This window comes from Peromyscus maniculatus, chromosome 13 (assembly GCF_049852395.1).
Source record: "Peromyscus maniculatus bairdii isolate BWxNUB_F1_BW_parent chromosome 13, HU_Pman_BW_mat_3.1, whole genome shotgun sequence".
NCBI lineage: Eukaryota > Metazoa > Chordata > Mammalia > Rodentia > Cricetidae > Peromyscus > Peromyscus maniculatus.
Window position 1 is genome coordinate 16,059,339 of NC_134864.1, and position 68,186 is coordinate 16,127,524.

Genomic DNA, 68,186 nt, shown 5'->3' on the forward strand with positions numbered 1-68,186 from the left:
GTTTACCAAAGGAAGGGATGTGCATTGCCCCTCTACAGAGGTAAACAAAAAGGCATGCTAGCATATCCACATTCATGAACATATCACTTAGGTCAGGGTAGTCATATTCAGCAGGGTGGAATATATGTCACTCTAAACTATTTGCTCTCTTTATGAAGTTCTGGGAGGATTCAGATATGTGTTATAAAAAAAACCTGTCACCTGGAAATTTCCTGCCAAGTCAGGTTTTAAAGTGATTGAACTTGCAAGATATCATGTAGATGAGAGGAGAGAGTTAAGCCATAGGATGTTAGAAATACTTAAAAATCAATTTGCTAAAAAGAAAATATGAAAAAATTTACATAAAGTATATATCATTTTTAAGTACTATGAAGATTGCATGCATACCATAAGTAATTAAATATTCAGCAACTTTGATTATAATTATAAATTCTGTATAGTTACAATACTTCATGGTTGATTTTTTTTTTGTGAACCATTTGTACCCCCTGGTCAAACTATGATTACAATTAATGAACAGTTATAAGAATGACCTGAATGTTAGCTGCTATTTCTAATCAGTAAAACAGCAAAGGTATATTTTAGAATGTCACTCTCTTCTAAATGATTTGAGTGGCTCACTTTCTGGTGTAAGTTATAGTTTTAAAATACTCAGTGTAATGGGGAACCTTCAGTCACCATGGAAATATGTCTCTGGGTTTGTTTGGGAGGATATTTCCAGAAAAGTTTAGCTGAGGAGGGAAGACCCTTTTTGAATGGGGAGGTGGTAGTGGGCATCATTGCATGGGTCCTAGAATAGAAAGGAGAGAGAAAGCTGAGCCCCGGTGTTCATCTCTCTCTGTTTCTTGACTGCCTATGCAGTGTGACCAGCTGCCTCACACTCCTGCCATGACCTACCTGCTAGAATGGATTGCGCCCTCAAACTGTGAGCCTGAATTCATTCTTACCTCCCTAGGTTACTTTCATCAAGTATTTTTATCACGGCTGTGAGAAGGCTAATACACTGAAAGAACATTGCCAGTCTTCTCAACTGGAATGACAGAGATGACACCATTAACTTTCATCAACACTTGTAGCAGGCTTTTTTGGACCACCAGCCCCCAAATCATGAAATGGAGGCTTATTATTAGGTATGAATGCTTGGCCTTTAGTTTAGCTTATTTCTAGCTAGCTTTTTAAAATTAAGTTATTCTGTTTCTCTTCATCTACATTTTGCCTTGGGGGCTTTTACCTTTCTTTCATTCTGTATGTCCTACTTTCCTGCTTCCTCCATGTCTGCCTGTCTGGCCCCTAGTGCTTCCTTCTTTCTCCCTCATTTTCTCATCTCTAGCCTAGATTCCTCCTCCTACTTATTTTCTCTGCCCACCAGCCCCACCTATCCCTCTCCTGCCTAGCTATTGGCTATCCAACTTTTTATTAGATAATCAGGTGCCTTATGCAGGCAAGGTACAACAAAAGCAACATATCTTTGCACAGTTAAACAAGTGCTGTGTAAACAAATGTAACACATTTTTGCCTAGTTAAATGTTCCCCAACAAACACTGCTGACAGTTCCCCATTCTCTTAAGTTTCACTAAATTGCAGGAAAATAGCAAGTCAAGCCTATTTCTCGGTCTTTGCTGATTTCAAGTGTTGATCCTTCCTTCATTGGCTGACTTCAGACTACTAATGTGATATCTATCACTGGGTCTGAGGAGAGATGGTTACTAGTCTACCATTACTTATTCTCATCATAATAACAGACTTAAACAAGCAATAGCAAAATAGCAGTGAAATGTGATAAAACAAAGAATTAATGGATTTATGGTTTTTTTTGCCTTGCTTTAATTTATGTATTATAAGTTGAAATCATTTAAGTTTTAAATACTGATTTGCGTTTTTCATCTGGCTCTTGGAAACCCTGAAAAAAAATCAAGCAACTTCCTGGGCTGCTGGCACGAGCTAGCTCATGCTTATCACTGGAGTGGGGATAATACCTTCAAGACCTTTTTTTTTCTTTTTAAATCAAATGTAGCCCTCACAACCTTTGATTTGATTTCACATAATTATATTTCTTTGACTTCTAAAGTCTTTTAAACTTCCAACAAATTTCCTTGACTTTTAAAGTCTTTTAAATTTCCAGTAGTATTTTTGACACTATAAATGAAGTTACAAATTTCATTAGTCAGCATGCATATTATCCTAATATTTTATCTCAACAAGCTCCCAGCACAATGCTACCATAAACACACATAGCACTCACTCAGCAAACACTTACTGAATACGAGTAAAAATGCAGTGATCTCTAATTTGAGTTATATCTTAAACATATTCATCTTGTACCTGGTTATTGTAGCAGGAGTTGAATGTCTGCAAGCTGAAAGTAATGCTGGTTGAATGGAAGAGGATGCGCAAACAGCAGAGTGGGGTATGCTTAAGAGGCTCATTCCTACTGAGCACTGATCACAAGATGAACAATACTCAAGTAGACTTATGATTTAGTTGCCCAATAATCTCGGGTCATGCATCCATCTATAATCATAATCAATGTTCTTGGTTACAGGAGGAATCAAAGATACAGCAATGTAAAACCCAAGCCTAGTCCCTTATAGAGCTTCCATCTACGAAAGAGAGCAATCAAACCAAGAGACTCAAGGCACTTGTAAAGGATGAGAACTAACAACATTGTTGAAAGACAAGTTAGGAGGCCACTGTGTCTAGAATGAGTCAACAAGGTGAAGGTGTTATGTGATAGGTCAGAGAATTAGTAATGGGGAAGGCAGAAAAAGCAGACCTGAATGTTAATCTGAGAGTCACCTTCCTCTCTATCTAGTTTAGGTCCTAAACTGAGCCTAGGCTTCCCCAGGCTGCTCTTGACTCCAAGTCCTTGCCTTCTTGTTTCCTACACTGCTTTGTGTGCTGGATTTAACTTCAGTCTCAGACTTGGACTTCTGCCATTACATTAAGGGAGCCCCACTCTCTAGGTTCTGATAACCTTGGTCATGAACGTTGGGTGATACTTTCAATCAGGAAAATAGCAAAGACGTAATTTGGAATTTCACTTGTTTCTCAGCAATAAGAGTGGCTTATTTACTGAGACAAATAATGATTTTCAAATACTGAGTGAAATGGTTATGAGAAAAGGATCCTTTCAGTATTATTGACCCTGCCAGCAGAGAGAATATCTTGCTTTGTGACTCAATACAAGGTGCAGAAATAGTCATTTCTGTTGTCACATTCCATACAGCATTTTAGAAAGTTGGAAGCCATTGAGATGAAAATGAAATTGGTACACAGGGCAAGACACATTTCACATGTGCCTGGTGCACAATGTAAATGCTTAAGAACAGGATCTGCTAGACCCTCAGCTTGGGGCTTCAGGGTGGCGGTAGGTTTAGGTTCCTTCATATGATCAAAGGTTGGCAGCTCCAGACCTAAGTCTTTAATGTTCAAATCTAAGAGGAAAAGAAAATTTCTTTTTCTCTACTACCGTCTGTCTGTCTGAGGTTTCTCTAAAAATGCTCTCGTCCTATTTATTTATTGTACTAGTTTTGATTACCTATCTCTGAGCCAATCATTGTTCCAGGAAAATACAAAGCCTGGATTTGAATTGACACATGCATGCACCTGTGTCTTGTTCCCTTTTCCTTTTCCCTTCCACACTTCTTCCCGGTCTGAATTCTCATTGTCTAAGACTGCTGCGTTACACCCACTGATCTCCCTCTGCTGTCACTTTCACAGCAGAAATGAGGGAGCCTTGAGGCTTGAACTTCCCCATGGCTCATGATGACTGAAGTCAGTGCTTCCAAGAAGAGACCAGGATAATTTTAAAGCCTGCTGCTCCCCATCCCAGCTGCCTCCCACAAAGTATCTGATCTCCAGATGGAGCGCTAAAGACGGGGACACATAGCATAGTTCTCTTTGACAACTGTGTTCCAGGAGTTTGGAACTTCATATGAGTCGGGACAACAGTGCTGCCTCTTCCGGGGCGGAACCACCACCAAAATGTCCTGGGAAGGACACCGCAGCCCAGAATTTCTGGTCTGCTGTATTCTTCCACAGAAGAGAGCACTATAGAACGACACGCCGATTCCTCCACTGCCCGCACGTTTGACTGAGTGTCCTCCTGGAGCAGGATGGGCAAGGCTGACATAATGCTCCCCTAGAAAGAAAATCATTTGCCCGGAGCTAAGAGAGAAGAGACTGTGTTTGTGGCTGGAGCATCTGTGCCAAGTATCTTTGCCTTGCTGCGGGGAGTGGTCTTGGTTCATAGTCTACAGTTTTCATGGATTTTTTTTTTTCTTAAACAGGTGTTTCTTGGCCACATCTTCTGGTGGCAACCCATATGAAAAGGCCATGGAAGAAGGAAGCTTTTAGTTTTTGCCTGTTTGCCTTCACTCTCCCTAACAAGTTCATCTACTCTGCTGCTGAGGCATTATTCCCTTCCTGGTATTGGAACTTCTTCAGGATTCCAACATAGACTGAAGATCAGCAGCTTTCTGGGAATCCTTTGGGACTCCAGCACCAGACTAGGACTGCTGAGACCTCCAGTCTAGTTGACTGAGAAATGACTGGATTCTTGGTCTTTCTACTGGGAGACAGCCGTTATTGAACTACTGAGATCACAGTTTATAAGCTACTCTAATAAGCCCCATACAATAAGTATGCATATTTGTTATCAGTTCTGTTCCTTTAGAGAAACTTAATATACCCAATGACCATTTCTACAGATATTTATTTATTTATCTATTTAATTATTTATTTATTTTTGAGACATCCCAGAGCACCACCTGCCTCTGCCTCCGCACCTGGCTGGGATTAAAGGCCTGAGCTACCACCCCTACTCCTCCACGCCCCCACTCCCCCACCTCCACTCTCTCAGACTTTAAATGGTTGTTTTTCAAGAGCGATTTTCCACTTTCACCAGGAGTCAATCAACAAAGCATTTCACTTTGCTATGCCAGAGGTCAGTTGCCCTATATTAGATTTCAAGTGAAACCAATTATTGTTTAATTTATGCCAAAAGTTTACTGTGGCCTTTGTACTCCACAGGGCCTGACTCTCCACAACTGAGACCTTCCTCTATGTCCCAGCCCAGATGCTGGGTCTCAGGCATGTTGGCCTGACCTGAGACTTCTGACCTTGATAGAAGTTCTGTTTTGCGATGAAGCATTTCCGGTGACCTGAGCACCTCGGCAAAAACTGTGATGGAGTGCCATCAACAGGAAGAGAGGGATGAGAGCCAACTATCTGTAGCATTTTATTCAACATTAACCCAACCCATGTCAGCTGAAATCACCATTGATGGCTCCTTCCAAATGTGCACTGACTCCTTGTAAATAGGGTCCACGTTTCCATGAGCTCTCTTGAAGCAGCCATGCAGAATTTTCTGTTCCTTTGATTAAAGGTGTTATTTTTAAGCACTCATTATTCAGGGACACATGCCTAGGATCACAGCTCTTCCTGGAAAACAAATATATTGTCTTAGGGCTTTAATAGTCTCAGGTGTAGAACAGGTATAGCCTGCAGATCAGGACTATCTCAGTGAGAGCTCTCAGAATGCCCGGGGCATAGTGAATCCTGAACTGTCATTCACTTTTGCAATTTGGAGATAATGGCTGTTCATGTATTCAGCTGATAGAAACTGAAGAACTGCAAGTCCCTGGGTACTGTTTAAGGACTAGAGGCATTGGGGCAACCGTCACAGTGCTGCGAGAAGTTTATGTTCCAGTGGAGGAAGCTAAAAAGTAAGCAGTAATTATAATGCCATGAGATACCGCGCCAGGAGTGGGAAGACACAGACTGCCTGTTTCAGCCACCACCCCCTCGCACTGCTTTCCAGAAGTGATGCTGAGATTCTGTAAAAGGGTATGGGAAAGTGGTAGGGTGTAGATCCCTGTTTTCTCAGCTCTTTAAAACTGAGAAGTGAGTTGGGAACTGAAAATGTACAAGAACATGTCCAGGTAACAGTTCTCTCTCTCTCTCTCTCTCTCTCTCTCTCTCTCTCTCTCTCTCTCTCTCTCTCTCTCTCTCTCTCTCTCTCTCTCTCTCTCTCTCTCCTAGTGGAAGAAAAGCTTCTCTACCCTCACTAGAGGAAAGCCGAGCTGTGGTATATGGCTGTGACCCACCCAGGCGAAACATGAGCCCAGGAAGACTTTTTCTTAGGCAAAGTCTGGATGGTGTGGCATAGGAAATTGACTATTTATCTGTCTTGCTCAGCCTTTAGAGGCTCTTTAGAATCTGCAGCATGGAGCTCTTCAGCACAATGCACAGAGCCTGCCCCACCCTCCACTACATTGCTCCTTACTAGCAAACTGCTACTCTTAACATGCACACATTTTATGTTCTAGCAAGACACACATCATACACAGAGTGTTCTGCTTCTCTCTCTTACACGCACACACACACACACACACACACACACACACACACACACACAGGTATATACACATGTGGGTGAGAGAGAGAAAAAGAAGAAAGGAGAGGAGAGGAGAGGAGAGGAGAGGAGAGGAGAGGAGAGGAGAGAGAGAGAGAGAGAGAGAGAGAGAGAGAGAGAGAGAGAGAGAGAGAGAGAGAATATGTTCTGCCCCACCCCATCCCAGTGTCTCAGTGTTCTGCTTTCATGGTACTTTATCTTTGCTTATAGTTCTCCCTTGGAATGTCCTGATCCATCCCCCTCCCTTCCTCTAGGCATCAGTTCCTCTATGATGTCTTCTCAGTCATTTCTGACTCATTAAATGCTCTCACTCTAAGGACTCTGCGGTCAGTCTAATCGTGCGCTGACCACAGTAGACCATAATACAGTGCCTGTGTGCTTCTCCTGCAAGCTCCCCAGGCTATGTCCTGTCTGTATTTGTATCAACCTGAGCTGAGCACAGTGCCTGGAAAGAATTATCATCCTGAAAGTATTTTGTTGTATAAATGAATCAAGTGATCCTTAATTGTCTCCTAAATGAGAAACACTAGACAGTATATATTTGCTTTCCAACTCGAATCTGGAAGCAGTATGTACCTTCTTTTAACTTTTGGACATAGGAATGTAGCAATCCATAGCCTGCCAGGCTGAATGCACCTGAAAGCCTCGGGAAATCTTGTCACTGTGCATTTTATTATGTGTCTACAATTCAAGCTGAATAGAGAGAAATGAATCCTAGCCAGTACTGAGCATCATGCCAGGAATAGAACAGTGGACCATTGCAGTCAGTGAAACAAAAGGTTACCATGGTATGGCCAGGCAGTGCTCTTGAACTGTGGATAGGCCATGCAGTCAGCAGCACACAAGGTTACCATGGTGTGACTATGCAGGGCTTTTGAACTGTGGTGGAACCATATGTCTCTTTCCACTACCCCGGACTCCGCTGCCACCCTTAGCATTCTGAATGCATATGGGGATGTAGCATGCCCCTTTGGCCTCCCCCTGTGGAAGGGTTGCTTGCTCTTGGAGTCTCTCAGCAGAACAGTGAGTGTGTCCCTCCTGGCTGCTCAAATGCCATCCGACATGCAGTGTCTCAGCCAGGTGACTGAATGAGAGCCTGTCCCCCATGCAGCCTTTCTACTCAAGACCCCCCTTTCCTTTCTCTGAACTTAAGCTAGGTCGATCACACTGAGCACTTCACCAACCAGAAGGGTTAACAGAATAAAACTCTATTTTCTTGTACACATGTTGATCTGAGATTCCCCACTCATGGGAGGATGGGTGATCTGCAGGACTGCAAGGCAAGAGAGAGAACGCAATGCACTCTCAAGTGTCAGTGAGGACGTTTGCTTCTTCCTTTGCAGTACAGAATGATTTTTTTTTCTTTCTTACAAATGAGACTCTTGGATAATGTCTGATTTTGAAAACCTACATAAGCAAAGCCTATATCGTGCTTCCAAAACCTAAGGGGAATGAAGAAGATCTCATAGGTTCTGTGATGTAAAGGTCATCTCTTGAATTTGGATGTTTCCCAGCTAAGCACATCCAGGGTGTCATTGGCACTGCAAGCCAGAGCCAGCAGCCTCCACACTGTGATTTAATGCGGGGAGTGACGGGGAGTATTTTTGTCAGAGGAACGGTTTCTCTGCTTAGCCTCAATATTTCATAAAAAGCTCATTGCAGCAAATTTTTCATTTGGCAGCATCTGCTGTTCCATCATCTTGATGTCCTCACATCAAGAGGCAGTCACTTCAAGGTCAAATGAAGGTCAATCAACAATGAATAGTTAATTGTCAGCTACCATTAGTCCTACATTAAAAAACATGGTTTTTTTTTTTTTAATTTCTTCTTCTATAAGGATGCAGGCAAATGACACAATCAGCAGTGTTTTCAGGAGAAGAAAAATGTGCAGGCCTCCCGAAATCGAAGGGGATAGAAGAAGTCCAATTTTAGGATCTGAGTGGGATAATAGGAAAATGTTATCACTGAGACTGACTCTGCCACCTTGGACAATGTCTTTATGTGGTGCATCTTGTTTCCAAGAAGAATGAGCTACGCAACTGTCTATTGAACTTTCTCCTTTTCCTAGTGTTAAGGATAGCTGCCTCAGTGGGGGTTTCTACAGCTGTGATAAACACCATGACCAAGAGCAACATGAGGACAGGGTTTGTTTTAACTTACCATTCTCAGATGACGCTTCGTCACCGAGGAAAGTCAGGGCAGGGACTCTTGGCAAGCACTAAAGCAGAGACCATAGAGGATCACCGCTTGCTGGCTTCTTCCTCATGCCTTGGTCAACTTGACTTTTTATACAACCCAGGACTACCCGCCAAAGGGTGGTACTGCCCATCATGGTGGTACATGCCACATCAATCATTCATCAAGAAAATGCTTCACAGGCTTGCCTAAATGTCAATTTGGTGGGGCCATGATCTCAATTGAGGTTCTTCTCAAATGACCCTGGCTTAATTCAAGTTGACAAAAACAAAAACAAAACCAGGACAATCACTGTTTCTAGAAGTTATTAAAGAATATCCAAAATATTGCAAAATACTAAAAAGGATGGGGTGGGGGAGAATGTAGGATTTGTTGTTTGTTTGCTTGTTTTTGCATGAGTGTTTAAATAACAGAACAGTAGTTTCTTCAATGAATGTGTTGAATGAGATGGAAATCATGGATATAAAGTTAGAAAAAAGCCCACTGTGTCCAGGGACTAAGTTAAGATGAACTAGGCCTATTTCTAATTCCAGTGGCACTACAGCAATCAAAGATTTTTTCTTTTTTGTTTTTTCCCTAGGATTCTTTCAAGATGACCTGTACCCTAACAGACAAAGGGCAGGATGTGATGTGGACTAAGCCTGGCCCAGTGGCCAACCTTGAAATAGTGTAGAAACACCTACTTCTAAGCACTCTTGGAAAGTAAATACTCTAAGGATGTGAGTGTTTGATTCTGGAATTCTGCCTCTAACCCTGAACACAGAAAAAGTCATGGGATCATTCAATCAGAGTTTCTATGAAAGAACATTAGCAAAGTATAAGAAAACAGCTGCAGATTCTGTTACCAGGACAGGAAAATTCATTATGAGTAGAGACAACATGTTTCATGGGATGGTGGCTTTGTTTGAATTGTTTTGGGCAGGTTAACTGTCAGCAATTAGTAACAATGATTAATGGTAAGATAAACTACAAGGAACAACATGCTGTACACATGCTGGTGATGGTGCACTGGAATTTGCAATACAGATTTTTGTTCTCACACCCACAGCCCATGTAGTTTTGTGGAGGTCCTTCTTATGTGTAATGGCTGTTTTGAGTACCCCAATGAAAGGGTTCCTCAGAAACATCCTTTGTTGTTCTATCTTACATAGAATTCAGCTTCATTCTAAGAAATAGACTCTCCTCTGACCCCACAGTTTATAGGAATCACAGAAGTCTGTGGCAATGGTCCTTCTTCTGTAAATGGGTCAATCAATTGACACGTTCGATATGAAGTTGAGAGTCACCATGAAAATGACAGGCCACATATACCTGTGTCCACAGACCATACTTTCTTTGACCTTGGGTTTTGAGGATGGTAAAGGCTGGAAAAGTTAAAATGGATTCTAGATGTCCCCTGTGAGATTTGTTTAACTATTTTGTTAATATTTTATATGGGAAAACTTTAATAGGGTTGGATCTTGGAGAAATAGGGGAATTTTTTCAATTGGTAAAACCCAATATCCATTGTACTACCTTTCTTAGCAGGCCACCTTGTGGTTTAGGTTGAGTGATTTAGACCACTCATGATCTCTCATACTGTCGGTGGAAAATGAGTTAGTTGGGTTGGGTGGGCTATGAGCGACTGGGGAAGGGAAGAAGTGAGTAGACATGCACTTGAGTCTTTTAGAAGAAAAGTTCGCTGAGCAGTGGTGGCATACACCTTTGATTCCAGCACTTGGGGCAGAGGCAGGCTTTCTGAAAAGGTTCAGAAAACCTTTTCTTTTGTTGTTGAGACACTTCAGTACTTTAAAGGTTAGCAAGCTGGGACTCATGAAAAAATTGCTTCTCTGCTTGTTTTAAGTAAAGTTTTATTAGAACACAGAAAGGGTGATGCTTTGGTACTAAGAGAGCCGAGGTGAATAGTTACAAAAGCTACTCTAAGACCCACAAATTGTAGGCAAGAATAAACAAAGAAATTGCTAAACAGTCTTATTAATAAAAAATCTAGAGCAAGATATTGAGGTGAAAACCAAGAGATCAGAGGAACAGGACAAGCTACAGCCAACCTCACCTCACCAACTCCTCAGCTTCCAAAGAGAGCTACTTCCTGTCTACTCATGCCCATATGCCTTTCTGTTCTACCATCTCACTTCCTCTCTCTGCCCAGCTACATCACTTCCTGTCTGTCTGTGCAGACCTCCAGATCTCAATGGCTAGTGTTGGGATGAAAGGCATGTGCCATCATGCCTGGTTCTGTTCCCAATGTGGCCATGAACTCAAAGAGATCCAGATGGATCTCTGCCTCCCAAACGCTAGGATAAAAGGACGTGTGCTACCATTGCCTGACTTCTATTTTAATATATTGGCTGGCTTTTTCCTCTGATCCTCAGATCAGCTTTATTAGGGTACACAATATATTGGAGGACACAATATATCACCACAATTTGTTCTTGTAGGAAATGTCTTGACCCTGATGCAGCTTTCCTTGGGTTCTTATGACCTTCTTTGGATCTTTAGTGATCTGCAGTATTCGTTTTTACTTTGGATGTGAGGGTTTTTCGTTTGTTTGTTTGTTTTCATTCGTTTTTCCCTTTTCCTGCTTGCAATTTGCTTGTTCTTTTACTAATTATTATCACCAACATCTTCACCTATTTTACCTACTTCATTTCTTTTCTGCTCTTGAAACTCTGATTAAATCTCTCCTGTAGTGTCTCATTTCATTGTTCATTGCTTTGGGCTCTCTTTGTATTTTCTGCTGTTGAGGATCTGCATCTAGATATTGCCACAGATCTCTTTTCCACTTCAGTATCCTTATTTATTATTGGTGTATTAAATTTTTCATTTATTTGTCGTTCAGTTTTGGTAGATTGTATGTGTACAGGACTTTATCTATTTTTTCAAAGTTATTCAATTTGCTTACATATAATTATTGATACCAAAGTCTCTTATAAACCTGTTTTCTTATGTTATTAGTTATAATATCTTATATTTAATTTCTCATTTTATTTATTTGGGTCATCTCTCTTTTTGTAATTCAATCTAAGTATTTGTCCATTTTACTTGTGTTTTTCAAAAAGATGATTTGGTTTTGTTGATCTTCTGTTTTCTTTTAACATTTTATTTCTACACTGATATTTGTGATTTTCTATCTTCTACCATCTTTGGCCCAAGTTGTTCTTTTTCTAGCTCCTTGATGTGGAAGTTAGGTTGTTTATTTGAGATCATGATTTTTCTTCATGTAAACATTGCTACTCTAAGTTTCTTTTTCAAGACTGTTTTTGCTTTGCTGCATCTAATAAGATTGTCCTGCTGTGCTCCAATTTTCTTTTCTCTCGTGATTTTCTGGCCTTTTTCCTTTTTCTTGACTTATGGTTTACAAATATCCACATACTTGGGGTGTCTTTAAATTTTCTTCTATTGACTTCTAATATCATCCTACTGTAGTTGGAGAAGATACTTGATAAGGAATGTAGACGTTCTTAAAAAAAATCTGCAATGAATCATGACCATGCCTAACAGCAACTTTGAAATCCCCAAAAAGAGAATGGGAACCCACAATGATGACTTGATTAGGACAATGATAATGCCATTAAGCTGACAAATGCCACCCAAAGATTGGCTTTGGACTACAAACTGCTCAGGACAATTTCAAGATGGCTGGCTGAGATGATCCAGCTTCTCAGACAACTCGAGCAAGGACTTGAGACAATTAACCCAAAAATTTTCTTTTCAGGATCCCCTAAAATTGCCTTCACCCCCAGACAGCAGGAAGTAATTTTAGGAACATGATGCCTACATTCCCAAGAGATGTTATTCCCAAATAACATCTGAGCCAGATGTTATTTTGTCTTTCAATGAGTTATGGATATTGTCACTGTTTACAATGTTTGGTTACAAGTTGTTAATTGTTAATGGTCAGAAAAAAAGCTAAACAAAGGAAATTAGATTCGGGGTACTCGTTTAAAAAAAAGAGGATATAGAAAAGGGTAGATTATTGAATCTACTCTAAAAAAGTGATATAGAAATGATAGTATAAAAATGTAGATTATTGAATCTACTATGAAAAGAAAAAAGAGAGAATTTGGATATGATAAGATAAAAAGGTAGATTGTTGAATCTACTTTTTTTTTTGTGGTTTTTCAAGACAGGGTTTCTCTGTGTAGCTTTGCGCCTTTCCTGGGACTCACTTGGTAGCCCAGGCTGGCCTCGAACTCACAGAGATCCGCCTGGCTCTGCCTCCCGAGTGCTGGGATTAAAGGCGTGCGCCACCACCGCCCGGCTTGAATCTACTTTTTTAAAAGGAACTACTTGTTTTAAATATTTTACATTGGATTGGATTTTTTTATATTGTATATAAATTTTGTATTGGACTCAGCAAAATAGGATAAATAATAAATTTTTTGTCTGAATTTGTCAAATCTTAATGGACTGGACATTGTTAATATATATAATGGTGTTTTTTTTCTCCAAATCTGTCAAATGTTAATGGACTAGACATTGTTAATGTAATTCTTGACTGTATATATTGTATATACTTATTGGATATAGTTTTTCTTGTATAAATTATAAGCTCCTATTATTATTTTAGACAAAAAGGGGAAATGTGGTGATATTGTATCTCCCGATATGTTGTGCACCCTAATAAACTTATCTGGGATCAGAGAACAGAACAGCCACTAGACAGACATAGAAAATGGTGGCACACACACCTTTAATCTTATCACTTGGGAGGCAGAGATCCATCTGGATCTCTGTGAGTTCAAGGCCACACTGGAGACAGCCAGGCATGGTGACACACACCTTTAATACCAGGAAGTGATGGCAGGAAGCAGAAAGGTTTATAAGATGTGAGGATCAGGAACTAGAGGCTTTTAAGCATTTAGGCTTTTGAGCAGTTCAGCTGAGATTCATTAGGATGAGAACTCAGAGGCTTCCAGTTTGAGAAAACAGGATCAGCTGAGAAGTTGACAAGGTGAGGTTAGCTGTGGTTTGTTCTGTGTTTCTCTGATCATTCAGAATTTATCCCAATACCTAGCTCCTGATTTTTTTTATTAATAAGATCATTTAAGAGTCATGTACAGATGAAGTTTTCTAAATCTTGTTAACATTTTTTTTTTAATTTTACTTTTAGTCTATCCTGAAAATACTTGCTTGAGATGAACATATATGCTATGGCTGTTGGGCAAAATGTTCTACTTATGTCTGCTAGGTCCATTTGATTTAAGGTGTAGGTAAAATTCTTTTAGTGATCTTTTTTTTTGCATTATGCATTTAGTGATTTTTTTTTGTATCATGGTTTTGAAAATCAGTGCATTATTTAAAGGAACAACATAACTACAAAACAGCAAGAAATATAACAAAATAAGACCTTATCTACCATTAATCTTCTTGAGTGTAAGGGTAGTAAGCTCCTCAGTCATCAAACAATAGAAGGAAGCTGAATGGGGGAAAAAGACCCAAATGTGTGCAGCTTAAAATAAGTTTATTTCCTTTTAAGGACACATACAGACTGAGAAAAGTGTGAGACAGTTATTCTATGAAAAAGAAAACCAAGGGACACAGAAGTATGTTACACATACACTTAGACAGAAATGAACTCTTAATTCCAAAAACATAAAAAGAGGTTTTTAAAAAGTCATTATATAATTTTAAAAAGTGGCTGATTATGGTGGCATACCCTCCAGCATTTGGGAGGCAGATGAAGGAAGATCACTGTGAGTTCAAAGCCAGCCTGATATATATAGTGAAATCCTGTCTCAAGTAAACAAAAATCATTAAGGAATCAACTCAATTAAAGATTATAAAAATTATGATAATGTATATACCTGACATGAGAGACCAAAAAACAGAAAGCAAATACTAACATACCCAAGAAACAGTAACACAATAATTATTGAGGACTTCTGTACTGCAGATGAATTATTGTGAGTCACAGATTCCTAAGGTATATATAATCATTAACTTAATCTATCATTGAGGTTTTAAATTCAATTATGATTATTACCCCAGATCTAAACATTCATTTGGTTCTTCCAGAAGTTTATTTGGTCACTTTAGTTATGTTTCATATCTCTTTTGATTATTTGAAAATTATTTTAGATTTATTTATTTTATGTGTATGAGTGTTTTGCTTACATGTATGCATGTATACCACGTGTTTGTGCCTGTTCCTGTGTTTGCAGAGGTCAGAAAGAGGTCTCTGGGTTTCCTGGATGGTTGTGAGCTACCATATAGGTGCTGGGAACTGTACTCAGATTTTCTGAAAGAGCACCAAGTGTTCTTAACCACTGAACAATCTATCAGCCTGTCTTTTGATTCTTTAAACATATCAGGAATGCTTACTTCAAATTCTACACTGTTAATTCTAGAACACAAAGCTATTGTAGGTCTGATTCTTTTGTTTTATCCTCATGGGACCTCTAAATGCTTGCTTACTTATGAGTTTTGTACTGTTTCTGTACTGATCTCATGTTCCTTGAGTATTTCAGTAGAAATTCTTTGAGCATCTTTAGTTGGTATTCAGGATATACAGTATACTGTACCACAAGCAAATTGCTCTAAACTACCTTTTCCATATCACATTTGCCAGAGATCCATAAATGTTGAAGAATATTTAACAGTTGCCTGGTAAGGAAAAAAATCTTTGACGTTAAATTGTCTAAATTTTCCTAGAATACTTTCATATTTTTTATTTAAAACTCAGAGAAGGCAAGGTAAGTCTTCAGTTCCTCCTGAGAGCCACAGAGAATGATAGAGACCAAGCATCACTCTGTGAATAGCAAGGTTTCATTTGGCTGTTCTTCACATTCATCTTGTCACAATTCTCCTCCTTCTGTACTTCTCAGAATTCAACATAAAATTTGCATCATCTTATTCCTGAAAGTTACACCAGAGGACCATTCTTTCCCTGTCATGCAAATTGTTTCACTCTCCTGAGGCAAATGACACCTGGCTTAACTTTTTCCCTCACACTCTGCTCTGTTCTTGAACTCAACACATGGAATATCAACTCTTGTTTGCTCCATGAAAACTCTGCATTTGACTCATAATTTTGGGTTCCATTTCTGGCTCTGGTTTGCTTTGACTAACTTCAAAATCTCATTTTTTTTTCACGTTTTGATTTTCAGAATAAACTCAACCACTCTACTACAACAGCCTATTTCTGTAGTCTCAAGAAACGTCACCATCTTGAAAATCATACAACGAGGGATTTCCCCTTTTTAATCACAACTTCCTATTTCTGTCCTGACCTTTTCATAATGTATCAGCTCTTTAACCTAATGGAGACACCTGTTCTATTTATCTGTGCTTTCAACACTTCAAATACTTCTCACGGTTTCTATCATCTCCAAATTTCTCTCAAATTTTATAATTCAAGGCTTCAAGCCCTGCTTCACTTAATATAGTAACCGACTTGACTAATCTTTCTGTTAACTCCAGTTAGCAAAACTGTAGTCCTAGATTAAAAAAAAATGTCCATTTCTTTACTTTGCTACCTAGGCTAATCAATGTTTCTGAAGAAATATAGTTTCTACTTTGATAATGGTTGACTAGATTATTTGGATAAATTTCATCTGGTGAAAACTTCTAAACAGTGTATATGTTATAACACATATTCCTTAAAACATTAAAGAATCTCAAATATTTTAAGGAATTTCAGGTCAAATTTAAGAAAAAGTGAAAACACGAAGTACACTGAGCCCTGAAGCGCCTTCTCCCAGAGGCATTCTTTAATGTGAGAAAATTAAACTCAGGTTTTGGTGGTCTCCCTAAGTAAAGGACCTTAACTTAAGGCTCATAGTCAACTCAAGCAGGAAATCTAGAAAGAGACTGATTTCTAGCCACAATTGCAAAGTGCTGACTGTCCAAGCAAAAGGAGAGTTAGAAAGAAACTGCTAGAAAGGTTACCTTAGAACTGAACAGGGAGGGAGATGGAGGAAAGGAATATGATTGCTCTTGGGAAACTTGTGGCCACAGGCTCCGCTTTCTGAGGAATAAGTTCTCATACTTTTGTGAAGACTAGAAAAACTCGAGTAAGTTTGATTTAAGTAAGGTAGTTCTAGACTGACAATGCCCGTGGATTTCATCCAAAGAAATAAACTCAGATTCTCTTTGAAGGAAGATAGTTTTCAGATATATTTCACAGAAAGTGAAAAGCATATAGAAAAAAATATAAAATCAAGTATCCAGGGAACAGAAAATCCTGGGGAGAAAATGAAAGGAATAAGGGGAAATAGATCTATGAAGTTTTCATGCACTGAAATCATTGGACACTAATTATAAATATCTATGCTAACTACATAGAGAACACAAGAGACTTTAAAACTTGGTCTAACAGAACTGAAAAAGGAGCAAAGTAAAATGTCTGTACATGAAAAATAGTTACCAAAATTAAATGCAGTGTCTGAACTAAACAACAGTTTACCCACAAGAGTAGAAGAAGGGGGTGTAAATCCAGATGAGAAAGTGGGGCTGGTGGCACATGCCTGTAAATTCTGTCAGTCCAGAGGTAGAAGCTGTAAGATCACAGTTTCAAGGCAGCCTGCGTTTTATGGGCTGTGAGTCTGGCTCAAAGCAACAGCAACAAAAAATATGAAGATGAAAAGAAAAAGCAAAGAATGAATCCCAGAGATGCAAAGAGATGAAAGGTGTGAAGGAAGAGCCTAGAGGACCTAGAAGGTGGCACACATGAAAGTGAGAGAAGAGAGAATGAAGGCAAAGACAGTATTTGAAAAAAAAAAATGGTTGAGATACACTGTAGTTCTCCTATAAATATTTGACTTCAATAGTACATTTGCAAGATGATTTGAGCTGGGCATAGTGAGGGATACCATTAATTCCAGCACTTGAGAGTCAGAATCAGGCAGATCTATGTTAATAAAAGGCCAGTTTGGTCTATATAGCGAGTTCCAGGCCAGCCAGAGCAACATTGTGAGACTGTCTCAAGAAAATAATAGTTTAAAATTTTTTTCCATATAAACATCCAATTTCCACAGCACCATTTGTTGAAGATGTTGTCTTTTATTCAATATATGTTTCTTGCTTCTTTGTGAAATATTAGATGGCTGTAATTACACATATACATATTTGGGTCTTCTATTTTATTCTACTAGTCTACATGTCTTTTTTTTTCATGCCAGCACCATATTGTTTTTATTATTACAACTCTACAATAGATCTTGAAATCTAGAATAACATCCTTCTGGTAGTCTTTCTTTTGTTCAATATTGCTCTGGCTACACAAGGTCTTTTATTTTTTCATATATAATTTTAGTTTTTTCCCTATCTCTTTTAAGAAAGTTGCGGAAATTTTGATTGCTATTGAACTGAATTTGTAAATTGGTTTTGGTAGGATGGTCATTTTCACAATATTAATTCTACCAATCCATGAACATGGGCTGTCTTTCCATTTTCTAGTGTTTCCTTCTTGTTTAAGTTTGTTCCAAGGTATTTTATTGTCTTTGATGGCTGCTACAAATAGAGGTGAGTCCATGATCTCCTTCTCAATGTGTTTTTTGATGGTGAAAATAGGCTACTGATTTTTGTAAGTTGATTTAGTACTCTGCCACTTTGATGAAATTGTTGAATGTTTCTAGAAGTTCTCTGGTGGAAGTTTTGGGATCTCTTATGTATCTTGCTATATCATAGGCAAATAGGGATAATTTGACTCATTCTTTTCCTATTTGTATTCCTTTAATTTCCCTCTCTTGACTTATTGCTCCAGCAAGAGCTTTCAGCACTATGTTAGAAAAGGATGGTGATAATGGACAGCCTTGTCTCATTCTAGACTTTAATGGGGTTGCTTGATTTTTTCTCAATTTAGAATAACGTTGCCTTTGAGTGCCGTATATAGACTTTATTATGCTGAGGTCTGTTCCCTTCAGTCATATACTATCTATGGCATTTATCATGAAGGCATGTTGGATTTTGTCAAAGGATTTTTCTGCATTTGTTGAAATGATCATGAGATATTTTTGTCTTTATATCCATTTATGTGGTTTATTACACTCATTGACTTGTATATATTGAACCAACCCCCCATTTCTTGGATACACACAACTTGATCATGGTAGATTATCTTCTTAATATCTGCTTGTATTTGGTTTGCTAATATTTTATTGAAGCTTTTTGTATCTACATTCTGCTGTGGATATTGTTCTGTATAAATAAAACACTGGTTGTCCAGTGGCCAGACAGGAAGTAGGCAGGACAAGAAGAGAGGAGAATTCTGGGGAGTGGAAGGCTGAGCCAGAGAGACGGCCAGCTGTTGAGATGATGAGCAAGATGTAAGGTACCGGTAAGCCACAAGCCACGTGGCAATTTATAGATTAATAAAAATGGGTTAATTTAAGATAGAAGAACAAGATAGCTAGAAGCCTGAGCCATTAGGCCAAACAGTTTAAACAATGTAAGAGTCTGTGTGTTTATTTTATAAGTGGACTCCAGGACTGGTGGCGTTGGCAGGAGCTAGAGAGAAAAATTCACCAGCTACAACATTCATCAGTTATACTGGTCTGTACTTTCCTTGTCGTTGTATCTTTACCTGGTTTGAGTATTAGAGTGATGCTGGCTGCATAGAAAAAGTTTGGGGGTGACCCTTCTGTTTCTATTTTTTTTTCTGAAAAGTTTAAGAAAGCTTGGCTGTAATTCTTCCTTGAAAGTTTGGTAAAATTGGGCTGTGAAACTATTCAGACCTGGCTAACTTTTTCTGTCAGAAGACTTTTTATTACTGTTTCAATCTCCTCTCTGTTATGGGTTTGTCTAGGTTGTGAGTCTCTTCTTGGTTTAGTTTTGGTACTTTGGATTATTCAAGAAATTCATCTCTTTCTTTTACATTTTCCAACTTAATGGAGTGAAAGTTGTGATTCTGAATTTATTTGGTGTCTGTTGTGATGTTTCCCTGTTTATTTCTGATTCTGTAAATTTGGGTCCTCTCTCTTTCTTTGTGTCAGTTGGGCCAAGGGTCTTCTGATTTTGTTCGTCTTCTCAAAGAACCAGCTCTTAAGTTCAATGACTCTTTATATTTCCTTGTTTTTTATGTTTATAATTTCTGCTATGACTTCATTATTTATTGCCATCAACTGGGCTCAGATTTGGTTTGTTCTTCTGTTTCCAAATTTTTGAATAGCATCATTGAGTTGTTTATTTGTGCTCTTTCTGATCTTTTCATGTTGGCACTAAGGGCTATAAACTTCTCTCTTAGAACTACTTTTAATGTGTCTCAGAGGTTTCGTTGTGTTGTGTTGTGTTTTCCTTTTCATTTGGTTCTAGGAACATTTTTGTTTCTTTCTTGATTTTTTTTCTTTGATTCAGTCATTCAGTGAAGAGTTGTTTACTTTTTATAGGTTTATACACTTACTGGCATTTTGTTTGCTGCCAATTTTAAGTTTTATTGCTTGATGATTATATAGGACACATGGAATTATTTCAATATTCTGTATTTGCTAATGTTTATTTTGTGTTTTAGCATATGGTCTATTTTAGAGAAGCTTCCACATTCTGCTGAGTAGAATGCACATTCCTTGGCCGTTGGGTAGAATATTGTATAGAGATCTGTTAGGTCCATTTGACACAAGATGTTATTTAATTCTGAAGTTTCTCTGTTTATTTCTGTCCAGGTGACAAATATGTTGGAGAAAGTGTGGACTGAAATCACTATTATTGAGCTTGTGTTAATCTTTGTCTTTAATTCCATTAGTATGCTTTTTATGAAGTTGGTGGCACCAGAGTTTGATGAATATGTGTTTAGTATTGTTATATTCCCCTGATTAATTGACCCCTTGATTAAAATGAAGGGTCCTTCTTTGTCTCCTCTAATTAGTTTCAGTTTGAAGACTATTTTGTCGGGTACTAGGATGTCAGTGCCTGCTACCTTCTTGATCCCACTTGCTTCAAGCACTTCTTTCCATCCTTCACTTTAAAGTGGTGCTGTCTTTAAAGCCAAGATAAGTTTTCCATAGACAATAAATAGATGGGTTTTTATTTCTTAGTCCATTAACCTGGACTGTGTGTTTTGATTAAAGAACTGAGACCATTATTAGTTGTGGGGGCCCACAGAGGTTTCCTAGTGAGTTGTGAGCTTACTTTACCAAGCAGGCCTGTATTAGGGGATATCTTGATCACATGCATGGGTACCAGATATTTGGAAGGGTCTGCACTTGGCTGTGCTGGGGGAAGGACTTTTGCCCTGCTCCTTGGCATTCCTATAAAAAGCCCCTTTGAAGAGCCAGAAGGAGCTGGTGGATATTGATCCAGGTCCTCCTGGAGCTATTCTGTGTTTCTGTCTATCTTCTCCATACTATCATCTTTCACTTTGTTTCTTTCTTATCCCTCTCTCCTCAAGAGCACCCTGGGAAAAAGTGGGAGCTAGCCTCCCACAATTAGTGAGCATTGAAAGGTGTATATAGGTTACAGTTATTTTAATGTTCTTAGCTGGTTTGTGTCCTTAGTTGTGCTTTGTATTCCATTAAATTATAGTTTTGTTTGTTTTCATTCAGAGTCTCAATTTTGAGCTTTTTACTCCCTTCATTGGAAGTATAGTTTCTTGTATTTTGTTTACTATTCTTTTGCAGGATATGAATTTTTAGAGGCTGTTTTGGTTATGAGATTTAAAAAAACTTTCAATTATTGTACATAGTTTTTCATTTTTTCTGGGTTCATAATCTATATTAGACATTGTGGTCTTTTAGTATTTGGAATTTTCTGCTTCAGGTTCTTCTGTCTTTTGGAATTTCCATTGAGGAATCAGGTGTTATTCTAATGAGTTTTCCTTTATAGGAAACTTGTGCTTTTTTTTTCTTTTGTGGTTATCAACATTTCTTCTTTGTCCTTTATAATGTTTTAGCTATGATATGATATAGGGTGTTTCTATTTTTAGTTTTGTCTAGTTGGGGTTATGTGTGTTTCCTGTATCTGTATGGGTATGTTGTTCCTAAGTTTGGAGTTTTCTTCTATGATCTTATTAGTGATCTGGTCTATGCCATTGACTTGGGAATCTTCTCCCTCATCTATGCCTATAATGAAAAGATTTGGTCTTTTGATGGTATCTCACATTCCCTGCATATTCCCTTTCTATGGTCTTAAAAATTCTCTGTGATTTTGGCTTATTTCATCTAGATTCTCTACTTTGTCTTCTAGTCCTGATATTCTATCTTCTACTTGATTCATTCTACATGTAAGGCTTTCCTCTGAGTTTCTAATTTGGATATTGAGTTTTTCAATTCCATCTCCATTTCAGATTGTGTTCTCTTCAGTATTTTTCTTTCTTTATTCAACGCAGTTTTAAAATCCTGAATTACCTTCATTATTTCATTCAGACATGTATTTTCATTTTCTTGCGAAGCATTCAAGCATTTTCTATTATCATTCTTGGAGTTAAGTGAAGTGTTTATTTATGTCCTCTGTGCTTTTGTGATTTGACATGAACATGTGGCAGATAGTTCCCAAAGCATGGGTCTGGAGCTAGACCTGTAGCTGCAGGATGGCAGTGGGCAGAGAGAAGGATGGGAGATGAAAGTAGTATCTCACCAGTCAAAGATGACTCTTGAAGAATGAAATTGGAACTGTATCTATTACTCCACACATACAAAAATTAGATCCAAGTGGATCACAAACCTCAATTTGAATCCTGAAACTCTAAAACTGCCAGAAGAAATCATAGGCAGTAACTGATATAGGTGTAAGAAAGGATTTTCTGAATAGGACTCTTTTTTCCTAGGAATGAAGGCCAACAATTGGCAACTGGGGCCTCATAAAACTGAAAAGCTTCTGTCCAGCTAAGGAAACTATTGATCCAATGAAGAAGACACCCATAGAATGGAAGAGAATCTTTCCCAGCTGTACATCTGAAAGATGAATAGTACCCAGGGCAATGGTTCTCAACTTGTGGGTCACGACCCCACAGAGGTCACATACCAGATATCCTATATGTCAGATATTTACATTACAACTTGTAACAGTGGTTAGCTGGGCGGTGGTGGCACAACTTGTAACAGTGGCAAAAGTACAGCTATGAAGTAGCAATGAAATAATTTCATGGCTGGGTGTTACCACAACATGAGGAACTCTATTAAAGAAGGGGTCATAGCAGTAGGAAGGTTGAAAACTGATGATCCAGAACAAAGAACTCAAAAAATAGTCAAGGCAACAAAAGGCCAAGTTAAAAATAGGCTATGTATTTAACAGAGAATTCTCAACAGAAGAAACAAAAGTGACTAAGAAATACATTTAAAAATGTTCATCATCCATAGCAATTAGGGAAATGCAAATTAAAATTTAGCCAGAATAGATAAAATCAACAAAATAGCTCACAACAAATACTGGAGACTTGGTGAAGAAAGAGAAACTCTCATTCATTGTTAGAAAGAATGCAAATTGGTGCAGCCACTCTGGAAATCATATGGAGAATCTTCAATAAACTATCTATCAACAAAAATTTATTATTTGATCCAGCTATAGCACTCATTGGCATGTGCCCAAAGAACTCACCATTCTACTCCACAGATACTTATTGAGCATTATTCATTGATGCCCTATTCACAATAGCCAGGAAACAGAAACAACATGATGCTGCTCAACAGATGAATGGATAATGAAAATCTGGTACCTATACACCATGGAATACTACTCAGAATAAAGATAAATGAAATCTTGAAATTTGCAGGTAAATGGATGGACAGAGGAAAGATTATATTGATTGAGGCAACCCAGACCCCAAAGAACAAAAACTGCATGTTCTCTCTCATCTGTAATTTCTAGCTCCAAATCTTCAGATACAAATGTACAACATGGACAAACAACAGAAACCAGGAAAGTATAATGGGACCATAGGTGGGAGAGGGCACGAGAAGGGAATTACAGGGCACAGTTGGTATGAAATGGGAAGTCAAAGAACAGCGTAGGGGTTACAAATGAGGAGAATGGAGGGAAGTGAACACAGAAGGAGGAAGGGAAAGGGACAAATAACATCAAGGTTATTTCATAAAGTGTCAAGAAATTACATTATTTTATACTTACCAAGACATATATGTAATACATATAAGTGGTGTGTGTGTGTGTGTGTGTGTGTGTGTGTGTGTGTGTGTGTGTGTGTGTGTGTATCTTAAAGGAAGTTATACCACTTGGGCTGACAATGCTTCCCACAAGAACCATAGACCAACACAACCCCTATTACCAAGTACTAGATACTTCTTTTGTACGGTTGATCAGGGTAGTCCAAGTGACTCCCAAAACAGTACATACTCTTGATATAACGCTTGGTGACCTCAGAGGTTGAAAGGAAGGTTGTTGCTGAAGACACCACATGCTTAGGACATGGAATTCAGATTCAAGCTGGGTCTAACCTGAAACTACCATCCTACAACATACTTTTTATGGTACCAGAAAATACTATGCAAGCTACCAAGGGAAGGAAGCAATTTGTTGTCCTAACTGGCATCAATGGCTATGAACCACAACAATGACCAATATACATATCTATGCTGTGGGATGGTCTGTATGTCAAATTACTCTGATTGGTCAATAAATAAAACACTGATTGGCCAGTGGCTAGGCAGGAAGTATAGGCGGGACTAACAGAGAGGAGAAAAGAAAGAACAGGAAGGCAGAGGGAGTCACTGCCAGGCGCCGCCATGACAAGCAGCATGTGAAGATGCCGGTAAGCCACGAGCCACATGGCAAGGTATAGATTTATGGAAATGGATTAATTTAAGCTATAAGAACAGTTAGCAAGAAGCCTGCCACAGCCATACAGTTTATAAGTGATATAAGCGCCTGAGTGATTATTTTATACATGGATTGTGGGACTATGGGGCTTGGGGAACCTGGAGAGAAGCCCTCCAGCAACAAATGGCGCCCAACGGCTCGAGTTTCCACCTTAAACCTGAGAATATTTAATAACCAATTTTAAACAGACCCAAAAACAGGTTCCTGCTTCTTGTCTCATACGGGCAGCTAGACACCACAAAACACAGGTTTGAACACTGGCGAGTTCCTGGCGTGTGCGTTTGACCGGCAGTATGGCGAAAATGAGGCATCTGTCACCGGCACATTACGCTGTGTGGTAGATTTAGTCTTTACTAGTATTAAAAAAAAGAAAAAAAAAGTTTCTGAGCTACACGCTGCTTTGATAAAATCTTAGACCCACTATTTCTGAGACTTGATGACTCACAAAACTGGCGGAAAACGCCATGTTGGTAAGCTGAAACGGGTGGAGCCAGCAGCAACAGAGCCATTTCAGTCTTAGAATACTGCAGTTTAAAGCAATAGATTCACAATACGTAGGCTTGAAAGAAAAAAAAAAGATAAATTAATATAAAAAAACCACGTAAAGATGAATATTACACAGACAATTTGGATTGTGTTGTCTTTGGGATTTTTAACTGCAAAAAAACATTTGATCAAAAAAGATGTTGAATTAAACCAATATGTATATTTTAAAGGTAACTTGACTTCAAAATTTGGATTTAAGGATTTGTTGCTTTGGAAAAGAGGTTCTGCTTTTGTTTCCACAGAAAGCCAGAGGCTGTGGATTTGTTCCAGATTAAGATACATCAGGTTTCACCAGCCAAGACCCCCTGAAAGGTCTCCGATGACACCATGGCCCAGATGATCCAACATCCAGAGCGGTTTCAAGGCAACTGGTTCACACAATACAGCCTCACGGACTACCCCATAGGCCTAAAATTTTCTTTGTGTCCCCATAAGATACAGTGCCCCCCTCCAACAGGAAGTAGTAGTAAGAGATGCTACGCCCAAATTCCCAAATATACCAAGCTGCCTTTGGAGGTGAAATTGGCTCACTCCCCCTCTAAACCCAAACATATTGCTTTAAAAAAAATGGTTAAGAGATTCTTGTGTCCCAAATCAGAAGAGCCCTCTGGTGTGGGACAGAGAAAAACCAATATTTTTATTTAAAACAGGTTGATTATAAATATGATCTCTTTCTAAAAAAGAAAAGGGGATATGATATAGATATATAGGAGGATATGGAGATGATAAAAGGGTAGATTAATGAACCTACTTTTAAAGAACAACTTGTTTAAAATGTTTTACATTGGTATAGATTTTAGTTTATTGATACAAACTTGAAGTTAATTTTGTTATACTGTATATATATATATTTCTATTCTTTTTGTTTGAGGTATTATGTTTATATAACTCATTTAAAATTGTAATGGATAATTAAAAAATAGATTAATAATTAGTCATCTATGATAATCATATTTGTAGCCATGTTAGTTAAGTCTTCTAGGTATACATAGATATATTTCAGATAGATCGGTAATCTTCAAACACTTCATAGACCTAGAGAATATGGCATTTAAATAACTTTGAATTCTGTTGACGTGAGACACAATTGCTCCTGGCTGCACCAATTGATCCTGAGAGAATGTTGGGCTTCTAAGACATTTCCATTTGGAAGTTTGTCTTTTTGGCACAAAATGGCCTACTGGGCAAAGAACTGCCCTTGCCTTGATGGCTGACAGTACAAATATAATGCTGTCCTTTCTGGACAAGTGGGACACAAGGAAAGCGACCACTGTACTCTGCCAAGACAGGGTAAGATGGTCTTTCAGAAATCCTGCTTCTGAAAATGGTCTGTCAGATACTCTAGGCCTGTAGCCTATTTGAATGCACCAACAATGCTGAGAAACATTAGGTGACTGTCCAGGCTGCCAGCTGTCTTGGTCTACTTTTGCAAGATTCCCAAAAATTGCTTGCATCCATCTACCATTTCTCAGGTACCATTATGTTCCTTCTCAGGTCTTTGATGTGGTTGAAAACTAGATAGTTGTAATTTCCTCAGTTATGATAAAAGATAAGTTAGATATAAAACCTTAAACTCACAAATATAAGATAGATAGGACATCTTCTTTAATATTGTAACTGTAATTCTTGCTCGGTAATTGTTTTGTTATATGTAATTTTACCATGTTAAAGTTAAAACCTTCCTTTTTAAAAAAAGAAAAAAAAGGGGAAGTGCTGTGGATATTGCTCTATATAAATAAAACACGGATGGCCAGTGACCAAGCAGGAAGTAAGTTGGTTTTTCGAGACAAGGTTTCTCTATGTAACAGTCCTGGCTGTTCTGGAACTCTCTTTGCAAACCAGGCTGGCCTTGAACTCAGATCTCCCTGTCTTTGCCTCCTGAGTGCTGGGATTAAAGTCATGCACCACCACCGTCTGGCTTGGAAAAAGAAACCTTAAGAAAAGAAATATACCAATTAAAAGATTCAGAAGCTATCTAAATTGTTTCAATAGCTATCTAAATCTCTCTGTTTTTTGAAACTTTTTAAAACTATTATGCATTGTTTATAGCAAATGAATGAACTTAATTATGATCTCCTCATCCAGTCGATAAGGTACTTTGATCATATTTCCTTTTCATAGAAACCACACTTATTCCTTCCTTTACAGTCGTTTTCCTTTTCTCTAACAGTCCCTTTTCTACTTTCTTTTCACATTTGGAAAGAAAATGTAAAGTACTTACCTCTCCGAGCCTGCTTTATTTTGTTTAACATGATTGCTGGTTTCACCTCTTTTCCTGAAAAAAGATAGAATTTTGTTCTTTTTAATGTGCTCCAAACACTCCATTGGGAACATCCGCCACATTTTCTAATTCCATTCACCCACTGATGAGCACCTGGGCTGATTCACATGGCTGCCGTGAATAGTGTATCTATTGTAATCTGACCTCGATTCTGTTGGGTGTGTATCCATGAGTGGTACACTTCATCATGTTGTGCTTCTAATTTAAGTGTAAGTGATCAGATACAAATTCTGTTTCTTAATGCTTTACAATCAAACTACAGGGCACTAATGAATAAAATAAACTTTCAACGTTGCTAGAGGACGTTGTCAGATCCCTTTCAAAGGACTAAGTTTAGGGTGATCGATGACTTCTTGACACAAGCAATGAGCATAACAGATCATTGGAACATTGTTGACTGTTCAGAAGACTGTCAACTGTCTATATGTGAAAGAAAATCCTTTGAAACAATCACAAAATGATGTATATATTTAAGATAAATGGAAATAAGGTTCGCTTAACTAGCATATCATCATCATTGGAGGAAATTCTAAGAGAAGGTGAGCCCAGGTGGAAAGCCTGAATGAAAGAAGGAATGGGAAGCAGAGAAAGAGATAAGTAGAAAATGGGTAAATATGAATGAACTCCTACTAAACAAAATATTAACATATTGTAGAATTAAATTCCTCCTAGTATACATAATAATATATGTTGAATGACTAAATCCAGTAAAAGCTTCAAGCAGTCCTTACTGTTTGATATGAGGTAAAGTATAGAGACCTCAGAAATATTTGTTGTATTATAAATATCTATCTATCTATCTATCTATCTATCTATCTATCTATCTATCTATCTATCATCTATCTATCCCACTATGCATGTTATATTTTACACTAAAGTAAAAATATGTATGTTCTTATTCAGTCAGCTTATTTCATACACTGTACCTTGTGGGCTTCAGTTTCAGTCCATAGAGCCCTTGGTGATCATGGAAGATTCTCCTGGCTACCATCATCATGGCCTTCACTTTTCCCAAGGGAATATAAGCAGATCTCTCCATTCTCTTCCCCTCACCTCCACTATTTTCCCTACCACATGCTCTTTTCTTCAAATTCCTCAACATCAGAACCCACCTCTCTTGTTTTTCTTCTGTCTTAATGATAACGCAGTAACTGTTACAATCTAAGACAAACTGTTCTAATTCTTCCAAAGGATTTTATTCTCTCTCCTCTTACCCACCCTTCTCACATAACATCCCTCTTTTTAGTGGACCCTTGGGTTTAGATGACATTTGAACCTGGGCACAATTTTTTGTTTGTTTGTTTTTTTTAATTTTTCAAGACACGGTTTCTCTGTGTAGTTTTGGAGTCTGTCCTGGAACTCACTTTGTAGCCCAGGCTGGCCTTGAAGTCACAGTGATCCACCTACCTCTGTCTCCCAAGTGCTGGGATTAAAGGCATGTACCATCACTGCATGATTGAACCTAGGCATGTTTAAATACTTTTTTTTAAAACAGTTATGCCCAAGTACTAAAGTTATTTTTTTCTAATATTCATCTTATAATGCTTTTCATGACTAAATGTCTTGAAAACATTTCACTAAATCTTTATTTTTACTCCCCCACTTCCTGATCTGTTAGAATTTAACATGTTGTTTCAGTTTTCCTTAGACCAAAGACTGTTGAAAATTATTGATGATCTAAATTGCCCTTATTTAGGTGGATATCTATAAGTTATTTCCTATTCTGAGATGTTTAACTTCTCTTTCCAGATGGATAAATACTTGGTACTATGTATTCTCACCTGAGTGAACATCACAAGAACAGAAGTAGTGTAGTATTGATTTTGATCTCCCTTGTTTTGGGATTAGAAGTCAGTGGTCTTTTTTGTCAGTGTCTTGGGTGCCTTTGCATCACTCTAACAGAATACCCGAGAAAATTAAATTATAAACAGAAAAGATTTATTTGACTCGCAGTCCAAGGCTGGAAAACTCACTCTTTGGGACCTCAGATAGGTGTACTGGATGGCAGTGATATGAAACAGATGATAGAGTGCATGCTTAGTTCATAGCCAGGATATAAAAGACCAAAAGAGTATGAGGAAGAAATCTACCATTCCCCTTAAAGCATATCCCAAAACTTCACTGCATACCCAAGGCCTATGACAGCTACTCTTCATTGCCCACATGACAAGAGTTAAAGTCATCTGAGAGTTTGGTGAGGGTTGTGTAATGGTTCTTGAGGAGATATGAAGAAATGTCTGTTCTCCTGCATAGGGCTCCAGAGCAGATCAAAGCAGTAGTTCCACCCGTGTCCGTCTCAGTGAACCAACGAGTTTACTAGGGTATGAATAACTCAAAGGTAACTGCATCACTGGAAAATATACCCTAGCCTGAGTGGTGATAGGGTATGAATAACTCAAAGGTAACTGCATCACTGGAAAATATACCCTAGCCTGAGTGGTGATAGGGTATGAATAACTCAAAGGTAACTGCATCACTGGAAAATATACCCTAGCCTGAGTGGTGACTCACAAGAGCTGCGATTGTGGAAACCTGTGTTTCACTTGTAGGCAGCCTCCACGGGACAGCCCTCTTTCCCCAGAGATGTTTTTTTTCTTTATAACCTTGTGAATCTTATAACTTCCTAAGCTTCCTGAATCTCATAAGCTGTCTGTCTTCCTCCATGATGGAATGTTTCCATTTAGAGGAAACCCCTACATGACAGTGAGGCATGTCTGGATGGATGGATGGATGGATGGATGGATGGATGGATGGATGGATGTGGGCACATCCAGGGAGGATTTGCTGAAGCCAGAGGATCCACACTCAGTGTGGCTGTCATCCTTTCTGAGCTGGGGGTCTGAAAAGAATAAAAGGAAAAAGGAGAAAACAGGAAGAGCACTGGTATCCCCTTCTCTTGGCATTGTGGCCCATGGTGATGGGAAGTACTCAGCTGCACCTCACCCTTCACCATCAGGACTGAGCCCTCTGAAACCGTGAGCTCAGATCTATCTTTCCTCCTGGAGATTGTTTCTGTTGGGCATTTTTTGGCAACCGTGACATAAAACTAACTAAAGCAAGGCTTCTTTTCTTAAGGGACCGCAGATCCTTTCAATAGCACCACTGTGGTCACTGATCCCTTAAAATTCTTGCCTTTGTGAGTAAAGACCCAAACTATGCAGTCAGTCTTATCTCCATAATTGTTTTCCTGACCCCTCAGTTCTCTTGGGAATTGTGAAAGAGTTAGCTAAATACATCAAAATTCCTCTTGAATTTCTTTTTCTTTCTTTCTTTCTTTCTTTCTTTCTTTCTTTCTTTCTTTCTTTCTTTCTTTCTTTCTTTCTTTCTTTTTTTTTTTTTTATTGAGACAGGGTCTCATCTCATTCAGGCAGGCCTTAAACTCACTATGTAGTTGCTTCTGGCCTTGAATTCCCAATCTTTCTGCCTCTACCTCCTAAATTTTGGGATTATGGGTACACACCACCATACTAGCTGTTAAGTTTGTTCTTGACATGAGGGTAGAGTGGGAACTATTCTACAGGGGAAGGTTCCCAGTGCAAAGGGGTAGAGGGGGGTAATAGAAGTTGAATATTATTAAAATATATAGGTATGTGTACATGTCTAGTGACATTTGCACAATTATACATTAGCAAGTTTAAAAATTCATTTCAAACCTTGAAATATTTCTTGTTTAGGTACTTTTTTTAAAAATAGATTTTAGATAAAAAGAAAGACTAGTTATAAAACAGATAAAAACCAATTTACCCCGACTTCAGAAGATATGAAAAAGGGAAAAGGGTCTAATTTCACACTCCAACTCCTATATCTAACAAACTGCCCCAGGTGTCCACAGAGGACTTTCTGCTTGAGATCCTAATATGCTAAGTATGATTTCTCAAGGGATGATATTACTCTGAAAAGTCCATGTTAACAGAAAATTAAAATAAGGCTGGAGTACAATATTAGCATTGTAGCCAAATGTAGTGGTTTAATTTAACCGTCAGGAAAAGAAAAAAGTCTGTCAGGTTTCCAGGGGGATTTGAGGCTGCACAGGTGAACACTAATTTGTAATGGTTTTGTTAGAAGACCATCTGCCCCTTGTCACTGCTGAATGGAGAATTTTTAAAAAATTTCCTGGCTCCAAGCATTTATGTATATTTAAAAACACATGACAAAAATGACTTGCAGAAAATTTTGTGTTTGTGTGCATTGCACGGTACCCTGATCTTTCTGGCATTTCACTTTGTGTTTGATTTACTGGTAGGCAAATTGTGCTGATCCACGGAGGTGTGTGTGTGGTCTTGGGGTGGAGAAGGACTGGCAGAGGCAGTCTGTGGGGAGGGGATGGGAGTAGGTAGTAGGCCTGCAATGAGAAGACGTATCTGAATGGTTCTTATAGATTTAGTATCTATGTAAGCCATCTCGAAGACAATTAGCAACCTTGAGTTAGTGGTTATAAATGGGATGATGGGCTGTGGTTGATGGTAGTATATTGGTAAATTAAAATTTGGTGCCCCGTTGCCACCAAGGAAGTTGCCTACTCTACAAAGCAACATTAAATTAAACGGTGATTTCATTCTCCCTAAGTACACCTAGAACAAGCAAACACAATATAAACCTTGATTTCCATCCAAGTCTACTGTTTAAATCTCAAGTGCAGCAAGGCAGGCAGAGAGAGCCGCTTCCCCACAAAGGCTTAAGCGAGCCTTTTGTACCCGCCAGCCTCCACTGCGGGCATGGGTTGCCCTAGTGATGAATGTCTTGCTTTGTGTGGTCTCAGCATTTTTTTTTTTTTTCTGGAGAGGGGGTTTTAATGAGAAGGTGAACAGAGGGGGCTTCTTTTGAGACTGCAATAGCAGGAGGGTCACTTCTACAAATGCGCGCACAATGCCGCCGTTCCTTCTCACGGAGCTCTGACAGCCTGAGGCTGTGCCTTGGTCGGTCCCTGTCTCTCTCACTGTTATTTCTTATCTTTTCTTACTGGGTAGTGTTCGAAGCTCGCCTTGGTTAAGTACTGTTTCAGAATGGCCTGTGGTCTCAAAGTGCTGGAATTCCTTTAGAAGAGAAAAGAACTAGCCAGATCTCTCTTCCTTCCTTCCCTCCCGTACTCCCCCTCTCCCTTTCTTTCTCTTTGTCTCTGTTTCTCTCTGTCTTTGTCTTGTCTCTCTCTCTTTGTCTCTGTCTCTCTCATACACACATTCTCTCTCTCTGTCTCTCTCCATCTCTGTCTATGTCTCTGTCTCTCTCTGTCTCTGTCTCTCTCTCTCTCTCTCTCTCTCACACACACACACACACACACACACACACACATACACACACACACACACACACACACACACGTCTCCTCTTGGCATCATCATTCATGCATAAAGGACTGAGTCTTGGTTTTCCCAGGAAGACACACTCCAGTTCCTTTCACCTACAGATGTGGAGGGGCTTTCCCTTCTCAGCTTTACCCACACACTCTAGGAAGTACACTGCTGTCAGCTTCAACACCCTTTCTCCTTCAGGATCCATTATGCAGGGCAGGAGTGGGAGGAACGTCTGTAATTGCTATATTTTAGGGCTCACTTGGGGCTAGATTTGATTGAACACACATAGTAAACTCCTGATTATCCATGCTAATGGAAGGAGTAGAAATTCAGACTATGTGCGTGTTTCCATCTGACTTTGAAATGTGCCATGTGATTTTAAAAAGCAATAGCAGGTGGTTTTACTTAGAATGATAATAGGGAAATTACTTTTGGGTTGCCAGGGTTTGCCTCTGTAGGTAAAACGGCAGAAAGCAATGTTCTGCCTCTTATTCCCACCTTACAAATATACCTGGTGCCTTCACTACATTTACTCCTTACTCTCTCGTTCTATTTCCACAATGAACTACAGAAAATAGGAAATGGGTAAGGTTTAGTCATTAGGTAGCTAACGAAAGAGCACACTGTCTTACACTTGTATCTAAGTAAGAGTCGAAAGTTCCAAACTAAGGTCACAAAATGACAAATGTGGGTGATGTTTGATATTTGTACGGAATATCGCTGTTTCAGGATGTATTACCAGGGTGATCACTGTGTTGACAGCACGCTGTGTTATTGTTGTTTCCTGCTATATCCTTATAGCATAGAAGAGTGCTCAATTAGTTTGTATAGACAGAATGACCAAATGGGTGAAAAATACCATCCTCACTCCTCCCCCTCTGTGTGTGTGTGTGTGTGTGTGTGTGTGTGTGTGTGTGTGTGTGAGACCACACCCATCCAGGTTTTATTATGCATTGGTGATCCCAATCCATGTCCTCATGTTTGCGGAGCAGGCACTCTACTGTCTGAGCCACTTCCCGGGTCCTTTCCCTTGCCTGTTCATCTAACTTGTTCATTTGCATATAAAAATGATATATGACCTACCTTATGAACAGCACTTCTGTATACACTCTCAATGGAATGCATAACAGTGGGAGGGCTTTTCCGCGAACAAGCTCACTCCATTTCTGCTGTTCTGCACTTTGCTGATTTGTTGGACAAAGTGTGTTCATCCTCTTCACCAAGGCGGCTTTTCTTGGGAGAGAAGTGACCAAGGGCAGTGCTGTTCGCGCAAGTCATCTCCGTCACTACGTCCAGCTGGTCACAGGGTGGCTGTGTGTGACAAACCACTGGCTGCCCAGACCAGCGGGAAGCTCACACGCTGTGCTCCCTCCAGCCAATTCTTTTCTTAATCAAACTTCCGTGTGTGCCACGTGAGTTGAGAAGAAACCAGAAAGGAAAGGTGAGATTGGGATGGTACCTCTTCTCCATTGTGACTTGCTCTGAGGAAGATGAGTTGGTGGGGACGCAACAACCGGGCATCTTCTAGTTCCACCTGAGGAGCCAGACACTCCCTCCCCTGCAGGCGTTGTGCTGGGGTACAGAGTTGGTTGCTTAGCTTCGTAGAAAAGCCAGGATTGAGAATAAACCCTCTTTTTTTTTTTTTTTTTTATTTGAGCCAGGGTTTCTCTGTGTAGTTTTGGTGCCTGTCCTGGATCTCCCTCTGTAGACCAGGCTGGGCTCGAACTCACAGAGATCCACCTGGCTCTGCCTCCCGAGTGCTGGAATTAAAGGCGTGTGCCACCACTGCCTGGTGAGAACAAACCCTCTTTTGCCCATTTCACAAATGCGCATTCGGAGGTCCTCACAGCTTACTTCCCTCATCTTTAAAATATTTACCCAATAATGTTTGTTTCATCAGTAGAATCAACTTTTTATGGGTCAGCAATGGGGTTTTCTTCCTTGCACATTTGTTAGGACCCTAAACAGTTCCATCCACATCTAACTGTGAGCAAGAATCATGGCAGACAACTTCAGCCCTCGGTGGGTGATTTAATCCTTACACTAACTTATTTGTTCTCTTGAGGAAACAGAGGCTCATGGAAGTTAAGTCATGTACTCAGCATTACAAAGCTTCTGGCCTCCTGGGGCATTTGATCTGTATCTTCTTCCTTGCATGTATCTTGTCTGGGGTGTCAGGGACTAAACATTTGAAAGCTACTTAATAGCTATGCCCCTCCAAAGAAATATTACACTTGAGAATATTGGGGGAGATGAAGCAGAAAACAGTGGTTTATTTAACCACCTCGGCATCTTCCCTTCTTACTTCTTCTTAGATGCTGGTAGGACTCAGCTGGAGTGATACTCAGAAACCTTGTCCCTGTCTCAACCTTGGGGGTTGCTAGTTGATCAAGCCGCAGCAGCTCCCATTCCAGCATTTACCATGACCTGGATATTTAGATACATTTGTTTGAGTGCTGGCAGGTGTCACTCCATCTCACTGTGAGGCATCTAGAAGAGATTTTTCTCTGTGTACAGCTATGTCTTACACACCCACGATGCAGGAGGGAAGGGGGCACGCAATAAGTAAGGGGCTGATTTGCACTGAAGAAGTTCAAGTGTGGTGCGGCTGCTCTGGAAGGCACGCTATCACACAGCCAGGCTTCCAGCTCTTAGGAGACAAAGAGGTGGGGGCTGGGGAGTGAAAGTTGCCTGAATCCTTTCCAGGGGTAGGTCTGCTTCAGGGCCTTTTCATGGCCGGAGAGAGCTGTCCTGATTGCATTGTCTATGGGGAATGAGAGCTTGCGGTGCAGCCCGTGGCTCAATGAAGTCCCAACTCAGCTCTACTCCACCTCATTAGCTCCACTTCAGAGCTGGCCAGAGGGAAAGATTAATTTAGTGACCCAGCTTAATAAATAGATGCTTCAGGTCCCGCATTTCATGCATGGCACTCGGAGGCAGGGAACTCACTGAAGTGCCGGCTTCAGGATGTCAAGGGCAAACAGCTGGGCTTGGGGGAAAGTGCAGAGATATTTCTGCTGAGTTTTGTTCCCCACCTCCTCCAGTAATTACCAAACTGCAGCTATGGCAAGAAAGAAATGTCAGTTATCCATTAACTGTGCAACCTAAAAACCACATTTCTGAACTGGCTCACCTCTGTGAGGCATTGCCGCGTGTATGGTTCTCCAAACGTGATAATGCATTTATCTAGTATATACTTGTCAGAAAAATGGTGACCTAATCTAGAAATCTTTACTCTCTCCTAAAGGGTCTTGGCCAAAGTTTCTCTTTTGGGAAACTTTGAGAAGTATGGTTCCAGGTAGCTATCTCTAGAGAAAATTAAGTATGAGGTACAAGAGAGTAAACAACATCATGTTCCACAGGGGCTGAAGTGATCTGAGAAAATTGTGAGGTGATTCCATGACAGCAGCATTACAATGTGTGTGTGTGTGTGTGTGTGTGTGTGTGTGTGTGTGTGTGTGCAAGCATGTGTGTGCTTGCCCATGTATATGAACAATTGTAATGCATAATTAATACAGAGCTAATATTAAACTCCTGTGTGAACAGGTACTGGCATGCTAGAAAAGCAGAGAAACATTAACCTCAGAGAGCTTGTTTTCAGCTGCTTGAGTACACACTGCTTCTCTGGGCCCCGTGTGTGTGTGTGTGTGTGTGTGTGTGTGTGTGTGTGTGTGTGTGTGTACACCTCTGAGAGTGTGGGGGGATTTTTGTTGCTGCTGTTAATATTTCAGCCTTGAGGAATTAGAATTTTTGCAGTTCACACACCTTCTTTCCCCAGTGTCAAAGGAACACTGGCTTCATTTAATCTTGTCTTTAGGCCACCACTCTCTTCAGGATTCCAGTTAATTAATCCCTCTCAAATGTGGCTGCTCACACAGAGGGCAGCAACAGGGCACAAGCACCGCTCTTTCCTGTGCAGCCCCTTCATGCTGTGGCTATGACTTTGGATGGAGAAGTCCATGACCCTCCCCTTTGCTCTCGGTGACCTTGAATAGAGGCAACCATTGGACCCCATTGTCTCTTTGATTATGAATGTCCAATTAGACACTGGGAGCAGGTGTCTTTTAAGCAATCATCAAAGTGACAAAGCTTATTTTAATATTTCAAACCCAAGCATTACTTTAGCATACATGTTATGAGCTGTGCTAAATATATTCTTTTTTGTCTTTTTTTTTTTTTTTTTTTTTTTGAGACAAGGTTTCATTTTGTCATCCGTACCGGTCTCCAACTCTCAATCTCTTGCCTCAGCCTTTGCAGTGATGGAGTCATAGAGATGTATGCCCAGACCAGCCCTAAACATACAATCTTGAAGAAGACGGAGAAAATACTGTTTTCATCTCTCTTTTCCTAATGGGTTAAAAGTCACTGACAGCAGTGAGTTAGGCAGACACCTGGCAAGCCGTGGCTGCTTTATCCTGGCTTTACCGCCCACACACCACTGACTCCTGGGCATGTTTTGGTTGTGTGCTCAATCATTCTCACACATCTGTTTGTCTATTTCACACCTTCACTTCTCCCTTTGAACACTGATCTTACTTTGCAGTAGTTTTAATAGCCTCTATCTCTTTGTTTAAAGGAAGTTCCTAGCCCCTTCCTGCTCGTTTGTAATAGGTGTACTATGTACTAGTCACAACATTCTATGGTTTTCCATGAATCCCAGTGGGGGTGGGGAGAAGGAGGAAAGAGTGGGCCAGATATAAGATAAAATAGAAAAAGAGAAGGAAAGAATTATAGTTTGATGTAATCAAATCTTCTGCATCAGTAGTAACAGGTATCACCAGGGGACTCAAAACAGATACCCCACCACCCCCAGAATGTATCCTATGATCAATTATGATGTATATTTTATCACTGGAAAATCCATTTGATAAAATTAGTCTGCATACCACATTTGTTCATATTGAATTGCCAACTTTGACAATAGAATTATTTTTCATACTTTCACTAAAACAACTTCTAGAAAAGTTCAAAGAACTTCATGAAAATGCCATTTAATAAAAATGGGAGATTAAATACTAAAAATAATACTACTAAGTATGTCATTGACTTAATATAAGTAATTGTATGGTTGGTCATATTTATCGATGGTCATTGTTATTTTACTGTTATGGTTAGTGGGCATGGTTGTAGTTGCTGCATATTGTTACTCAGAAAATTGAGATACTTAAATTACACTCGATTGTAGACCCATAGTGTCTGTAGAAGCAAGGTAGTAGTGGGGGTGGGTAGAGGACCCAGAGCTGGTTTTGAAGTTGTTTGCTTGGCATCTTCACTGTCTTAACCCAGATTTATGCTTTTCCAGGATGACTAATGCCGAGGGAAATGTTGCATATTCATTGTAATCATAATATTATTACTTGGCTGGTATTCTTTGATCAGATTGATGGAGGCATGGGTGGAGCTGCAATTGAGTCTGTTTTTGTCACCAAGAAAGATAAATTCTGTATAAGATATATTTAGAGGTTTTGTCTTAAGATGAATTTGTTTGAAATACAGAGCTTAGATTAGACATGTGAAGATTTCAAATGCTGCCTCTAGCTCTTCAACTTGGAATGATTTTCCTTTTTTTGTAAACAAGGTGTTTGAAAAACAGCTGAGAATTGCAAATGTGCTCTCAGAGCTAAACACATGCTGCAACTTGTTTCCTAAGATGCTGTGTGTGCCAGCGACACTTGCTCACTTTAAGCACGGATGCTTGAGTAATCCGAAAGTTATTGACCTCTGTGTTAAAGAGATGGTGAATTTACAGTTTCTATTTCAAACTTCTGAAAAGTACTGTTAGCATTTCAAAGAATAGTGACAACATCAAGGAGACGGTGGAGAGTTTGAAAGCAGATTGACTAAGTGCCTGACTTTTCTTCAAGCCATTTCGTCCTCAAAACCTTCATCTTTGCACACGATGCCTAAAACCTTACGATGCCTAATATCTTTGTATAAGATTACTAAAATTAAAATGCAGCCTGAGAGAAGTTGTAATATATGTAATGAATCTGTGCACTCAGATTTATATGACTCCTAACTACATGTGTTCTGCAAACAGCACTCACTTTTAAGTTTTTGCATCAAGCGACTGACTAAGCTTTGTACATGGAGGAATGACAGAACAGAGAGTTACCGTATGGTTCTAACTTTATTCATTTTGTGAATCAATAGCATCTGTGCAACAGTTAGTATTCTGTGAAAGCATAAGGTCTAACCACCAAGATTAAAGTTAAAAAAAGAAAGACATACATATAATGTACTTTTCACACTAATAGCTGTTGCAATTGTACAGTGATACTGCTCTTGATTCAACCAAGAGCCTCAATTTTTAGATAAGATCTCTTCTGAAACAGAAATACATGGACATCAAAACTTAGACTATGTTAAAATATGCTAGTACAGATCTTCCCTTCAGGCTTACACCCCCAAGCCTCAGGAAAAGAGAAACTTCAAGCACCAGGAAATGAGAAACTAAAAATCTAGTTCCAAGGGCAACCTGACTTAGTTATTGTTCAGTCTCACCTGCAACCATATAACAATGTAAAAAGATTTCTGTTAAGAGATGCACTCAACTGTGACTGGGATAGTTGCAGCTGTTCCAGGAAGGACCACTGGGACCTTTGTGTAAACTCCACTCCCGTCCTGATTTCCCCCCTTGAGGTTTCAGGAAGAATGTACCGGTTAACGTAACTGTGCCCCCTCTGTGATCACTCTGTAACCAGACCATGATCTTGTGTGATCTGTATGGGAATTGTAATTTTGTGGGGTTTGTGGGTTTTTCCTTTATAAGCCCTTGTGGGGTTGCAGTAAGATGCGGCTCTTGCTCTTAGGAGCAGAGTTTGCCCTTCTGTACAGAAGCTTCAAAAATTAATCCTCATGCTTTTGCATCAACTGGACTGGAGTCTGGGTTCTTGGGGCACCCACTTGAGACCCTAGATTTTGGGGTCCAACACCAACAGTATAACAACAGTGTTTGTTCTTTGAACTGTCATTGACCGAATTCTGAGAACACATTCTGTTAATCTGAGTTCCTGCACTCATCCTTCCTGATGACAAACAGAGAGAACAGAGGGGAAAAGGGATCCAACCTCAGTATCCTTACAGCCACAAAACACGCACATTAGGGAACAAACAGTAGGACTTGTCCCCACATACCCTGTTTTCCTAAAGTCCCTAAGCACTGAATTAGGGTCACTAGGTGAGCACACCATGTAATTCCCAGGCCACTGGTTTTTCATCTGTGAAGTTTTCAGCTTATTCACAATTTTTTTCAAGATTGTAAAAATGGCCAATTTTGTTTTATTTTTCCATGTAAGTCAGGTCCCTCAGGAGAGGAAGAGAGGGGAGAGAGGGGAGAGGTAGGGGGTAGGGAAGAAGGGAGAAGAGGAAGAAAAGGAGGGGGCAGAGGAGGATCCTATAGATTATGTAGTTTGTTTTAATTGTAACTTGACATAACCTAGAATCACCTTGTGTCAGTGAAAGATTGTCAGGTTGGATTGTGGATATGTCTGTGGGGGGTTGTCTTAATTACGTTAATTGACGTGGAGTACTCAGCCTGCTGTGGGCAGTACCATTGCTCGGGCAGGGCCTCACAGACTGGACAAGAGTGAAAATATTGGGCTAAGCACTAGAGGTATGTATGCATACATTTTTCTCTGCTCTTGACTATGGATTTGAAGTAATTAGCTCCTTTTGGTTGCTATCACCTTAACTTCCCTACCATGATGGACTGTAACTTAGAACTATAAGCCAAAATAAACTCTTTCTCCCTTAAGTTTTTTTTTTTTTTTTGGCCAGTATTTTTTTTTTAAATCACAGATTTATAACCAAGAAGTAGATTAATTAGGAGACAGGATACAAGGCGGGCATGAACAGTAGACTAATATGGTGGATGTGTGTTTTTGAGATTCTTCTTTACATTGAGCTAGAACTATTAACAAACAAGCAGTGGTGGCTGATGAGACAGCTCAATCCCCAGGACCCATGTGAAAAAACCAGGCATGGTAGCATGGTTTGTATTCCAGTACTAGCATGATAGATACAAGCAAATGTCTGGGGTTCAGTGCCTAGAGAACATAGATGGATGAGTGAGTATCAGTCAGTGGGAGACCCTGTCTCAAAAATCAAAACCAAAGAAAAAAACCCAAGAAGGATGACAACATCTGAAGTTGACCTCTGGCTTTTAGAAGCGTGTGCACCTGCATTCATGTGCACCTTCATGGACAGAGAAAGAGGAGGAAGGGAGGAGGGAGGAAGGGAGGAAAGGAGGGAAGCAGGCACACAGAGAAGTGATCGGTGATAGAACAGAACAAATCCACATCTTATTGTTAAAGCAGAACTTACTAAAGAAAGAAGACGGGGCTAAAGTTTGCACTGTGTGTACTCAATCCCTTTCAGACTCATTGGTCAGGCCACCTTCTGTAGGAGGAGTATTGAGTGAGGGGTAGGGAGTGATGAGAGGTTCCTTGCTAAGGTACTTCCTAGACTTTCACTATAGTGAAAACATGACATATAATCATGGAATCCTGTCAGTTAGCAATTTTAATTTATGAAAGGGAAATGAGCTCCCTGATTTAAGTCTGTAAAAAGGAAAATGAAAAAGTAGATTCTGGATAGGAGACCCATGGAACAAGAGAGAGTCAATACTCCTTAGGGTGTAGAAACCCTGGCAACCTGGAGAATATTGCCAACAGAGGCACAAGGAACATCATAGATCTGGAATGGATATCCAGAGGCCTTGGTGTTTTGTTTGAAAACTCAAGGTCTTGGTCTAATTTGGTTTTGGTGTCCATCCCTGAATTTGAGGTTTTATGGTTTATTGACAAGGTCATCGATATCATATGGCACAGGAGTTTTTCATCAAGTGAAACTCCCTGTCTTTAAATTATCACCAACATCAGTTTGGATAGCAGATATCAAAAGGCTAGAAGAAATCCTCTTTTAAAAGAAGCACAGTCATTCATTGCACAACAATGGGATACACTGAGAAATGTGTTTTCTGATAACTTATCATTGGTTGGTATCATAAAATACATACAGAGACCTAGATGGCATATGCCAATCATTCGTCATATCTATTGATACCATAAGATAGGTGAGGCCAATGCTAGAATAAAATAAGATAATATTTTACAGTCAAACCTCATTTTGAAAATTACTTTCTAAAAGAAATAGGAATAGAAACTAAAATAGCAGTAGGGGCTGATGCTGTCTCAGAGCTCACTTAGCATCTTCAAGACTCTGGGTTCTATTCTCACACTATTACATTTAAAAAAAAACCCTAATAATAAGCAATAGAAGATGTAGTATTGTAGCTAGACAGAGAGCAAATCATAGGGCAGAACAGCAAGGCATGTAAGCCTGGGTAGACAGGAAGTCATGCTCTCTTTGGAAGCTGCGGAGTTGGTGAGGTGAGGTTAGCTCATGGTTTGTCCTATTCTTCTGATTTCTCTCTCGGGCTTTAACCCAAATTTCTGGCTCCATGTTTTTTATTTATTAAGACCATTTAGAAATTTGTCTACATAGTATAGTCAATACATAAACCAGTATTGTATTCATTTATTTTTATTCTTATGTGTTATATGTTGTACAAAATTGTATATATTACATTTTTATATAACAGAGAACACGAGAACATTGAAGTGTTCACAGGAACATTGTCATAGACAGGTATGTTACATTAAAATGTCTTCTCTGTCACTAGGCAACAGGAATTTTTCAGCACCATTATAATTGTGTGGGATTACTTACTGTTGTCTATGTGCCTAATTATTGGCAGGGATGGACACAAATTTTTGTTTTGTTTTATTTTTTTATGTGTGTCTATCTGTGTTGTCCTGGCAGGCTGTGAACTTTCAGGCTTAAGAAATCTTGCCACTGTAGCCTCTCAGGTTATCTGGGACTCCAGCTATATGTGATTATACCCAGTTCATACAAAATTTAAAAAATTTGAAGACAAAATCTATTGTGTGGTTCAGAAAACAAAATTAGTTTTTTTTTGTTGTTGTTGTTCCAGATTGTGAAGCATTTCAAAGTTTGATACTGAAGGTCACCCAGCATGTCTCATTTTCCCTCGGGTTCTGGGAAATTGTGAAGCTTAAGAGTTTTGCTCAATTATTATATGCCCTCATAGCCCGAGTGTTTCTATTATGTGTCTTTTTGTGCTTTTATCCCTGATTAAATCATATTTAAGCCTCCTACATTACAGCCAATTCAAGCTCCTTTTGGACGTAGGAGGGATACAAAGTAAACATAATTATTTGGTGAGATGTTTGACTGAAATGTTTTAATGTAGCCATAGCTGAATCAGTACTGGGGAACAGTATGAAATATTAAATATCAACTAATAACATATCTCTCTTATCTAGATTGATATTTCACATTGTGAGCAATCATTTTTCCACATCTTATGACTTAGCTAAATTTTATCACTGTTTCAGTTTAAAGTAATCAACTATTAAGGAAAAATGGAGGATTTAGGGTCAGAATCGGAGAGGATTCCCTGATGAGCTCATCAGTGCCTTCCTTAGCATTGCCGAAGGCTGGGACACAGGGCTGTGTTCAGAGTGTCCTTGCCCCTGGATGAAAGGGCAAAGATGCTTTCTTTCCTCGGCTCCCCTAGTTATCTTCATTATCATTCAACAATCCGTTTGGCTTTTTGAGCCCATACCTATCTGTGGTGGTTTGAAAGAAAATGGTCTCCAAATGGAGTCACACTGTTAGAAGTTGTAGCTTTGTTGGAGGAGATGTTATCTTCTTGAAGGAAGTGTGACACTGTGAAGGCAGACTTTGAGATCTCATATATGCTCAATACACCGTCCAATGTTTTAGTCCACTTCCTGATGCCCTCTGATCAAGATGCAGCCAGCACCATGTCTGCCTGTATGCATGCCACCATGCTTCCCACCATGATGATAATGGACTAAACTTCTAAAACTGTAAGCTGCCATCTCAATGAAATGTTTTTCGTTTATAAGAGTTGTCATGGTCATGGTGTCTCGTCACAGCAATAGAAACCCTAACTAAGACAGACGTTGGTACCAGGTACTGGGGTATTGCTGTAATAGGCCTGATGATGTTTTTGTTTGGAGGAATTTGGACTTTGGTACTTGGAGATAGGAAAGCAGTGGAATGCTTTAAGTGCTACTTAATGGGCCATACCAGTAAGAGCATGAAAGACAGTGGTGTTGAATGTGATTTGATGAATTGTGGGGGCCTGGCTCATGTGGTTTCAGAGGAGAATATTGATATGTAGCCTAGAGATTGTTCTTGTGATATTTTGGTGGAGAATGTGGCTACTTGTTGCTTTATTCTGAAGAGTCTTCCTGAAGAGTTTTGGACTAATTCCATTGGCAGAGGAAATCCCAAAACAGTATAGACTCTGTTATGTGAATACTAGTGTTAATCCTAATGAAGATTATATAATAAAAAGGAGGAAGCTGAGCAAGGAAAAAAATCATTTGAGGAGAAAAGGAGCAGCAAAAAGTGGAATGAAGTTAAGTCCTGTATTCAAGGAGATAAACAGATTAAGAAATAGAATAAACAAAGTAGTCATCTCAGGGCAAGATCCCACCCAGCTATGTTTCCAACTTGTCAAAAGGAATTATGTAGCTAGAGTTTTCCTGCCTTGCCCACAGTCAGAACAAATCTCTCTCACCCGCCAGTCCCACAGCCGCTCAGACCCAACCAAGTAAACACAGAGACTTATATTGCTTACAAACTGTATGGCTGTGGCAGGCTTCTTGCTAACTGTTCTTATAGCTTAAATTAATCCATTTCCATAAATCTATACCTTGCCACATGGCTCATGGCTTACGGGCATCTTTACATGTGGCTTGTCCTGGCGGCGGCTGGCAGTGACTCCTTCTGCCTTCCTGTTCTCTCAATTCTCCTCTCTGTTAGTCCCGCCTATACTTCCTGCCTAGGCACGGGCCAATTCAGTGTTTTATTTAGTAACCAATCAGAGCAACACATTTGCCATACTAAACATCCCACAGCAAAATTAAACAAAAACAGAGTCAGATGTGGTTATGCACACCTTTAATACTAACCCTGGGAAGGCAGAAGCTGGCAGATCTCTGAATCTGAGTTCAGCCTGGTCTACAGAGCGAGTTCGAGGACAGCCAAGGTCAGGCAGTGAAGGTAAGCATCAAAAGCAGAAAGCTGTTGAAGATGTAATTGAACAAGGGAGCCATGTTCCAGCCCCAGTAAGCAGGAGAACTTGGCAGCTTTGGCCATGGGGTTGAGGCTTTAGAGTCAAGGATTCCAAAAGTGTGTGTGTGTGTGTGTGTGTGTGTGTGTGTGTGTGTGTGTGTGTGTGTGTGTATGTGTGTGTAAATTGCCTCTGAGGCTAAGGAAAGATGTTGAGGCCAGGCATATGTCTGGGGTGACCCTGAATGGAGGCCTAGAAGCTGTGAAGTTGCAGCCTGGATTGCCTTGCAGACCCCAAGATGTTGGAGATGCCAGAGCTGTGGGATACCTGCCGAGGAAAGCTGCTAACAGGGAGTGGAACCAGAGCATGAGAAAGAATTACATGGCAGTCAACAAAGCTGAAAGGAGTTGGAGATCTGAAAAGTGTTTTGACATAAGACATGAAGATGCAGAGTTTATAGTTTGCCCAGCAGGTTTCCAGTCTTGCTTTGGTCTAGCATTTCCTCACTATGCTTCCTTCCCTATGTTTTGGAATGGTAATGTACATCTTCTGCCATTATATGTTAGAAGTATGTGATCTGCTTTTTGAAGAGACTTTGAATTCAATCTTTTAAATGTTGTTGAGACTGTGATAGACTATGAGGACTTCTTAAGTTGAACCTAATGCATTTTTGTGTTATGATATGGCTACAAGCCTTTGGGGGTTAGGGAGTGGAATGTGGTGGTTTGAAGGAAAATGGGAGGTGGCACTCCAAAGGGAGTGATACTATTAGGAGATGTGGCCTTGTTGGAGTAGGTGTGGCCTTATTGAAGTAGGTGTGGTCTTGTTGGAGTAGGTGTGGCCTTGTTGGAGTAGGTGTGGTTCTGTTGGAGGAAGTGTGTCACTGTGGAGATGGGCTTTGAGGTCTTATATATGCTCAATATACTACTCAGTGTCTCAATCTATTTCCTGTTGCCTTCTGATCAAGATGTAACCAGCACTATGTCTGCCTCCATCATGCCATGCTCTCTGTCATGATGATAATGGACTGAACCTCTGAAACTGTAAGCCACCATCTCAATTAAATGTTTGGCTTTATAAGAGTTGCTGTGGTTATGGTGTCTCTTTACTCTGAGACCCTAACTAAGACACTTTCCTATCCAGAAGAAAAGCTCATCTTTTAGTGATTTTAGTTGAAATTTGACTGCATTTAAAAAAGGGGCAGGACATTAAGTTTGGAAGGGGATGTGTTGTGGGGGTGCTGCGAAGGGGAAGAAGGATGGTGTCCATGATCAGGATACATTTTATATCAGTGCATGACATTTTCAATGAAGAAATATTTAAAAATTAAAAATAAATATAATTACTTAGAGTTTTAAAAAATAGGGCAAGAAAGCTGTGAAGGCAGAAACTGATACTTGAATGAATGGGTGGACTAGGGCAGGTTTTTGTCCTTAACATGGGGGATGGTCACATGCAATCTGCTAGAACAAACAAGTAAAGGAAAATTCTCTCTCTCTCTCTCTCTCTCTCTCTCTCTCTCTCTCTCTCTCTCTCTCTCTCTCTCATATTCTCTTCTCTCCTCTCGTCTCCTCTCCATCTTTCTCTCTCTCTTTCCTAGAATGGAATAGCCTTCTTCCCTTGATTTGACTACCTGAATTCCAGAATCTCAAACCCTGAGTATTCCACCAGCAGTGCCTAGGGCACCCAGGCCTCTAGCCTCTGCCTGCAGGTCGTAGCATGGCATCACCCGCTTTGGGGGCTTTCAGAATTTGGACTGAGCCGTGTTACTGAACTTCAGAGGTCTTCAGATTGCATAGAGCCTTTACAAGATTTCTTGTTCTAAATAATCTTGTACTCCAAAACTTCTAATAAATCTCCTTTCCTCTAGAGTTGTTTCTATCTTCCAAAGTCTGCCCGTGCGTCTCAGTTATCTATTGGCTCTCCCCAAAGAACACTGACTGATATACTCACAAACTTTCCCAGGTTCCAGTCTTCCTTTTGCTTCTTCAGTCGCCACTCTGTGTAGCTAGAAAACAACAGCCCATTCTTAAGTAATAAAATTAGCTATTTAATATAAATGTTTGTTTAATAGAAACATTCCATTATGTGGTCTTTTCTCAATTAAACATCCCTTTTTTGCAAGAAATCAAAAATAAGGTGAATAAAATAGCATGGATATTGTTTGTTGAACTTTTAGGAAACATTGAAATAAGCACATGCCAAAGAGCAAACCCTTCAAGGAGGCAGGGACTAATTGGGGGCTGTAAACTGGCCACTGTAAACAAGAAGTTTCCTGCTGTGTGAGTGGATTTTCTAGGTTTCTCGGGTTGGCATTTGAACAAGAAATAATTTTGGCTGCTGAGGTCATGTTCCAGAATGCCCAGGTGTGCTCTCCCACTGTGCTGTCTCAGATAGAGCCTGTGTTGCCCTGCCTGCCACTGAGAGCAGTTTACACTTGCAAATGAGGTGGCTCTTTTTGCCTACGGTGGGAAATTTCTCTCAAATGGTCGTTGGCTGGCATCTTGCCCCAACTAAAATCAATGTAGTATAGTCTGTTGAATCTGGGCATGGGGCCAGCATGCAGAAGTGTGATTCTCATGTAGCAGAGAAAAATGGACACGAGAGATATGCATTACATTATCTCTACAGTCACTGACAGCCTCTAAAATGGAAGAATTACACTAAAGAGTGGACGGTAGTGCTAATGATCTTCTCTCTAGCCTTCACATGGAAAGAAGATTCATTGAGCATTTGTGGAGCAATTCATTCATTGTTTACCTAATCTGTTTGAACATATTTAAGTTTCTACAACATAGTATACACTGGCTATTTTTTTTTCTGGTCAAAATGACCCAACCTAGAGGCAACTGAGAGGATGGAACCTCAATTGAGAAAGTACCTCCATACGATCAGGTTGTAGGCAAACCTGCAGGGTATTTTCTTAATTCATGATTGATGTGAAAGGGTCCAGCTCATTGTGCATGATTCTACCCCTTGGTTGGTGGTCCTGGGTACATTAATAAAGCAGGCTGAGCAAACCGTAAGGGGCACGGCACTATGACCTCTACATCTGCTTTTGCGTCTAGGTTCCTGCCTGACTTCCTTCAGTGATGAACTAGGATGTGGAAGTGTAAGCAAAATAAGCCCTTTCCTCCCTAAGTCGCTCTTGGTCACTTTTAGTCATGGTGTTTCATTGCAGCCATAGACATCCTAAGGAAAGTGGACACTGCTGGTGTTTAGGGATATGGTAGTAAACAAGATACAGAAGGTTTTTGCAGAAATGTAGATTACAGTTTGAAGAGGTAGAGGAGACACAATCAAATAAAACTGAGTAAATAGGTAAGAAATGAGTGGGTAAGCACCACTTACAGAAGGAGAATGATGTGCTAGGGAGCATGTGGATTTCCCAAAGGACACTAGTGAGGAAAGTTGGATTCTATGCGTGAAGCTACAGAATCGTGGCAAGGGAAATTCTGGGTGAAGATGGATGGTCTACATTGGTGGCCATGCTGTGACTGTGGAGAACAATCAGCTCATGGCAAATCTGAGTGATGAGACAGAGGCACCTGCATAGTGATCCACAAGGGTGAAGTGCGAAGGGGATGAGCAAGACTTCCCCTAGACTAGAAGTGGCCCAAGGTCCCTTGCTGGCAACAGGGAGGACAGCCCCGCTTCTCCCAAGAGATGCAGTGCTGTGTGGGCTGAAACAAACTGCAGATGCCGCGTCTCATGGGGCAACCAGGTGACAGCGCTGAGCAGTTTCCAGGAGAATGAGCTTTCTTCCTACACTCTGTCATCATTTTCCCCAGGGGACTATTCACACAACACTTGCTGTATCTATGACCTTATCCCTTAGGGAGGTTGCATGAGCAAGAGAGGTATGATTTTTCCATTCTGTATACACACCTGCTATTAAGTCTGGTAAGAAATTTCCTCTTATTGTGGAGTCAAGAAGTAAGCAAATTGTGCTTATTGTTAATTAAGAATATTACTAGTATCTCCAAGTTTCCTTGCATGTTTGTCTAAATGTCTCCATAAGGGCAGTTGTTACCAAGCCATCTAAAGTATCTATCCCTTCCTATCCATTCACTCCATATTCCTATTACTTCCTTTCTTTGGGCTTAGTTTTAAAATTTTTTTAACATGGATTTTTTGAGTTAATTGCTTTCATCATTAGTGTGTGTGTGTGTGTGTGTGTGTGTGTGTGTGTGTGTGTGTATGACAATAATAATTAAAGAACTCATGAACTTGAGAGGAAATAAGGAGACATGGAAAGAGAGGGAAAAGGGCAGATAGAAATAATATACACACAGTACTCATGTATGAAAATCCTAAAAATTTGAATTAAAAGCTGTTAAAATGTTGATTGGTTCTGCCCATGTTCTGATTTAGTATTTTGTGATCACATCAGGTTTATTTGTGTGTATGTTGGACATACCTAACAAGCACAAGTAAAAACAGACTATGAAAAAATTTGTTGGAGGAAATGAGAACCAAAAGGGAGCAAGAAGAAATCCATAGGGATGGTGGACTGGTTGGTTATCAGTTTGACAATGGTTGGGGTCATTTGGGAATAGGAAACTTCAGTTAGGAAAGTGCCCCCATCAGATGGACCTGTAGGCGATCCTGTGGGGGCGTTATTAGTTAATGATATGAGAGAGCCCAGCCCACCCTTGGCAGTGCCACCCCTGGGCACTTGCGTTGGACAGTGCTACCTCTGGGCACTTGGGCTGAGCAAGCCATGGGAACACACAAGTAAGCAGCATTCCTCCATGGTTTCCCCTTCAGTTCCTTTCTTGAGTTCCTGCCCTGGCTTTCTTCGATGATGGACCAGGATGGAGTAGTGTAAGCCAAGTAGATCTTTTCCTCTCCAAGTTGCTTTTTGTCATGGTGTTTCATCACAGCAGTAACAAACGAACTAGAGTGGAAGGTTTCCGGGCTTCTGGCCACTGTACAAAATTGACTTTGGGGAAAGAGGAGCTAAAAAGAATGGTGGGAAGCAAGAGACAACTGCAGTGCCTGTTGGATGGTCTAGGCTTGTGGGATCACTTAGCAAGAGTTACCCAGTGAAAGTGTTTCATATTGATCCTAGTGCCCCTGAGACTGGACATCAGAGTAAATAAAGTGGAAGCTCAAAAGCTCAGTAGCTGGGGGTTGTTAATCATTCTTCTCAGCAGATTCTCTTGAGGGGAATTCTAAGTGGCATTCCTCTATGGCCTTTGCAGCCTTGGAAAAATATTCTCAGAGCCTTTAGCAACATTTTCTTGGGACTGGAAAGATTGCTCAGTGGTGAAAAGGAGTGGCTGCTCTTCCAGAGGATTCAGGTTTGGTTCCCAGTATCCACAGGGGATCCAGTGGTTTCTTCTTGCCTCTATGGACACAGACACACACATTGTGAATACACACACATGCAGGCAAAACACCGACACACATAAAAAACACAATCTTGTTCTTTCTTAAGGTCTATTTAAGCTGCTATTCAATCTAACCACTGAATTTTTAGTTTCAAGTATTCTGACTCTCATTTTTAGCAACAATATTTGTTTATTTTGAAGTCTGTGGGGATTCTTTTTTCAGAGTTAGTCTTCCCTTATGCTTTCTATGCAAGACATTTTAATTATGCTTTTTTTTTTTTTTTGGTGAGCTATACTTTCTGCTTCTAGCTCATCCTAGATTGTTCCTGAACATGTGCTGTGTGCCTTTTTTTTTCTGATGCAATCCAGACTGACTCACTTCTGTCTCATTCTCTAGCAATACCCTGGGCTCAGGATATATCTTAATTCTAAGCTGGGGAGTTCCTATGCCATCCCAGTGGAAGTGAAAGCATATGTGGCATAGTATTGGGTACCAGAGACATTTATTTTTCCTGCTCAGGGAAGAGTGAATCTTCCCTTTTTGTGGCAGGTGGCTTGAGTTTTCCCAATCTTTCTTATACAAGGATGCAGCTGTTTTAGAGTCCTGGGTTTACACAAGGTCTCAAGACAAACTTCTGCTTCATTTTCTCTTCTCCAATCTCAGTCTTCATTAAAGTTTCAAACATCAGGACCAACCACTTTCCCCATCCTACCCCATGTCAAGCTTATTTTGATTTTATATTTTAATTTGTTTCCCATTCTATTCATAGAAACTTTGCCACATTTTTCAATTTTTTAATAAGGCTTTTCTATTTATAGCATCAGGACAGTTTTGTTTTGTTTTTCTATCTGTTCCTTTCTGTTGCTATCAGAGATGCCATGTTGCTAACTTGCCATGTGTGATTAATTTTATTTATTAAATTTTTACAAGTTGAGCTCTTCAGAAGCAGACATCAAGGTGAAATTTGCTAAGGATTAATGGGCTAGCAAGCAGGAGTAAACATGAGAACAAATCAAACTGTAATGTGGGCTTGATAAAAGTGAAATCAACCTTTTGGGAAGCTCTGGAAAAAATACTGCAAGGTAGTTGTGATGGTTATCCTTAGTTGTCAACTTGAATACATCTGGAATTAACTGAAGCCCAAGTGTCTGGGTACACCTTTGAGGAATTTTTCTTAGTTAAGTCATTTGAAGTGTGATGTCATAGTTAGAGTTTCTATTGCTGTGAAGAGGCATCATGACCATGGCAACTCTTATAAAGGAAAACATTTAAATGAGGCAACAACTTACAGTTCAGAAGTTCAGTCCATTTTGGATGCATATTAGCAGAAAATTATTTTAACATCTTTGCAGTACAATAATGTATGTATAGATGCTGATGGAAATGGCAATATTTTCATTTTTATTGTAAAGGTAATAGAAACAAACATGAGTTTTCCAAGATCTTAACATAAGTCCGTCCAAGTACTGACTCAACTGTCACTTTCTACATCAATGAATTCCTGATGAACCAGCAAACCAAAACCAAACCAAAACAAAACAAAAATGTATGTGATATCTCCAAAGTGGTGTTTTCAGTTGTGGATTCTGTAGGGTGTTTGGTGAGAGATGACTTTGGTAGCTTGTACAACTGGGAATTCTTCCTTTCATCATCTGTGGATCTTTACCTTCAAGAGAGGAAGAGAGATTTGTTGGAGCAGAGTGCACACAGCAAAAGGGCAGGAAACATTTGCAGGGTGGACCAATGGTCCAACCAGACTGTGTGAGGATACAGAAAGGTGTACTTTGCTGTAGTCTGCTCCTCTATTCACCCTCACTTTATTCTTCTTTTTATCTCACTAGCAAGTTCAATTTTTATCCTATCAACAACCACAGGCAGCATTATTTTCTATCAGAGAGTACAGGAACAGATTTATGGTTCATAAAATTATATCACACAGCATTTTTGCCTGCTTTTGTAGATAAAATATGTGTTTTTGTGGCTGAGACAGCGGGAGCTAAGTGGGAGGAGAGAAGAGACAATGTAGGTGTGGGAGGTAAAACACTTGGATGCATCAGTAGAGAAAAGGTTTCAACAAAAGCTAGGGGTCATTCAAGAAGCTGACTCCCAGGCCAAGGGCAGGTAGCAGTGAACCCAGCATGTTCTGCTACACATACATTGTCCTCACCACACACATGGGAGTTTTTCCTAGGAGCTTTCATTAAAATTCTAGTCGTGGGACTGGAGAGAGGGCTATCCTTCCAGAGATCCCAGGTTTGATTTCTAGCACCCACATGGCGGCGGCGACGACTCACAATCATTTCTAACTCCCATCCCAGTAGATCCAATTCTAGCTTCTTGCCCCTGTAAGCTCCAGACACACAAATGGTGCACAGACAAAATGCCCACACACATAAATAATAATATTAAAAAAACTCTAGGTGAAGTATTGGGTCTTAGAAGAAATATTTAAAGAAGCAAAACAAATAAAAAACTGAATAGATAACTATCTGGAAATAATTCCTGAAGCAATCCTTATAAGATGAGAGATGAAAGGGAAAACTTCTTCAAAGCACTCTCCTCCAGAGAACATCAACACAAAGAGGCAGGGAGGCTTCGGAGCCGCAGGGAGGTGTAACCTACTGAGCATCAGTGGAAGAAAAGGCTTTAGAAGGAGAGGAGCCTTTTTGCATATTTTCTGGAAAGGTGTCAGGAAGAGTGCATGCAAGGCTTTGCCCAAAATAGGTCATTTGAGTGAAGAAAATATTACTAAGGGACTGGCCTGCTTATTGACTTTTATTTAACTGTTGTAGAAGAAAGCACACATTGGCAAGAGCTTTGGGGAAAAATGTATCTGATTTCTAACCACAAGAAAAGGCAACAGATTCAAAGCCAAAGCATATTCTTGGATTGATCTTTCATAGTGCCTTAATTTAGCCTGCTGGAGAAATTTTTTTTTGTGTGAATACAAAATTATTTAAACCTTCTAAGGAAAGCTTTCTATCTTAGCTGTAAACCTGGAATTTACTGCAAAAAAAAAAAATCTTTCTACTAATTTGTCAAAGTAACTTCCACTTTTTAGTGCATGTATTTACAAAGGGACTTATTGTAGGTAGGTTGGTGAACTTGTACCTACATACCCAGCAAATTGTATTATTTCCTTAGCAAGTGATAGGCGATTTTTTTCTTTTCTTTTTTTCTTTCTTTCTTTTTTCTTTTTTTTTTTTTTTTTTTTTTTTTTTTTTTTTTTACAAAAATGGGAGTTACAAAGCCCTAGAGCTATATAAATCATCAGGGACATAGCTCAGAAATTTAATGTTGAAAAAAAAGCAAGTGGCAGAATTATATGTACAGTGTATTATTTCTGGATATATATATGTATAGAATTCTGCAAAACTCATATATAATATGCTGCTTGTTGCCTTATTCCCTTTTTGGGGGCAGAGAATAAGGAGAGGAATCCAGAAAAGAGGCTAGTGGTTGCTAAAGGAAACCAGTTCTCTCCTTACATCAATGTCTTCCCTGCCTCCTCCTGCCTTTTTTTTCCTAAAGAATGTGAGCAAAAACTGCATGTGCAGTTTTACTTAAGACCATAAATATCCATGTTCTGGGGGAAAGAAGAACATTAGCTAAAAAATCTGTGTCTATGATATATATATATATTTCATATATCTTCATGTTAACTGTATTAACTGCTAATGGTATGAAATATACTGATCTATTATTCTGCAAGTGGTCCTCAGAAGAAATAGGCAAAGTTAAGGATGACAAAGCAAATCTAATGTAGATTTGAATGGTCTGGGCAAGAATGAGGACCTAGACACATGGGGGACAAAGAAATAAAGGTGAGAAAAAGCAAAAAGAGGCTAATGGCGTAGGAGAACTCTGAGAGGAGAGAATATTAGCAGAAAAAACATTTGGGACCCTCAGCAGCGTCCAGTCGTAGGTAATTCTCTCATTTCAAGTCTGTTGCACTATTGTGTCAATCAGACTGTTTTGGTCAGTAATTTTGCAACACAAATCAGTTGAAGCATGTCACTTCAAAAGTTTTAATTTGAAGCAAATTTCATAAAATTGTGTTGGTCTAAAGCCAGACAAGAATGTGTTTGCAGCACCTGTGACTCATCAATTTGACTAAATATTCTTTGAGTGTCTGGCTTTTCTTTTTAAGTACATGGTCACAGAAGGCCCTGGCTGTAAGACAGTAGGCACATGACCCACCAGTGGAAGCTTTGATCTGCGACACAGACACCAGCAACACAGGAAGAGATAGTCTTGTCTGGTTAAAAGGCAACTTTTGTCTGGAAAGTTCCCCTCCAGCAGTACAAAGACCAAAGAAAAATTATTAATAGGACTGTCCAGGGTAAAAGGCCTAGCTTTTGTAACTGGCTATTAGTCTATGGCATCACACCGTTCCAGTGTTACAAATCAGCCATATATGTGAACCCTTGTATGACATGTAGGAGGTGAGCTGGTGGAGGGGAGCACATGCATGTCAGATCACACTTAACCCTTCACTCTGTGCCAGGCCCATTCCCATCTGATAACAGTGTCTAGAATAAAAATGGACAGGTTTTATGAATCATCTTGGGATAGAGAAAGCCTTCTCCTACCCACTGCTGTCTACCTGGCTATTTACTTTCAGTGAGTAATGCATTTATGTTGGATACAGAATAGGGCGAGGGAGGGGGGAGACATGACATTCTCCAAAGAAAAGGAAAAAGTCAACAGGCTCTAGTGAGGCAGTGTCTTTCTTCCTGCTTCCTTGCATCTTTTCTCATCCTTCAGGGTCCATGTGGCTGTTGCACTGGCGCCCTCGAGTTTCTTCTTTGCAGTGAGAACAGAGAGTCTGTGCTGCCACCAAGACCAGGAGCAGAGCTCCTTGTGGAAAAAAAAATGATGAGGCTGAGCAAACCTTCAGCTTCAGATGCTGCCTTGGTTTTTATTTTCAGTAGAAGTTTGAGTTCTAACAGAAGGGTTTTGAAATACAAGTGTTCCTATGACTTCTTGAAACCAATTAGAGGCTCTAAATATATAGACACATCTAATAATATGAGTTCTCTGGCAAAAACCAATAACGGGTTTTATTGATAAGCAGAGGGCCGGACAGGAACTCTAGGCCATTCTGGCTTTAATAAAACATTAAGTGGTTTAATTAAATCATTTATTCCACCCTCGGTTCTATTTTTTCAAAACACAACATAAAAACAAAACAGGTTCTTTTTTTAGCTGGTTCTCTTTCCTCTATAATTCATTAGGTTAAGTCCATAGATTGACTTACTGTCCTGCCATAAAGCACTTGTGGCCATTTCAGGAATACAGCACTTGAGGCAGGATGCAGGCAGGTATTGATCTAAGGGCAACTGCCTCCTTATTTTTTCATAAAAGAGGTAGATAGGATTTTTATTTTTAAAGAAAAGCCTATAGAAGGTAGATAAATACAAAGTTTATATTAGACCTGTCATAACCGTCTTGACATATCATTAAAATAATTTTAGCTTTTTTTGTATGGGAACTTTCTGAAAGGTTTAAGCTATCTAGCATGCATATATGGTAGTTTCCATGTTTAACTTTTAAATTAATTTTTATTTATTTTTTTTTTATTTTTTTTTTTTTTTTTGGTTTTTCGAGACAGGGTTTCTCTGTGTAGCTTTGCGCCTTTCCTGGGACTCACTTGGTAGCCCAGGCTGGCCTCGAACTCACAGCGATCCACCTGCCTCTGCCTCCCGAGTGCTGGGATTAAAGGCGTGCGCCACCACCGCCCGGCAATTAATTTTTATTTTATAAAACTTACCCGTGAAAACTGTTTTAAAAGCAAAAGACTTATAAAGGAAATTAACACTAACACATCTTATCCTCCTCACCATCCCCACACCCTAGTCTCTGGGCTACTTTAGGTTGAGTATAGATCTCTGTATATAATGATCTTTCATGATCAGGTTAACTCGGGATTAATGTTTTGACCCTTTATTTATGGGAGGGAAGCCTATGGATGTGAGAATGAAGAATAAAAAATGTGAGGTGACACAATCAGTGGAGTGGCATGTGATGGCCACTGCACAGGTGTTTAGTGGCCCTGTCACCTTGATGTGTGACTTCAGCACATGGGCAGTGATGAGTGAACCAGTCATAAGCAGCACGTGGATGGAAGGTAAAGTGAACCATTTGCCACTTTCTTGTCTCTTGTTTCCTTGAGATCATAGTTCTCATAGGATTGATGCTTCTGTCTTTGGAACCTTGTCATCTAAACCTCTGGTGGTCTGTACATGTTCAATGTAATTCTTCAGACTGTTTTTTCATCTGTAGTTGGTTGAATTCTTGGGTGTGGAAACAAGAGTGAATGTCTATAATTCCTAAAACTTCCTTATTTTCATCTCTATGCTAACACAATTGTATAAAAATTTTGGTTCCAAGTCAAGGTTTGCATTATTATGACTAGGACAATTATATTTTTGCTGAGTTAAATGGCTCAGAAATAATTCACGTTCTTCCTCATATAATCTTCATTTTTTTTTCAGTTACTATGTTTTCATTTATATTGCTTTGTAAGTACTGATTCCAATATTTTTCCATTATAGCTTGCAATGATCTTTTCCCTGCAAATTCCCACCTGACCAGAGGGTCAATATACTGTTATTTCCTCTCAGATCACTTTCTTGGAGCCCTAGGTCTACCTATATTAATCTGGACTATTGGTGAAATTATTAAGGCCACTCCACATAGTTAAAAGGGAGATTTATTTAATGGCGTAACTTACAAATGAAAGGATAGGTAAGTGACGGGTTCTGGGAAAGACACAGCGCTCGCTGTCTGGCGGTGTTCTCTGGAGAACTCTCCTCCATCTACCTCTAGAATCCAGGGTCCAAAACAGGAACGCAGGGCATCCCAATCTCGGGTCTTCAGGGTCCTCCCTTGGCCCCGCCTTGTAGGTGTGATAGTTACTGAAGCCCTAATGGGGGTTGGAACTTCCAGATCAAAGCTGGAATGGCTACCCACTACACTGGACCATTAGTTTTCAGTTCAATGATGAAGAGTCCTTGTCTTCTGAATGCCATAGTCTAGTTGCTCTTCGTTAATACACCCTTGCTTTGCTTGATTAAACCTTCCAAAGAAAAGTAGGAATTTCTACTTCCCTTAGGTCAGTCTTCCTCTTTTCCTCAGCAAATGGTGGTACTTCATTGCCTCCTCACAGTTCTGTAGAGTCACTGGCTTGCTTTGGCCAATAAACTATGAGTAGGAGTCATATGTATGTACCATTGGTCAAAGCAATTTCTTTCTCCAAGGAGGAAGCCATGTGTTAAGAAGATTTAAAAAAAATATCCTGATTGCTAAGGGCCACAGAAATGTTTAACCTTATAAGGTCTCCTGGACTCTAAGAGATAAACTTTTCAGTTTTAAGTAACTGAGGTTTTGGCATTCCTTAAAACATGCTCTCTCCCAATTCATAAACAGGGTACCTTTGATTGGTAGTTTGGTTGGATATTGAATTTGGGATTATAGATAAATCTGACATTATAATGATTTCTACCAATTTGGATATATCCTAGACTTTCTGAGTTCTCATAGAAAATCTATATTTTGTGTTTAGAAACTTTACAGTGCTATGCCATCTGATGAGTCTCTCATTCTTTGGTTGTTGTTGGTCATTTAATATATTCTTATATCTATTTGTCTATCTATCTGTTTATCTATCTATCTATCTATCTATCTATCTATCTATCTATCTATCTATCATCTATCATCTATCTATCATTTATCTATCTATATCTATCATGTATGTATATATAGAGAGACAGAGACAAAGAGACAGAGACAGAGACTAAGGGGGGGTCATTTTGGAGAGTTGTGTCCTTAATTATCTTAGTAAAGTTTGTGTCTTTGATAATTTTGATTTTTTTTTTGTTTCTATACTTTCTGTACTTTGGATGTCAGGTAACTTGGAATTTTGTTGTCTTTTCCTCACAGTTTTCTCTTATTTTGTATTTCTTTTATCTTTTATTCTATGTGTTGAGGGAATCCTCAATTTTATCTTCCAATTCTTTTACTGAATTAAGAGTTTAGATATCTAGATACCTTGGCTTCTCAGGAAACTGAGGCAGGAAGATTTTGAGTTTGAGGCCAATCTGGGAGACATAGCAATATCATTCCCCTGAAAGATCTGTTTTATCTCATAAAAGTTCTTTTTCGTTATGTTTATGTTGTATGAAATTCTGTTTTTCCTTCCCAGAGAACATAGTTTATATACTTTTAATTGATTGTACTCCCTGGGTTGTATCAAATTTTAAGTTCATTTGTTTGTTTTTTTACTTTTAAAACATCTTTAGTTTTGGAAATTTCTTTAAATAACTGAGTGACAACTCACTAGCTCATAAGTCATGTTTATGCATTAAGATCCTAATCAGAATCTGTGTGCTTGGGGGATGGTTGTTCACCTTGGGCAGTGGATTAGTGGACCAGCCCTCTGAGTAAGATGATGCTGCAAAATGCTAGAACTTTCATGTAAATTTGTGATGACAATTAGAGTCCCTTCACGAATTAGTAAGGATTCTCTAGAAAACAGAACCAACATAATGAATATACTAAAAGTGTATTTGTTAGATTGGCTCTCACTATAGTTCTGGATAGTTAAACAATGTGTGGCTCACAGAGAGAGGTAAAAAATCCAGTGGTTGCTCAGTCCACAAGTCTGGATATCTCATTAGTCCTAGTAGACATTATTAGGTCTGGATGATTTTTGGAAAGCTGTTGTCTTCAGTCTATGTTGGAAGCCTAAAGAAGTCAGTTCTAATGCCAACAAAGGAATGCAGCACTGGCAGCCACAGAATAAATGGAATTGTCAGCTGAAGTGGAGGGAAGAAGGTACAAAGCAAAGTACCTTCTTCCGTGTCCTTTTGTCTGGAGCCATTGGAAGTTTCCACCACATTTACGGTGGAAAGACCCTCACAGGAATGCCCATTCACTTTGTCTTTTCACTGATTCCAAATCTATTTAAGTTGACAACCAAGATTAGTCATTGTACTTTCCTAATACTTGCAGATCACCTCATAGCATTGTTTCTATATTGCTTATTATACTGTCCTTCCTAAGTCAAAGGGTAATCTAAGAGAATGTTGAGGTACAAAATGAAGCCAGAGGATAAGGAGGAGTGTTATATAATGCTGTCTTCTGGACATGACATCACTATTGCACTCATGAACTCATGGGAGCTGTGTCTACCTGCACAAGGAAAAGCTAGTCCAAATCTCAGCATGGATAGGGAAAGGCTCCTGGGCCCCACCACTAACTGATATCAGCAGTGGAAGGCTGCTGGAAAAAGAAGAGTCATTTGACTTTGGGGTGTGGCCATTGGTAAGTTGCCCATGCTCCAACAGATGGCTCCATGCCTATATACATATGGGTAGCATATTTGGGATTAGCTGGCTGGCTGGATATAAACACACACACACACACACACACACACACACACACACACACACACACACACACACACACTCAGACTAATGTAAAAGTTAAACAGACATCCCCCCAAGCAGGGTGCAGTTAGTTGGGAAGAAAATGTTACTGCAAGGCCCCACTAGGGAATCATCTTAGGTGAGGACTCTTTGGAAGCTTCCCAGGTTCAACCCATGATGTGAAGTCCCTCAGCTATGGCAAACTGGGAGTATGGCGCTGGTGGAGGTCCAGAAGGTTGAGAGTGTTGGCCAGTGGCTAGCACTGACAGACAGGCATGTAGCTCAGCAATGGTGCTGGGACTTTAACAGTACATGAAGTCAGGGCCATACAGGTCCAAGTCCTCTTGCTGATGAATATAAAAAAGAAGCTAGAGAAATTGGGTCTCAGGAATGCACAGTGGTATGATCCTAGGGGACACTTCCAAAGACACTCAATTTTTATCATTTTTTTGGGTTGTAGCTTTGTGCTATCCTGCTCACAGCTTGGGCTGGTTCACTAACATATCAACCCCACCTTGACATTAGTTCATTATCATAGCTCAAGGCCTGGCTTGGTTTTGGTGCATATCTGAGCTACCCCGTGACAGGCTATCTTATAGAAATTAAATTTTTCTAAGTAATACAAAATGTTTTTTAAGTTACACAAAAATGGTTTCACATATGTTCTTAACAATACATGCACGCATGCACACGCAAGAGCATAAGGTTAGCAGAAGATGGGTTATTAGGGAATCAGAGTTGGTGGGAGGAATAGGGGGTGGATATTATAAAAATAGATTACGTATAATTATGAAATTCTCAAATAATAAATAATTATATTAAAAATAAAGGAGTAAAACATTATGGAAATATTATTGCACTAACTCCTATTGACCCCAGGGACTGTCTCCCAGGGTTGATTATATTTTATCCAAACTCTACTCTTCTTTCATTTTGATTCCTATAAACCTACAACACTGAAATTTCAGGTCACTGACCCACTTTGTACCATTTTGTCCCCAGTTCCTAGCCTAGAGTATGGCACATCAGAGGCTCCAAGGCCATTTAAAGAGTTGACTAATGCTCTCTGTCATCTAGGTCAAGAAAGAAACCTTTGCATATGGCAGTTCAGCCAAGATTCAAGTATTAGTCTGTGAACTGAGAAACAAAATAATTCTTTGCTTGTTTAACTTTCTGTGTTATTTTTAATGAGATGATTCTATTTATGGATTCTCCATCTGCACATATTTTCCTGAACAGTCCCAAGCAATTAGCTTCCAGGAATATTAGTGTGTGACAAACTTCTCTTTTCCAGATGTTCTTGCTCTTACCTGCTATAGTAACCACTTCTCAAGAATTTATAGGCAATGCCTTGTGATGCCTCTTCAATATTTGAGTCCAAGATAAGGAAGTTTTCTCGTGTCTTCATGCGAAGAAAACTTATTGGGTCTCATCCATGACCAAAACTACTTATACAAATTCTGTTCATTTTCAACTACAAATTAAAATCCTAGTAACTTACATTGAAATTCTAATGACTGACAATTGTTTCTAGCTATCAATGATTGTACTAAACTTTCATACTTAATTTGCCTATAACAAGTTTATAGGCTAAGTACTATTTCTTGTGTGTGTGTGTGTGTGTGTGTGTGTGTGTGTGTGTGATATACATATGTGCATTTGTGGTACACATGAGGTCAGAGGACAACCTCATTGCCCTGGTCTTCCAAGAAAGGCTTTTAGGGTTTTGTTTTGTTTTGTTTTTTTCAGTTCAGATGCTGGCTACCCATTCTGTGAGCTTCCAGGGATTCTTGTCTCTGCCTACCATTTCCCACAGGAGTATTCAGATAACAAATGCCCACTATTATATCCAGCTGTATGTGAGTTCTGAGGATTTGAATTCAGGTCCTGATGCTTGTATAACACATGCTTTACGCTACTCTGCCCCTCAGAGAGCTGCAGAGTCAAGTGCAGTTCTAAGATACCAAGTACAGAGCTAATCTTGCAGTAGGAATGCTCCTATCCTGTTACTTTCTATTTCAGACTCAGTCTTGAACATCTGAATTTGATCACATCTGGATAAGTTGTGATAGGAGTTCGGGATGTGTCTGCCACTGCTTCCTAGCTATGTGGTAGAGAGGAGTAAAAAAAGAAAAGGGCACTAGAACAGCAAGTCACCCCCCCCCCCCAGCACATGATAGAGCTTCACTGATAGCATCGTTTTAAGCTTGTTCTAGCTAAAAGTAATTTGTCTATAGCAAATTTGCTGATGCTTCCCTGAACACTTCTGTCTTCATTAGGGTTTCTATTGTTGTGAAGAGATACCATGATGATGGCAACTCTTACAAAGGAAAAGTTCTAACTGGGGTGTCTCACAGTTTCAGAGGTTTGGTCCATTATCATCCTGGTGGGTGGTATGCAGGCAGACAGGGTGCTCAAGAAGGAGCTGAGAGTTCTACATGTTGTTCCACAGGCAACAGGAAGTGAACTGTATCTGCAATGAGCATAGCTTGAGAATAGGAAGCCTCAAAGCCCGCCTCCACAGTGACACACTTCCTCCAACAAGGCCACACCTATTGCAATAAAGCCACACCTCCTAATAGTGCCACTCCCTGTGAGCTTATGGAGGCCAATTACATTCAAACTACTGTAGCTAGAATTTTCTCCAGTCCTGCCTGGCCCACGGTCAGGACAAATCTCTCTCACCTGCCAGTCCAGCAGCTGCTTAGACCCAACACAGAGACTTATATTGCTTACAAACTGTATGGCTGAAGCAGGCTTCTTGTTATCTAGTTCTTCTATCTTAAATTAACCCATTCCTATAAATCTATATCTTGCCACATGGCTCGTGGATTACCAGTATCTTACATGTTGGTACTCATGGTGGCGGCTGGCAGTGTCTCTCTGACCCAGCCTTCCTGTTCCCAGAATTCTCTTCTCTTATACTAGCCGATACTTCCTGCCTGGCCAATCAGCATTTTATTTATATGGAGCTATATCCACAGCACTTAGAATGCTGCAGTTTAAAGCAATAGGTTCACAATAAGACAGATTCAGATGGAATACTTTACAATATCTGTAAAAATGGACATAGGCTTGGAAGAGAGAGAAAAAGGAATATATACAGTTATATAAAGAAATAGACAGTTTTAAAAATTAAGTCTTTAAAGAGACAGTAAAATTAATATAGGTCTCTGATGACACTATGGCCCAGATGATCCAAAATCCAGAACAGTTTCAAGGCAACTGGCTCAGACAATACACCCTCACAGACTACTCCATAAGCCTAAAATTTTCTTTGTGTCCCCATAAGATTCAGTGCCCCTCTCCAGCAGGAAGTAGTAAGTAAAGCTACGCCCAAATTCCCAAATATACCAAGGTGGCTTTGGAGATGAAATTGGCTCACTCCTTCTCTAAACCCAAGCATATTCAAAAAAAAAAAAAAAAAAAAAAGAGGTTGAGAGATTCTTGTGTCCCATATCAGAAAATACTACAAGATCTTACTCATTTTTGCAATCTGAATACTCCTAATCATCACAATAGTTACAATTCCTACAGCTGTCAGAATAAGAACTACTTACACAATTCTATTAGCCTACTTTCTGTTGTTCTTTTCAGAGTCCTAGTAGTTTCCAGATAGATGATATATGTCATTGCCCTCTGCTTTATTTTATACAGGACCACAGATTTCCTAATTTCTCATTCACACTGAAAATGTAGCCTTCAGTTTCTCAGCCTTGTGATGTTTCAGGATTGCATGGCAGTGCTTAATCTCTAGCCAGTACTTACTGTCAGTGAAAATTTATGTCTCTTTTGCTGTTTCTTCTGTCTCAGTACCACAAAGAAGTTATAGTTTAACACTGTCTAATACATAAACATGTCCTGAGCCACATAGAGATGGAAGGCATTCTCCAGACTTCACCTCTTAGTGAGAAGCTACTGGCAGTTGATAGTTTCTGGGTTAGGGGAAAATCACCGTGCTAGGAGGTGTGGCCATGAGTAGGTTTCCATGCTCTACTAGATGTCTCCATGTCCAGGTGCTGGGGGATATCTTTCTGTATGCTGTGAATATATGTTGTTCCCATTGGTTAATAAATATGCTGCTTTGGCCTATGGCAAGGCAGCTTAGAGGTAGGCAGGAAATCCAAGGAGAGAGACAGAAAAGAGAAAGGCAGAGTCTAGAGAGACACGAGCTGCCACCCAAGGAGCAACATGCCAGCAGATCAGTAAAGCCACGGAACATGTGCCAAAACATAGTTTAACAGAAATGGGTTAATTTAAGATATAAGAGCTAGCCAGCAAGAGGCCTGTGATAGACCACACAGTTTGCAAATAATATTAAGCCTCTGAGTGATTATTTTATAAGTGGCTGTGGGTCTGCAGGGCTGGGCAGGATCTGAGAAAACCTTCCAGCTACACCCAGGCATATATGGCTTTTTAAATTTAATTATTAAATCTACTGGGGTGAAGATGAGGAAGAGGAAGAGAAAGGAGGAGGAGGAGGAAGAGGAGGGGGAGGAGAAAAAGCAGCAGAAGAAGATAATGGCGACAACAATTACACGAAATTAGGAGGGAGAGATATTGGAGGGAATACAGGAGGAGTTGGAGAGTAGGCAACAGGTGTATATACAATCACATTTCACTGGATACATGTATAAAATTCTTGAAGGATTAAAATTATAATTGAGTTTTTAATAGATACAATAAAAAATCTAAAAGAAATAAGAAAAATCATTTTAATAAGCTTAAGTTTAATCTAACTTAATGCATGCCATATTTTATCATTTTAAAGTACAGTTAATATAAAAATTAGCATAATTCTTCATATTTGGTGAATTATATCCTTTTAATCTAGCATATATTGTACAGTAACCACACCATTAACCGTGTCTTAAGATATTACCTTCAAGGACATAGGTAGACAACAGTTTACTTTGTCTCAGAGCATAATGGTCATGTGTATTTAGGTCTCAACTCTCTTGTGTCATGGTAATGCATAGTCCACGGGAGAGGACTTCATCTGAGGACTCATTTCACTGAGTCACGTGGACATGTAGCAGCATGCTGGGGGTATCATTCTGCCTTTTGTTTCCAGGACACCAATTAGGAATTTGATAATACAAAGAACATTATGTATACTTGCTATATTTTATTTTTAAACTATCAAAATCAGTTTTAAAACCATGATTAAAATATATGTTCATTACAATTTATTGAGCAGTAGTAATAGATGCTTTAATGACTAGTGATTTCATTTAGGAATTGCACACTTAGCAAACTCTTAAAGACAGAAGAACTTAAAAAAAAGGCTCACTTTTTATAGGTATGTGTGTGTTTATGCATGTGTAGGTGTGAGTGCATATGTTTTTGTGGATCACATGCCTATGATAGACAGATGTCAACTTTGGGTATTGTTTCTCTTGCTCAGATATCCTCCACTTCCTTTTGTGGGGGGACAGCATCTCTCAATGGCCTGCACTACTGGATTAGACTTGGTTGACTGGCCAGCAAGCCCCAGGAATCCCACTCCCCTGAATTCTCTAGTGCTCAGATCACAGGTACACAGCAGTGCCATGCTGCCTTTAAAAACACGTACGTATTTGTTGCTTATCTTGTAGTTTTGACAAAATGTCTGACCAAAGGTACTTCTGGAAGAAAGATTATTTTTGTTTACAGTTCCGGGGCTATCATCTATGGAAGGGAAGGTTTGGCAGGAGGATCAGTAGGCAACTGGTGAAGTTGTGTCTGTGGTAAGGAAGCAATGCACACTCGTGCTCAGCTCACTTCCTTCTTTAAGTTCAGACTTCAACCCACGGGACGGTACCTCCCACATTTATGCTGAGTCTTACCATCTCAATGAGCCTAATCTAGATGGCATTTCACAGGCACACCCACAGGTTTGTTTCCATGGTGATTCTAAATCCCATCAAGTTGATAGTCAAGGTTAACCATCATATACAGGTTCCAAGGATCAGACTCAGGTACTCACACTTGTGTGGTGAGTGTGTTAGCGACTATGCTGTCTCCTAGTCTGTCCACTTTTCCTTATAAAACTGTTATGACAGTGACTTTGCTTATGCCCCTCTTTTCAGTTTGCATAAGTGTTCACATAAAGCTCAGTGTCTGATACCTTGTGGTTCCTGCTTTGCTGCCAGCAACCTCCTTTGTTTCCACAAACTCTGTTATGATTGCTCTCTTGAGTTCCTCGCTCTAGCAGAAATCTGGTTATCCCCAAATAGGCTTTCCACATCGACTGGATTGCAGTGTGATAGAGGGAATTTTAACCTATTTATTATTCTCTCTTATACCGAGTTGGCTTTTTTCTTCCTTGCATTCACCACCTTTTGATTTATTCAATTCATTTGTTTTGTATATGTTTGAATTGCTGTTGGGCTTGCCCTTGTTTATAAGGCTACCATTCTTTAGTGCCTGGTGTCTGCTAAAGATGAAGAAATGAAGAGATTAATTAGTGAATCACCACATGCTAAACGGTTGAATGCATGTTAAGATTAATTTTATACTTTGACTAAATATGTTGATACTATAGTCTTATATATTAGTTGCCTGTTACAGTTTAAGTATTGGATTTTTGTCTTATTGCTGTTTTTACACATCTTCCTGAGGGGAAAAACAATAAAGTACGCATAGGTTTGTCAGGTGGCTGCACTTACTTGACTTGGATTCTGAATTATTGAGAATCTGAAGTAGCAACAAACTGGTCTAGTGCGACACATCTCTTCATTCTCAGTAAAACACTGAAATTTGATTTTGGTGGCAAGGAGATAATTAGCACCTGTGTTCTTTAGCAGAGCAAATATACACACGATCCTAAGCTGCATTGCATTTGGAAATAGGTGCCAGTGGTTCCCGAAGTAAGAACATGATAGGAGTGAAAAAAATACATGCTGTAGGGAAACAGAGGAACCTACAAGTTTTAGAGATACCTCTTTTCAAGACCATAGTTGAAGGGTCTTCTATTTCTTCTATATTTCAAGAAATATTTTATTTGGTTAAATTAAACAAAATCTGTCATTTTTCAAGGCTTAGAAATTTATAAAATAATTTTTATGACAGAATAAGCATACACATGTATCAAAAGATAGGGTGATATTCATTTGAGAAAAAGAAAAAGGAAATGGCATAATTGATATATTTTAGATCAAAATTAATAGGAAATATAACTCTGAAGGGACTAAGGCTATTCATATAGTATTGGTCCAACTACTATGTGGTTTCATGTGCAACTGGCAATGTAGAAGAGGGTGAGGAGACCCAGAGGAAATCCTGGTGAGAGTGGCAGCAAGCTATGGGATTGAACGACTTTATATTGCTGCAACGAACAAGGTAAGAGGCCCAAGAACAAAAGCTCTAATTCATTTTATAGCATAGGCCATTTAAAAATAGTCATAATTGCAGTGACTCTGACTGGACAGGTTCACTGAGCAAAGCATTTTATTTATATCTACAGGTTGAGAATCTGATGAGGCACGAAGGATCAACGTGTAGTATAGACACTGAGGAAGGCTGAGGGGCGATGCTAGCCACCCAAAGGATCTGGTGTGTGTATCCCTAGCATTTACCCAAGGAAGTTCTCATCTCAAATTCACATTTACAGTATAATGTTTCATTGCTTTGCTGGCAAATCAACACAGTTTTAGTGTTCTGTAAAAGGTCAAGTTTTCAACTCAGGTTTATATGAATACTGTCTGCCTTCTTGTGTGCTATGCTGTCGTGAGACACTGTTCCTGGGGAAGATGTGCACAGATAGGGAACCAGCGACAGACAAAGACCACCAAAGTCTAATTGATGAACAGATGAGTTTTATCAGGTTATTTATAGGAGCATAAATGACTCAAGGACAGATGCATCACCACCTCCCATCCCAGCACAGTTCATGAAAGCTGGGACTCTGGAGTCCATTGCACAGCCTGTGGGCAGCTCAGCAGGTTAGAGAGTGTTGTCTCCAGGGTGCTCAGTTGATCAGAGCTTCATCTAGGCATCTTAGCTGATATGCCTTTTCCAGGATTCTCAGCGAGTGAGAATCTTCTAGGTGGCCCAGCTTGGCCAAGAGTGTCTCTCAGCAGCCGTGACCACTTAATCACATGCCTGGGGAGGGAGAGACCAAGTGGATCTTGACATTTTCAGGGAATTTCTGAAGATTTGAATTGTTAACATCCTGTATTTTCATGAGCTCACCTCCAAGATAGATGGTTTTATCTCAGAGGAAATTGCTGAACAGCATATATTTGTAATCTTATTACATTTAACTGTCTCTTCCTCATATTGTAGTTTGTAGATTTTTGTAAAACATAGTAACCCCCTAAAAGTACAGGTTAATTGATTCTACTCTTTTCTTAACAGTTCAAATGGAACATGTTTCCTAAACCTCTTGCTTAGAAAACTAGTTCTCAAATCCACTTTTCATTTGGGGTCACTTAATACAAATACAAAGGTCAAGAAATTAAATATTTGAATATGAAATGACTTGTTGGAGGCAATACAATAAGCTGATGTTAGCTAGAACAAGGATCCTACACCGAGCTCTCAGAGTTGGGCTATCGTTGCCATGTCTCTGACGCAGGAATTTTATGCCCTTGGCAAGCACACATCGACTATGACTAGGTAGCTTTACTAAACTGCATTCATTTTGGTTAGAATGTTCTGGCTTCAAAGTCTCCTCCATTTAACTTATGTAAGTATGATAGAAATCCAATCTTTGGATTTCTGACTCTACTACTAGGAAAAGCAATTACCCTCTTCATTCCCATTCCACTCCAAACAAACACAGATCTAGAGCTATAGAGTTCTGCAGACCTATTTTTAAATATTGCCCCTCCTGCCACTTTGTCAACTGTGATTTGTTTCTTAATTT

The 68,186-nt window shown here is 39.5% G+C and overlaps 1 protein-coding gene across 1 annotated transcript; it reads right to left on the reverse strand.

Annotated features, from left to right (window-relative positions):
* Positions 1-5,237: 5,237 nt before the first annotated feature.
* On the reverse strand, positions 5,238-33,648 carry LOC143268351 (uncharacterized). Its single transcript, XM_076550518.1, has 3 exons — positions 33,518-33,648; positions 27,084-27,137; positions 5,238-5,442 (listed from the first exon to the last, which is right to left on the reverse strand). Exons 1-3 carry the CDS (start codon positions 33,643-33,645, stop codon positions 5,265-5,267), a joined length of 360 nt encoding a protein of 119 aa, XP_076406633.1. The 5' UTR covers positions 33,646-33,648; the 3' UTR covers positions 5,238-5,264.
* Positions 33,649-68,186: the final 34,538 nt, after the last annotated feature.

Excerpts from the sequence above, each read along its gene's own strand:
- LOC143268351 (XM_076550518.1), bottom strand. The coding sequence starts at position 33,645 with ATGAACACACTTTGTCCAACAAATCAGCAAAGTGCAGAACAGCAGAAA. Across the intron at positions 27,138-33,517 it reads ACAGAAGTGCTGTTCATAAG|GAAAAGAGGTGAAACCAGCA; the intron begins GTAGGTCATATA and ends ATCTTTTTTCAG. Across the intron at positions 5,443-27,083 it reads AATAAAGCAGGCTCGGAGAG|GAAGAGCTGTGATCCTAGGC; the intron begins GTAAGTACTTTA and ends TTTGTTTTCCAG.